Genomic DNA, 72,089 nt, shown 5'->3' on the forward strand with positions numbered 1-72,089 from the left:
GAGAAAAGGAAACCCTCATGCACTATTGGTGGGAATGTAAGTTGGCACAACCACTGTGGAAAACAGTATGGAGGGCCCTCAAAAAATTAAAAATAGAAATACCATATAACTCAGTAATTCCACTACTGGGTACCTATCCAAAGAAAATAAAAACACGAATTCAAAACGATGCATCTTTATGTTCATTGCAGCATTATTTATAATAGCCAGGATATGGGAGCAACCCTTGTGTCCAGTGACAGATGACTAGATAAAGAAGATGTGAGTATATAGTACTCAGCCACAAAAAAAGAATGAGATCTTGCCATTTGCAAAAACACTGATGGACCTAGAGGATGTTATACTAAGTGAGAGACGTCAGACAGAGAAAGACAAATACTACGTGATTGCATTTTGATGTGGAATCTAAGGATCAAAACAAATGAGCGAACAAGGAAACAAAACAGAGACAGACTCAAATACAGAAACAAACTGGTGGTTGCCAGAGGGGAGCAGTGGGGAGATGGGCAAAATATGTGAAGGGGCTGAAGAGGTACAAACTTGCAGTTATAAATAATTAAGTCATGGAGATGAAAAGTACAGACTAGGGAATGTAGTCAATAATATTGTAATAAGGTATGGTGATAGATAGTAACTACACTTACCATGGTAAGCTTTGCATGATGTATTCAGAAAAATACGCCAAAACATACTGATACATGCCATGGCTTAGATAGATCTCAAGGGCATTGTGCAGAGTGAAAAAAAACAAAAATGATTTCAGAAGGTCACATACTGTGTTACTCCATTTGCATAAAGTGTTTGTGTAATGAAAAAATTACAGAGATGGAAAACAGATTGCTAGTGGTTGACAGAGGACAGAGAGGGTGAGGGCTGGGGTGAGAGGGTGTGTGACTTCCTGACTAGTGTGTGGGAGCCCTTGTACGTGATGGGATCGTTCTGTATCTTGATCGTGGTGTTGATTGTATGAATCCCCACACGTGATAAAATCCACAGATCTACACACATACGTCGTACCGATGTCCATTCCCTATCAAATTATGGAAGATGAAGTCGCTGAAGGAAACCAGGTTTTCAGGCTCTTATTGCAACTTTTTATGAATCTGTAATTATTGCAAAACTACCATTGATGAAGCCCTTACTCTATGTTGGGGTCCAGGCATTTTTCCTGTGCCATCTCAGTCCTCATAACATTAGGACGTGGGTATTTTTATCCTCATTTTACAGATCTGGAAACTAAGGAATTAACAGATGAAATAACATGAAGAAGCCCACACAACTAGACACTAATTTAGGAACGAGAAAGGCAAGTTCGTTTATGTGCCCCCACAAACACCGTTCCTCACACCTACTCGTACATCTACTCTGCGTTTTCTCGAGAGTAGCGCCCTATCACTTTAGTGCCACTTGGTAAATGGCCATTATTTTGATAAGAAAGCAGAAGAAAGATACTGGACCTTGAAATGTTTTTCTGGCAGGTAGCTGGGTTAGAGGACACCTAAGTCTATAAAAATGAGCAGCCAAAAAGCGTCAGATCCCGAATGTCCCCATGACTAAAACATCCCCGAAGGAAAACCAAACACAACTGCTTACCCAGATCTAACAATGTTTGTTGAGTAATTATGGCCCAGCTTCCCTGTGGGTCTGTATGTTCTGAATTTCCTACCCTGGCATGGAAACGATTTTATTTTTGTTTTATTTTGCTGGTTACCTTTTACATCCAGGAAAGCATATAAATCCATTTCCCCCATAACGTTACATGGAAAGATTCTGGGACTTCAAAACAATTTCGTCTATTTGCTTACTCTGCTTTTGGCACGCTGACCTTGCAATTCCTCAAGTGTGCCAAACTCAGTACTGCCACAGGATCTTTGCACTTCCTGTTCTCCCTGGGGCACTCTTCCAATGGATCATCACACGGCAATTTCTCTGGCTTTAATGGGGCCCCTCCTCAAATTTCTTCTTCCCAGAGAAGTTGTTCCTCAAATATAATAAATGTATTTATTTTTTAAATTTCTGTTTTATTTTGAGAGAGAGAGAGAGAGAGAGAGAGCATGCACAAGTGAGAGTGGGGGAGGGGCAGAGGGCGAAGGAGAGAGAGAATCCCAAGCAGGCTTCATGCTGTCAGCACAGAGCCTGATGCGGGGCTTGAACCCACAAACCGTGCGATCATGACCTGAGTTGAAATTAAGAATCAAACGCTTAACCAATGAGCCACCCAGCCGCCCCTGTGACAAATGTATTTAAAGTAGCCTCTTTACTATTATCTCTGTCCTCTGGTTCTTATACAGTTTTTTTTTGTTGTTGTTGTTGTTGTTAACACTTATCACTATTTGAAATTACACTCTGCATTATTTGTCACTTGTTTATTATCTCTCTCAATAAAATATAAATTCCTCACAGGGCAATCATCTGTTTTCATTCACTGCTGTATCCTCAGCATCTAGAATATTTTCTGGCCCATCGTAAGCTCTGTGTTTTACCTGAATGAACAAGTGAATAAGTGCTGTGCCCACCAGAACTTGTCCCTTCACTCCAGCCAGGGGATTACACTTCTCTTTACCCGCCAGCCCCAGGCTCAATGTGTTCGAGATTTGGTTATTGTCTTTATAAGAGACCCGTGTAGACTTCTGAGCTAGATATGGTTTATTTTCCAGGTTGTCCTTTTACTTAGTGTCCTGTGTGCTTCCTGAGTCATCTCTGTGGGTTCTCGGCCTCAGGTTTCATTCGGGTCTTTTCTGCCTATTCTATTTCGCCAGGTTTAGGTCCTTTGCTGCTAATTCTGACCCTTCAAGACCGGCTAATGGCTGGTCTCCGGACCAAGGCTGGCAGTGACCTTTAGGACTGGAAGAAATCCTCTCCCTCTGCTCTGTGTACCTGTTGACAGTTTAGTGTGGTCCTGTCCACCATCTTTCATTTAAATGCTCAGCCCAGCTTTTCCTTCCAGGTCTACCCTGCCCACCCCTCAGGGGACTCTCCTCTCCCATCTTGACACTGCCCCGTGATGGAGGAAAACTCTCAGAGGGGCTTTATTGGAATGGGATTTGGGCTGTAAGCCAGAAAACCTAGTATCAGAGCAGTAGAAACACTGCACACAAAAATATGACTTTATCACCTATCATCTTCTCTCAAATTTCCTTCTGCTGTTTGAAACTGAACCCATTACTAGGCCGGTAGAGACTTAGCCTGTCACATGTCAAATGTAATCGTTCCAAGTAACCGAGGCGGGAAACGTACCTGAGGGATACTTAGATGATGACATCCAGATCGGAACAGCAGCCCCACCCTTCAAGCCTCCTGCGCTCACCAGCCTTCACAATTCATTGCCTTGAAACCAAAAATCTCGAGCCTTCCAAGCCCAGGCTTCTTACGTTGAAATGTTCCTCGGAACGTTTCCAGCAACCCGAGGCTTCCTTCTTGGGGTGTGCGTGTGAATGGAAGCACTGTGCTGGGCTGGCACACTGTGGCATTATGGGTACCTCGGACAACCGTAGGGCATTATAATGATGGGAGATAGAAATAAAATTAGGCCAATGAAATAAAAATACAAGGATGGTGATATGGACCACCCTCTTGTCATTACACAAAAAAAGCAAGTGGGTGAAACGTGCCAGACACATGTTGATCTCCCACACCTTCCCCGCAGCTCTTTCCAGAGCTTTCCAGGCCTCACGGACCGGCTTGCGTTTGCTCTTGGTCACAAAGGTAAATCCCGATGTAGTTATTCTTACTGTTGGAGCATTCTGTCCACCTTGACAATATAGAAGTTAAAGCTGTCACGATGAAATAAAGGAACACAAACAACGACGGGGTGAAATTATTGTACCTCTCGTGCAGGCAGTTTGTGAAGCGCCTGGCTATCAGCTGGTTTGCCGGAACTGGGCTTTTAAAATCCGAAGTGGTGAAAGCTTAACATGCTTCTACCTTAAATTAGATAATTAAAAGTTAGATAATACTGCCTGCTTACGTGCCTTAAAACATAAAATTGCTGTGAAGTTGTGGCAGTCTCTGAGTCTCACCTCCCATTTCCATGAACGCTATCGCAGCAAATAAGTGTCGGCGTGTTTCAAAGAAGCAACGAGGGAAAAATCCTTGCCATTTTTGCTACTTTTCTTTACACCTACCACAGGATTTTATCTGACATCCAGCTCTTCCTGGTATCAGGGGGAAAACTCACAGGAAAATCGCAATCCACTTTGTAGTATTTATTTCTTTACCTACTTGATGTTTATTTTTGAGTCAGAGAGAGAGAGACAGAGAATGAGCGAGGTAGGGGCAGAGAGAGAGGGAGACACCGAATCCGAAGCAGGCTCCGGGCTCCGAGCCGTCAGCGTGGAGCCCGATGCGGGGCTCGAACTCGTCAACTGCGAGATCATGACCTGAGCCGAAGTCGGATGCTTAACTGACCAAGCCACCCAGGCGCCCCTGTAATTTATATTTTTAAAGGTGATTTTCATTTCATACTGCAGGGCATTTATCTATCTATCTATCTATCTATCTACCTATTTATTTATTTCCTTACTTATTTACCTTAATCTGTACAGTGAATATGGAGGAATGAGTAGGTGAAAGGTATAAGAAGTAGGAGTCTATATGTCATAAGTTAGGCGTTTATCAGGCATAACAGATGAACCAAAATACGAGTTTTTATTAGGTAGTATTGAATGGTCAAAGGAACAGAATGGAAGAAGAAAAAAAAAAATGGTACAACTTCTGCTTCTAGGAAAGTGGAGTAAATGAATTTTTCCCTGCTCTCCTTCTAATTCAGCCAACACCCAGGACATTAGATATAAAATAGGCGTGCTCAGGTCCTGAAATGTGGAGAACAGGCGGCAGATCAGGAAGGGTCCTCAGGACTGAGGAACCACACAGGGGTGAGTGCCTGTGTTTGTTTTGTGCTGTTATACATCCCAGACTGAGAACGGAAGATGAAACCTGGCATGGCCAACAGGCAGACAAAAAAAGCCTCTAGACGAGCCTGCTCTCTCGAGCCAAAGGAGAAGGAAAGGAGTTGCTTAGCAAAACAGAAAACTTTTAGAAAATAGCAAGACTCCTTAAGCCAACTCCCTTCGCCTCACCCCCCACAAAGACTGAGTGTGGGGTATAAACCTCCACCCTGGCTGTGACAGGGCACAGAGGCCCCTCCTTCATCAGGGTCCTGTCATAGAAGGAGCCGGGTGACAAGGAACCCACCCACTGTGGTCTCAGTGAGCCCCCCTCTCCAGGGAACTGGTCTTCCACCCCCATTGTAGTAATAAGGCCAAGAAGACTACCCTTCACCCCACACGGTGTCAGTGGGACTGCCCCTCCTCCCTTCAGCAAGGGGAAATTAGTAGGAGGCCACCTGGGGAGACTGAACTCTCTCTCAGCTCTGCGTTAACCAGGATTCTCCCCCTACCCCAGCCACCACCATAATGGAGGCCCAACTGGGAAACTGGACTTTCACCTGTGGTTGGCTTTAATGAGGTAGAGTGGTATCAGAGGAAGTCTCATGGAATACAAAATCTAAATGAGATCCATAGCCTTATAATATTCAAAATGACCATGTTTCAAGAAAAAAAAAAATCACTTGTTATACCAAGGACCAGGGTGATGTCAATCCGAATGAGACAAGTCAATCAACAAATGCCAACACAGATTTGACACAGACTGGCTAAACAAAGCTCAACAAACAAACAGACAAACAAACAAACAAATGGTTTTAAAAAAGGACTCTTGAAATATTAAGAAGGGAGAGAAGGCAAAAATACGGATAAATACAAATAGATCCTGCTTCTTGTGAGTATTCTTATGTTTGATTAGCTGAAGCAAAACCTATAACCATGAATATGGTTCTCAATGGCTGTAGTAGAAAGCAAGGCAGTTGTAAATGGGGGAGGGTAGTGGGTTAGAAAAGGAAGTAAGGTTTCAATAGTTCACTTAAATGGGTAAAATTCCTATATCACTAGACTTTAATAAGCTATATGTATTTAATGCATACCTAGAGCAACCCCTAAGAATGCCACACAAAGAGATACACTTGAAAACACTGTAGATAAATCTGAATGGAATTCTAAAAAATGTCCTATCATGCCAAAGAAGGCGGGGGAAAGCAAACAGGCAAACAAAAATCAGACAGCACAAGCGAAACAAAGAATAAAATGGCAGAATTAAGCTTTAACATATCCATCGTTAATAACGGCAAATAGTCTGAATACACCAATTAAAAAAACAGGGGTTGGCTGAAGGGATCAAAATATGACCTAGCTATACGCTGTCTACAAGAAACAGTTCAAGTATAATGATACACGTAAGTTGAATTGGAAGGATGAAAAATGATACAGTGTGCAAAAATTTAATCGAAAGAAAGCAGGAGTAGTCATATTAGTGTCAGATAAAATGACTGCCAAGCAATACCCAGGACAGAAAGGGACATGACATAATAAAATGATCAATCCCCCAGAAAGATACAGCGATTGTAATGTGCACAACTAAAACCAGACCTGCAAACCATGTGAACGAAAATCTCATAGAACTGAAAGGAGATACAGAAAATCTACAATTATAGCTGGAGAGCTCGGCATCCCTCTCTCAATAGGTGATAACACAATGACCAGAAAATCAAGGATAGAGAAGAACTTAGCAATACCATCAACAAACAATAGACATTTATACAATGTTCCACCTAACAACAGGAGAATACACATTCTTTTCAATAGGGCAGGGACCATATACCAAGATAGTTTATATCCTGGGCCATTATGCAAACCTTGACAAATTTGAAAGCATTGAAGTCATACAGGGTATATTTTCTGTCAATATTGAAATCAAACTAGAAATTAATAATAGAAACATTACAGAAAAATCTCCAAACACTTGGAGTCAAAGAGAATGGGTCAAAGATAATATATGAAGAGAAAACAAACAAACAAACAAACAAACATGCACACAGACATTGAACGAAATTTATAAAGTTAAAATTTAAATTTATAGATTTAAATTTAAATCTAATGTTCTAGAAACTAGAACACAATAAACACAAAGCTGAAGGAAAGAAATGATAAACATAAGAGTAAAAATCAATGCAACTGAAAAGAGAAAAACAGTGAAGAAAAAAAATTTGTTCTTGGTAAAGTTCAATAAAATTGACAAAGTTCTAACAGAACTGGCCGAAGGAAGAGAGAAAGAAACCACTAATCAATCTCAGAGGAATTATGAATGAAAAAGGAGGTATTGCTACAAACCCCACCAAAATGAAGATACATAAGGGGATAATAGTCCAAGCAATTCTACACCCATAAATTTGCCAACCTAGATGAAATGGGACCAATTCCTTGAAAAATATAATCTATAACTTACCTAATATGAAACATTACTTGGTTATTCCTCTAACTATTAAAGAAGTTGAAGTTATAATTAAAAATCTCCCAAAAAATAATTCTCCAGTGCCATATGGTTTTCTGGAGAATTCCTCCAAATATTTGACAACCTTATACGAATCTTATACAATCTCTTCCAGAAAACAGAAGAACCAGACAGAGACAATGTAAAGCGAGAAAAAATTACAAATCTGTATCACTCATGAATACACACGCAAAAATTCTAAGCAAATAATTAACAAAATTCAGCAATATGTAAAAGGAATTATACACCCTGACCTAATGGAGTTTATTACATGGATGCAAGATTTCAGTTTTGAAAAGCAATCAATATTACCCACCTTATTATCAGGCTAAAGAAGAAAGATCATATAACCCTCTCAATTGAAGTAGAAAAAGCATTTGACAAAATTCAACCTCAATTACTGATTGCAACTCTCAAGAAAACATGAATAGAGGGCAACTTCCCCAACTTGATAAAAGAGTGTTTATAAAAAGCTTACAGCTGACATCATACTTAATGATGAAAGACCGAATGCCTTCCATCTGGGATTGGAAAGAAGACAAGCATGTTTGATCTCACCACTGCTATGCAACATTACAATAGAAATTTGAGCAAGCATAATAAGACAAGAAAAAAAAAAAGGCCTATAGGTCAGAAAGGAAGAAATAAAGCTGTAGCTATTTGCGGAAGAGATGATAGTCTATGTGGACGATCGCAAGGATTCTACAAGGCTCAATTTAATTTTTTTTTTTCAATGTTTTTTATTTTTATTTTTGGGACAGAGAGAGACAGAGCATGAATGGGGGAGGGGCAGAGAGAGAGGGAGACACAGAATCGGAAACAGGCTCCAGGCTCCGAGCCATCAGCCCAGAGCCCGATGCGGGGCTCGAACTCACGGACCGCGAGATCGTGACCTGGCCGAAGTCGGACGCTCAACCGACTGAGCCACCCAGGCGCCCCTACAAGGCTCAATTTAATTCGGTAAGGTCACAGACTACAAGTCAATATATAAAACGTCACTAAGAGATGATAGTCTATGTAGACGATCGCAAGGATTCTACAAGGCTCAATTTAATTAGGTAAGGTCACAGACTACAAGGTCAATATATAAAAGGTCACTAAATTTTTATATCATAGCAATAAACACATGGAAACTGAAGTACTACAACACCATTTAAAATTGCTCAAGAGAAATGGAAAGCTTGGGTATAAATGAACAAAACATGTATAGGACTTGTATGCTGACAGCTACAGAATGCTGCTAGGAGAAATCAAAGATCTAAATAAACGGAAAGATGTTCTGTGTTTAGGGATTAGAAGACTCAACATAGCAAAACATATGAATTCTCCCCAAACTAGTATACACGTTGCAATTTCTATAAAAACATATCAGCAAGGATTTTTTTTAAATATCCCTTTTTTGTTGTTGATATAGTTGGTATTATTTCAAAATATATATACACAGAAAGGCAAAGGGAACTAGAATAGCTGAAAGAACTTTGAAAAAAAGAAGTGGAAAGAATGATTTCGATTTCAACACTTGGCAGTGAATGGAACAATATAGTCATAAGGTATTGGCGAAGGGATACAGACATAGACCCACGGAACGGAACAGGGAATCCAGAAATAGTCACTTGCAAGTATCATCAACTAATTCTTTGGTTTTGTTTTGTTTGTTTAAAATAATGCGAAAACAATTCGGTGGAAGAACAATCTTTTCAGGGCGCCCGGGGGACTCTGTCTGTTAAGCGCCCAGCTTTTGATTTTGGCTCAGGTCATGATCTCCTGGGTTTGAGCCCCATGTCAGGCTCCATGCTGAGCACCGAGCCTGCATGGGATTCTGTCTCTCCCTCTCTCCCTGTCCCTCCCCGGCATGCACACTCGCATGTGTGCGCTCTCTCTCTCTCTCAAAATAAATAAACAAACTTAAAAAAAAGAATAGTCTTCTCAGCAAGTTGTGTGAGAGAATTATACATGCGTATCTAAAAATAAATACAAAGCTAATTTTTAAAATTTAAATTCTAATTAGTTAACATGCGGCACAATATTCGTTTCCGAAGTTGAATTCAGTGATTCATCACTTACACACAACACTCAACAAAAACCTTTTTTTAATTTAAAAAGTTAACCCCGACCTAAACTTCACCTGTTATACAAAGGTTAACCTCAAACCGATTATAGATTCTTCCTGCCATCCCCATGGGTATGCTGGGAGCACTTCAAGAAGGAGCCTTTTCTCAATTAAGTGACCCCTCAGGCTTCCCTCCTTCTCTTCTTTCCAATCTTGGTTGATTTCTGCCAACAAGCGGAAGGAACATAATAAGGTTAAATAGGAATAGTCTTAATGGGAGAGAATTGCTATAACCATGGATGATATGTGAGCTGATTTAACACCACAAGAATCAAAGGACTTGTAACTGATGCCCCAGTGAAGAGGAAGGAAACGTTGTTCATGTCATACTTCCTGCTAAAGGCCACCTCCTGCCAAAGAGCCCGCAGGGGTATGACCCAGGACAGCCTGGGGAAAGCCAGACCCTTGTCAAATACAGAGACCCTATTCTTGAGGAACCAGCACCTTGCAGACTTCATACAACACTGAAGGAGCACAGCTTTTGAAATTCTAGCCCCTCATGATTTGGACAGTATTTTGAGACGTAAAAATTAAGTTGAGGGGCAACTGGGTGGCTCAGTGCATTGAACGTCTGACCCTTGGTTCCGGGTCAGGTCACGATCTTGCAGTTTGTGAGTCTGAGCCTGAGTTGGCCTGTGTGCTGACTGTGTAGAACCTGCTTGGGATTCCCTCTCCCCCCCCCTCCCTCTGCCCCTCCCCTGCTTGTTTGTTGCCTCTCTCTCAAAATAAATAAATAAACTTAAAAAAAAAAATTAGTTGAAAGTCCCCAGTCCTTAAAGTCTAAACTCTGAATAATTCTAAATTGAAAGGCAAAAAAATTACTTGAAATTAGTCGCAGAAATAGATCATGATTAGAACTGCCGTCTACTGAGCACTCCACCCAAAACGTTATGGAATTGGTCCAATGATTATTGCTATCTTATGGATAAAACTGAATAACTTGCCCCAGGTCAGAGGGGAGTAAGTAGAGAAGCAGGATTTGAACTTAGGGCCACCCCTTCTCCTCACCACTGATGGGGACCGCCAGAAGCAACCTTTCCCCGTGCAGAACTACGTGGGCAATGAATGGAGGCAGACCTAGAAACCCTAAGAGCTATATTTCTCAGATTTTGTATTTCATACACCAACATTAAAAAAAAAAAAAGAAAAAAGAAAAAAGAAAGGGGAAACCAACATAGAGTTGCTAGTATTTATTGTGCCAAGAAAAAATATTTTTAAAAACCGCCATTTATTTTCACCATTATTTCATAAAAGAAAGGATATTTTAATGTCAAAATGTGTGAGAAGGTTATAATTTTAGAATAAAAGAGTCCTCTAAGTTGAAGAAACTTAGTTTTGTGAAAACCTTATTGCAATATTTTAATTTTTCTGTTTCTCTCTATTTTTTTGGAATGTGACTAAAATCGGTAAAAATGGGGGCGCCTGGGTGGCTCAGTCGGTTAAGCGTCCGACTTCGGCTCAGGTCACAATCTTGCGGTTTGTGAGTTTGAGGCCCGCGTCGGGCTCTGTGCTGACAGCTTGGAACCTGGAGCTGCTTCGGATTCTGCGCCTCCCTGCCTCCCTGCTCTTCCCCCACTTGTGCCCTGTCTCTGTCTATCAAAAATAAATAAATGTAAAAAAAATTAAATCAGTAAAAATGTTGTCACAGATCATCACAGGTCTACTGACTGCATTTGGAAAAAAGCAGTTCAAAGATAATGGAGAAATTCACGATGAAAGATACAGAGAATCTGATCAAGACAAGGACAGAAGCAACTCAGCAGTTTTGTCTGGTTAAGAGTTGGCCCAGTTCTTCTCTTTGGAGCCATAGAAGATACTATCTCTCTAGCCCGTAGAATCTTTTCACATGATCCCTTGAAGCATCTTATCTTGACCGTCGGGAATACTCTGGGCACACAAAAACAGGAAACGTTTCACCTTGTTCCTATTCATGGACTTAATTCCGAACTGGACGCTTTAACTTGTTCAAACCAAATTCATCTTGCTCTTTATTTTCACAGTCTCTAATTTTTGCTCATTTTCCTGTTTCCTGTTGTTCTTTAGAATTCAATGGCCAGCTCTTCCCACCTAGGGAAGGTCCTTCCCATCTAGGACCTTGACTCCCTCTCCACCATAATTCAGATTTCCCTACAGGCTCGATTGTTGTAGATGGCTCTGGGTACACCATGCCTCCCAGCTCGACTATTCTAGGAATCCTTTTCCTAGGACCACACCCTTGACAGGCAGCTTCTCCACCTGTTTGACTTCTGTTTCACAAGAAGGAAACAGACAATAACACAAACTTATCCATATCTTATACAAATACTGTGTAATGTATAGTTTAACATAAAAGTATGCGTAGGGGACATCTACTGTTTTTCCTTGCAAAGCATTCCTCACTCCTCCTTTCGAGAGCAGCACTCCAATTTTACTCTGACAGATAATCCACATTCTCCTGAAAATAAACTGGGAGGACCTGTCATTCAAGAGGCTTGTTACCCCCATCCCACATGTCGAGAGGTTGGCACAAAACCCATGTGAAGCTAATCAGATTCTCTATCGGGGACTTAGAATTCGAATATCTGACCTAGTGGCACGGGACAGAATAATCATTACTGCTAGACCATTCTAATCATGGCACCTTGAAGAGATTGCATTTTATTTATGAAATGGCAGTTCTCAGAGCTGCCCCGTTTCCTATTTTTTTCTTCGTTTCGTCTTTTTTTCCTGTTCTCTGCTGTTTTATAATCTTTCAGTTAGGCCACCCCCTTCTCCTCTGACCCTTTTCTTCTTTCTTAAGTTAAGCGGGATCTTACAATCAGTTGCTAGCAATCAAGTAGCCCAGCAGATACACTTTGCTTATTCCTCAAAATGTTCATAATAAAACTTGCTAAGGTTTATGGAGGCCTTACCAGACAGGCAATGTGCTAAGTGTTTTGTATGCTTCTTGCTCTCCACAATGACCTCGGGAGATGACAACTAATATCCTTGACATTTTACTGGTGAGTAAATTAAGGTTTGGAGAGAAGAAGTAGCTTACCTGCGATTGCAACACTATGATGTAGAGGAGATGGGGTTGAACCCCGGGTCTGTCTGACCTCTCACTGCCTCTAATCGTGACAAGTAAAGTGTGCTTCGTGTTGATTTTAGGGCGTAAGCACGGATCTTCTCAGCAAAACGTATAAAGCTTGGAGTTAACACCAACCTTTCTGATCTTTTAAAGGATAGCATTCTGAATAGTTGAAGTCTCAAGGTTTGAGACCCACACTGAGAATATAAAGTATGGAGGATCTCTTTCAAACATTGCCTTATTATTAAAGTTCCCCCCTCCTCTAGATACATTGCATCAAGAACACATCTAGGCATCTACAGCATGCTGCAATGCTGCATGTTAGGCCAGAGGAGGGTGTAGGAGGAAAAAGGTACAGGGGAGGGTCCTGATTCTACGCAATCAACAAATGTTAATTGAGCGCTTATCCTGTACCGTGGGTACTGCTAGGCACTAGAAGTATAGAGCAGAAAAATATCCAGCTCTTTGCAGCCCAAAGAGCTCATGGTCAAGTGGGTTAGGAGATAAATAAACAAACGAGAAGAAGATTTAATTTTCCACACTGAAAATAGTAAATACTTCAATTTAATTACAAATCTTGATTTACATAGGTATACCATAACGTACGCTCCGTGCATAAAATATTCAAATAAACACATCACAGTATTATATCAGCGCACAGAAAAAAATCATTCAAACTGCAATAATCCTTCGACAGTGGCCAGAAATGGACACTATGCCCAATGTGCAGACTGTACTAGAATAGTGATGCCTTACATGTTGCCAAACATAGTTTTATCAAGACAATAAAGTTGTGTTTAATGGACAAGTATTTGACACAGCTGCAGTTTTAAGATATAAATTAAAATTTAAATTAACTAACATTAAAAATTCCTTTCCTCAGTTGCATGAGCCATATTTCAAGGGTATAGTGACCACAAAGGAAATGCTTGCTGAATAGCCAAATATTTCAGTGTGCTTTACATTTTCCGATATCCCACTATATATGAATGAGGTAAATTTGAAGCCCTAAGGAAGGGAAGCTTATGTAGCTAGGAGAATTTATGTTGAAATGGAAACTTTCTATAATACAAACCAAACTACTGCTTTAACAGAATTTTTAAGACAACGTAACATGCAGATGATTTTAATTATAATTGACAGAGTTCTCTAAATTGACTACAAGGGCTACAGGAATAGTTTGAAGACTGCTTTGTTGATATTGGTAGATGTAGAGCTACTTTTAAAGCTTATGCAACTCTCTTTAGAATTTTCTGTCATTACTGGGGGAATTTACTAAACTGGGGCAGTTGTTATGCTTCTGTTTCAAAGTGAAATCCATTCTGTAAATATGATGAACCAGTTTTGCCAATGTGGATGGAAATAGGAAACAATGATTTTGGCACTCATTTAATTTTATTGGAAAACTCAAGTATGTTTGGAACATTTTGAGTTTCTACATCTACTTTCTTCACTGCAAATTTTATGAAATTTAAAGACAGATAAAATATTTTGATGAAATTTAGCATGTGAGTTGAGATGTGTTATATAAAAGACTGTAATATTGACTTACACTAAAAGTCTAGCTTTTATTATAAGCTAGACTTATAATAAGTCTAGCTTTCCTGGTGCATGGCTCCTAAAACCTTTGTAATTTTCTAAGTGATGAGAACTATAGGGGAATCTTTTGTTTCTAGGTCCTAAAAAAATTCTAGAAGGGAAAAGGTGAAGTTGTTATTCATGAGAAGCTCCTTTCCACCGCACCTGAGTTTATGCTAATGAGGTGGCTTCTGGAAAGCCCCTGAGGATGGGAGCTGGTTGTCAGGGAAACCAACCATGATTAGAGGGTTGGAGTTTTCAGTCCTACTGAAGTCTGGGAGAGGGGTTAGAAGTTGGCTGGTCACCAAAAACCACTGATGTATGTAATCAATCATGTCAACATAATGAAGACTCCAAAAAAACTCAAAAGGATAGATTTCAGAGGCGTTCCAGGTTGGTAAATACACGGAGGTGCTGGGGAAGTGCACACCTAGAGAACAACTCCACAGCCCTTTCCACATACCTTGTTCTATGAATCTCTTCCATCTGAGCATCCCTGAGTGAGAGCCCTTTACGATAACCAGGTAATCTAGCAACTAAATGTCTTCCTGAAGTCTGTGAGCTGCTCTAACAAATTAATCAAATCCAAGGAGGGGATTGTGGGAACCTCTGATTTATAGCTAATTGGTCAGAAGCACAGGTGACAAACTGGACTCAGGATTGGCGTCTGAAGTGGGGAGGGGCAGTCCTGTGGGACCGAGCCCTTAACCTATGGAATCGGATGCTATCTCTAGGTGGATAGTGTCAAAATTGAGTTAAATTATAGGGCACCCAGCTGATGCCGCAGAATTGTTTGACATGTGGGAAACTCACACATCTGGTGTCAGAAGTGGAATAGTTTTGCAGCAGAGTATTGAGAGTAGACACTTAGGAGGAGTGTTTTTTTTCCCTTTACAAATACACACTAAATTTTGAGGATTTTATTTAAAAAACCTAAAATATAGTCACGAATAACTTTCATTTTGATTATACAATGAATGATAATACTTTGGATACAGTGGATTAAATAATATGTATTACTAAAACTAATGTCATCTGTCTATTTTTACCTTTTATACTTGGCTACTAGAAAATGTAAAATTACATGTGCGGCTGGCATTATATTTCTGTTGGGCAAAGCTGCTCTAGAGTATGGAACAGGGTTAGAAACAACTTGTTAAAAATGTACTGAACAATAAGAGCTTATAAAATGGGAAACTAGATAAGGAAAGAGGCTGGAAATAAGGAGGGAGAGTTACCTGCAAGGAAAACATCTCAGGGAGGAAGCAGTGAAAATATTAAATACCGTGGAGAGGTTAATTAAGATGTAATGGAGAGGCAAAAAGAATATTCCCAAGTGCTTTACAAGGAGGACTTGCTTTTCTTAAATGGAGATCTCCTAGTTTTTCCAGGCTTGCTAAGCTTGATTAGGTGGTCCTGTGTAGTGTTTGGGAGGGCTTGAGAGGTGAATTACTTCACCTAACAGAAGGTAAGAATTTGGTGTCTCTGTGGGGGAAACTGGGAGGGCCAGGAGAAATGTAGGAAAGGGATAAAAGAGAGAGATCAGAGGGCAAGGAAGAGAGAAGAGCCAGTGAAATGTCTTGACACTAAATACCACTATCTCAGTGATAGGGACGCTGAAGAGCTCCTCGAAAGAAGAATGACTAACGTGAAATTTGATGTTGTTTGGTTTGGCTCAGTGTAATCTATCTCCTGTGTTTTTGCCAAACGATCAATGCATTCTAATGCCCACATACGGACCTGTATGAGTGTATTTTGTATAAATAATCGAAAAGGGTTAAGTTGCAAGTATGGATTGTTGTAATGTAGAACAACATACATGGGTTGTAAAATGCCCCATAGAGCTAGCTGAATGGGGCCATGAATCCAGGATCACAGTGAGCATGGAAAGATTGGGGAGTGCTTTCTGTTCTGGAGAATGGAAATACCCAACTCCAGCCTGCTCTAGCCATCCTGTTCCAGTTAAGGCAGGGTGTGTGTGTGTAGTGGAACTGAGAAACATTTGTGAACTTCACAGTCCAGAGACGTACATGCCCTAAATATTGAAACCTAATCACAGGACTATAAATCGCTTCTCCAACTCCACACCCTACCACCAAATTACTAAAGACTTATTTATAGAAGTACCTTTTATTCAACACATCACATCTGGCTGTCAAGGAAAAAAAAATCGGTGTATTTACCAAAAGGCCAAAAACACAATTTGAAAAGACAGAGCAAGCATTGGAACGAGACATAGCAGAGATGTTGGAATTATCACACTGGGAATTTAAAACAAGTATGATTAATATGCTAAGGGATCTAATGGATACAGTAGACAGCATGCAAGAACAAATAGGCAATATAAGCAGAGAGATGGAAATCCTAAGAAAGAAACCAAAAAAAAAAATACACAAGATAAAGACACTATAATAGAAATGATGAATGTCTTTGACGGGCCCATTTGTAGACTGAACACAGCTGAGGAAAGAATCTCCGAGCTGGTGGATGTATCAATAGAATCCCTGAAGACTAAAACGCAAAGAGAACAAAGACTTAAACAAATAAAGAGACAGGAGTGCCCGCATGGCTCAGTCGGTTAAGTGTCCAACTTTGGCTCTGGCCATGATCTCATGGTTCACGGGTTTGAACCCTGCATTGGGCTCACTGCTGTCAGCCCAGAGCCCGCTTCAGATTCTCTGTCTCCCTCTCTCTCTGCCCCTTCCTGACTTGTTCTTATGCTCGCTCTCTCTCTCAAACATAAATAAACGTGGGGGGAGAAAAAAAAGCAGAACAGAACATCCAAGGACTGTGGGACAGCTACAAAAGGTGTAGCACACATGAAATGGGATGGCAGGAGAAGAAAGCAAGAAAGGAACAGAAATATTGGAGACATAAAAATAGAAAATATTTTGAACTGGATGATAAAAAAACAACATGCCAACATTTATTTGATGCAACTAAGGCAGAAAATTAATAGCTTTAAGTGATTATATTAGAAAAGAAAAAAAAGCAGCTCCTGGGTGGTGCAGTCGGTTAAGCCTCTGACTTTTGATCTCAGCTCAGGTCATGATCTCACAACTTGTGATTTTGAGCCCTGCACCGGCTCTATGCTAATGGCGCGGAGCCTGCTTGGGATTCTGTTTCTCCTTCTCTCTGCCCCTCCCCTGCTTGTGTCCTCTCTCTCTCTCTCTCTCTCTCTCTCTCTCCCTCTCTCTTCAAAGTGAATAAATACACTTAAAAAAAAAAGACAAAGGATCTCAAATCAATGACGTAAGGAAGAGAGAAAAAGAACAATTTAAATCCCCTAAAGGAGAAGCCAAGAAATAATAATGTCTAAAATCAATCGTAATAGAAAACGGACAAACAGGGGCGCCTGGGTGGCGCAGTCGGTTAAGCGTCCGACTTCAGCCAGGTCACGATCTCACGGTCTGTGAGTTCGAGCCCCGCGTCAGGCTCTGGGCTGATGGCTCAGAGCCTGGAGCCTGCTTCCGATTCTGTGTCTCCCTCTCTCTCTGTCCCTCCCCCGTTCATGCTCTGTCTCTCTCTGTCCCAAAAATAAATAAACGTTGAAAAAAAAAAAAAAAATTAAAAAAAAAAAAAAAAAAGAAAACGGACAAACAAGAGAGAACACTAATGAAACAAAAAGCTGGTTATTTTAAAAGCTCAATAAAATTGATACATTTCTGGTTAGACTAATAAAGCAAGCAAGAAAGGAGACAGAAAGTAGCAATATCAGACATCTAATCACTGCAAACTTGCAAATATGAAAAGAAAAGTATGGTGTTATGAGCAATTATGTGCCACTAAATTCGATAGCTTAGATGAAAGGAAGGAATTCCAATACACGTATTGACCAAAATGCAGAAAAGGAAAATTAGAAAATCTGAATAATCTTATATCTATGACAATTTTGATTTCTTAGTTGAAAATATTCAAAGAACAACCCAGGTTTCGTTTGTGAATGGTACTAATCCTGCACAAACCGTTTCACGTACGACAAGAGTTTTGACTACCTCTCTACTCATTCTTTGAGACCCGATTTGTCTTAATTGCAAAACTAGACAAAGACACTGCAGTCTAAGGATGTAAAAATCTTTAACAAGATGCTAACAAATGGAATCCAGGAATATGCAAAAAAAAGATAATAAATCATCAATAGAGTTTATCTCCAGGATATAAAGTTGGCTTACCATTTGAAAATAACCAATACAATTCACCATTTTAGCAGACTAAAAGGGAGGAATATATTAATATTTTCGATGGAAATTAAAACACAGTGAAATACCAGCATATCACCAATCATAATTGCTACAATTAAAAACAAAATGTTAAGTCTTAGCAGGAATGTGGCACAACTGGGCAGTCCTTTATCAGAGGGAATGTACGTGTTACAATTACTTTGCAAAACTATACGGTCATTTCTTATGAAATTAAACATATCTCACCATACCACTGAACAAATGGTCTCTTAGACGTTCATATTTACACAAATGACATCAAAATATGCCCACACAAAATTGTGTAGAAATGTTATTCATAATAGCTTCAAAGTGAAAACAACTGATAGGTATATCAGATGTGAATTCATAGCAGAAACTGCTGGACAGCTGCACCATCGATTACTACTCAGCAATAAAATATAATGAACTGTCGGTTACATGCAACAATGGAGATAAATTTCAAAAAATTAGTTGAACAAAAGAAATCAGACTCAAAAAGCATGTGTTGTAGGATTCTATTTGCATATTATTTTAGAACAGGCAAAATGAAAGTCTAAATATAGAAAGTCCATCAGGAGATGCCTGGGGGCTGTAGTTAGGGAGGGAAGTTGAATGCAAAGGATCATGGGAAAATTTGGGGGGTAATATATCCTAAATCTTGAGTCTGGCTGTGGTTACACGGGGGTATTTCATACAGTTGTTTTTGTATTTATACATTTGAAATGAGTGTAATAAATCAATAAAGTGCATTTAAAAATTTGAAGAAAGTGTGGTGAAAACAGTAGCTGACAAATATCCAGAAGGAACTTTGTCCGGGAACCTTCCAAGGAAATAAGAGCTCAACTCACCTTTCTGGTTTACCTCTGCCCACACAAATGTAAGCTCAGAAACTTCCAGGGCTGATTTAATAGCTTAATAAATACAAATATCACAAGATCATCAGCAGCTTGTCCTGTGTTGTTCTTAGACCTCATTTTCACTTTGTTGGTCTCTTTTCCATTTACAATATTAGAAGTTACATCTCACTTCAATTAGTGACATAGGTTGTTCCAAACAACGGGAGAAAGGGGTACTATGTAAAATATTCATATGGCAAACCTCCACTGTAAAATATAGCTTTGTATTTACAAAAGCAATACATATTTATTGGAAAAAATTTAGGAAACACACACAAAAATGTCATTTACTTCACTTATTGTTAAATAGAGTAAATCCTTGCCTTTGTGAGCATACTTCGTTCCAGAAACATGCGTGTAATCCAAAGCCCTTGGATATCAAAGCAAATTTCCCCATAAGAAATAACGGAAACTCAGATGATTTGTTCCACAACCCAAAAATATTCATATAAAGATGATTACAATACTGTAATATAATATACAATAATAAAGAAAATACAAAGTAGAAAGAAAAAAAAAAAAAACAAATTAACCTGCCCTTACTCTTGAAAGCCTTTGTGGCTGGTGTGAGGGAGACAAGAGAGAGGAGGGTCATCGTGTAGGACGACCTTCACTATCCCAGAGTCACTGCTATCTATTGGCTCAATGGAACCTTTTTTCTGCACGGGGGCCATTGCATATGCTCGCGCGGATGTTGACTGCAGTACAGTCTTGATAAACTCTTGTCATATCCTGTATTTAATGTAAGTGGCAATAAGGCAGCAGAGGAAAGGGTCTATATCGGCAGGCAGCCTGACCTAGAATGACACAAAGCATTCCTAAGCTTACTCTTGTCTGGAAAAGCAAAGGACTGTCCATAGGTGCTTTCAAGTGACAAAAAATACACTAACGCCAGTTGTGGGCACCTTGCAATGTCCTGAAAAATCACTGATTTCTGCCAAACGCCTCGGCCTGAGACTGGGCATTTGAGCGTGGGAGCTGATCACCCACAATCCCATTGGCTCAGTCATGATCATGTGGCATTCAGTGTCACATACTATTTGTATTGCAAGACGTCACTGGTTTATCAAGTTAAAATTTATTAGAAAGCTTTGCTTATCTTGTGGCATACTCATAGAACAAGTACTCACAGTGCAAGGTTTCTCCTAATTAGCCCACACAAACAAATGTATATCCCAAGCAGTGTTACGAAAAGATCATTTTGAGAAGCTTTCCTCAACTGTCTCAACCAATCAAGTTCTCTGTGATTTAATCTGGGAAATACAAATGCAGAAAAATAACAGTCTGAACCAGGTACGACTGTTAACGTTAATGCTGATTGTACAGAACTTGCTGTTGATTGTTCTGGGCAGGTGTTTTTAGGCTAAGTCTGTTTCTTCTTTTTTTTTTTTTTTTTAATTTTTTTTTTTTTTAATGTTTATTTATTTTTGAGACAGAGAGAGACAGAGCATGAACGGGGGAGGGTCACAGAGAGAAGGAGACACAGAATCCGAAACAGGCTCCAGGCTCTGAGCTGTCAGCACAGAGCCCGACGCGGGGCTCGAACCCACGAACCGTGAGATCATGACCTGAGCCGAAGTCGGACGCTTAACCGACTGAGCCACCCAGGCGCCCCATGGGCTAAGTCTGTTTCTTAGGAAACACGTAGAGGTGCTCCTTTCTCATTCAGTTTATGTAATTTTTGACATTAATGGGATATTATGTAAAGATCAAGTACACAAAATATCAGGTAATAAGCTGATAGCAGGAGAAACAACAATTTACGCAAACAGAATTTACATGAATTCTCTCTGCCACATTTCCAACAAATAGAGCTATCAAGTACTCAATTGCTGACGGGATCGAACTCATGACACGAAAGCGGATTACCATAAAGGGCACTGTTTTCTTCTCAACCTCTTTTGGCAATTCCTTTTGAGATCGAAAGGGGCTTTATAACACTTTCAACGAAGGAAGTGCTTCTTTTTAAAAGCTGTTTATCTTTAAATGTAAGAAACAAGGCATTTTTTTTTCAGATTGTAAAAGGCATCCCGAAGATCACAATATGTTCAGAAGTAAAATGTTCAGCTCATCATCAGAAACTCAGGAGTGCTAAGAGATGGTCGTCAGTGTGCTAGAAAAACTGTCTCATACAGGTTTCCTTTGTACAAAGTTTCCTAATCCCCCTTCCCATAATCCATACCATTTTTTTTTTTTTTTTTTTTTTACAAATCTAAAATGAGAGGCTTATAGGCATGGACAAATACCGACCTCCCGTAAATCCACAAAGATCCTTGTATTCTGACAATGGCCATCTACTCACAGCAGAAAAACTGGAAAGGATTATAGAAAAATACAATTTTTCTTTAATGGCACTCAACACTGTCACTATATTCATTTGACTAGATCTCCATCACTATATTTCTCTAATTTTAGATCTTCTTAGCCTGGTCATTGCTGGTAATAATCACTTCAACAGCAATAATAATTTCTGTATTAAATCTGTTATAACTTAAGGTATTTTAGACTGGGGTCTGTTAGACATATATCTCTCCTCCGTTCAAATCATTATTTTTCAGCTATAGGTTGTATATATTCGAAAGCTGAGTTAATTTACTATGTTTATGTTAGACTTTGTATGATATACGGTGACATTTAAAGATAGAATCCTAACAATTCCCCTAACAGGGTAAATTAGACCTTGTAGTCATATAATGCGGAAGAATTCAAAGTGTTTAACCCATTTGATTTACTCTCTTTACTCATCTTCAAAGAATGAATGCAATTGTGAGACCTGCCTATTGTATATTCTGAGTGTCCTTGGTTGAGACATCGGTTCCTGACTGCATCCAAGTCCAAGTTTGTATCAGTTGGGATACTTTGCTTTCACGAAAAAGAACACTGAATTAAAAGTGACTTTAACAATAGAGGTTCATTAATAAAACGAAAGCAACCAAAATCCCAGGGCCGGGTTTTCAGCAGGTTAGCAAGGCAGAGCGTGAGGTTGGCCCGAGGGCGCCTGTCTGAGATTCCACTCAGCACTGTATAAGGTGGGCATCACGGCACCACAGACACCCCCCCCTCCCCCAACTCATCCCAACTCAAAGCCTAGAAGCCATCAGCAGGGTTTGTTTTGTGGGCATCTCACTCTCATTAAGGAAGAAAAACATTTGATCCTATCACCCTACCCCCAAAATGCATTTCTCCCCAGGTCTCCTTGGCCAGAACAGGGTCACAGGCAAACCCTCACCTGAAAAGGAAATCGGAAAGTTTCTACAACTTCAGCCTCCATAGCGGGAGGCAAGCTCAGGACTCCAAAGGAAGAAGAGCTGGAGAAAAGTTGTTGGTCAGGCCGCCACGACATTTTCTGAATAAAGAGAAAAATGCAATGATCTCACTAGTGTTTCTTACTATTTTGGGGTTTTGAGAGAGGCTGCAGAGATAGAGAATAAGGCATTTCTGAAGTCAATTTACTTCCTCGCTGTGTGAGACAACTATTTCCTAACTTCCTCTTTCCTCAGACTTCTAGAAGCCCCCTTCCCTACCATCATCCCCCGTCTGTGGCCTTCGTCCTTGTTTCGGTTACAAACGAGAAGGATTCTGAAGAGGACGTCCACGCGTCCTTGTCATCCAAGCTGCTATCCCCCTGGGACCTGAACACAGGACTGCCTGCATTCCTGATGCGGTCGATAAACTCTCTTTTGCTGCCGGTCCCCAAACTTACCCAGAGGATACCATCTTTTCTCATTTTCAAGGTCATCTCTCTCCTGTACAGTCAGTAATTCTATTCTCTGTTGGAGTCATCTTGTCAATATGCCAATATGCTGTAATTGCTTTCTTCTTAATAGAGTAAAACAAACACAACCCATCCGGGGCTCTTAATATCCCTCTAAGAATCGCAGTTTTTACCAGTCCACGTCTATAGTAAAACACTTTGAAAGAGTTGACCCCACCACCTTATTTTCTCCTCAACTTATTCCAATCCGTCTTTGAACCCACAACTTCAGTAAAACCAGTGTTTAGTATTAGTACTTACTGTGACGAATCTCACAAACCTGAGTTTTCTCGACAAGCAGCTGTTGAGACGGCCGAACAACCCCTTCCCCTCGAAACAACTTCTTCCAGGGCACTGCATTTGTCTTGTATTCTTCCCACCCACTCGTGGCTTCTTTTGCCCTCTCAACAGGGACGCAGCCTACTGTCCTGCTTTCGGTTGCGTTCATTTTTTAAGTTCTCTACTCAGGCCCTGGGGGTCGTCCTCCGAGCTCATGGATTTAAATTCCCTGACCTCCCCACCAGCTTTCACGTGTCTACCTATCTGCCTACTTGACATACCGTCTAATAGGCAACTCTTCCAAAGTAGAACTCTTTTGTCCCCCATAACCAGCTTCTTCCTGGGTCTTCAGTCAATGTCATCTCTATCCATCCAGTTGTACAGGCCAGAAACTTAGCACTTATTCTTGATTCTTCCCTTTCCATCATCTTCCACCGCTAACCCACTAGCAAGTTCTGCCATCTTGGTTTTCTAAATATATCCCAACATTATATATATATATATATATATATATATATATATATATATATAGTAAATAGCTAGTCTCCCTACTTCCATTCTTAGTTACCTATAATATGGTGTCCACGTGACTCCTTACTTCACTCAATTAAATCCAAAATTATGCTTTGACCCATAAGACCGGCGTGATTGGGGCCCTCCCTGACTCTGCACTTATCTCCTATATGCTTCTTTTTACCTAGTGCATTCCAGACCCCATGTCTCCTAAGCATTGTTCACATGAGTCATGCTTATTTTGTTCCGAAAGGTTTTCCAGGTGCTGTTCACTCTGCCGGGGATAATGCTCTTCGGGCAGACCCTCTCGCGCCTTGCGCCCCCACTGAGTTCACATTTGTATTCGGGTGCTGTGTCGAGAAGCTTTCAATGCTCATCCTATCTTAAATAGCATCTCTTGGGGTGCCAGGGTGGCTCAGTCAATTAAGCACTGGATTTCGGCTCAGGTCACTGTCTTGTGGTTCATGAGTTCGAGCCCTGTCTACTGTCAGCCCAGAGCCTGCTTGGGATTCTCTCTCTCCCTCTCTCTCTGCCCTTCCCCTGCTTGTACTCTCTTTCTCTCTCAAAAATAAATAAATAAATAAATAACTTTATTAAAAAAATTTTTTTTTAAACGTTTATTTATTTTTGAGACAGAGAGAGACAGAGCATGAACGGGGGAGGGTCAGAGAGAGGGAGACACAGAATCTGAAACAGGCTCCAGGCTCTGAGCTGTCAGCACAGAGCCCGATGCGGGGCTCGAACTCACAGAACGTGAGATCGTGACCTGAGCCGAAGTCAGACGGTTAACCGACTGAGCCACCCAGACGCCCCATTAATAAACAAACTTTAAATAGCACCCCTCGCTGTTGTTCCCACATCAGTTTCTATTTCCTTACTCTGCTGTATGTTTTTTCACATCACTTATCTCTGACATTATATTAAATGTTTATTTGTTATATGCATATTATAGGTACTTGTGTACTAGAATGGAAGTTCTCTAAGGACAGTCATTTTTATTGCTATATCCCCATCACAGAAAATAGTGCTTACACATAGTAATCAGTGCTCGATATTTGTTGAAGGAAGGAAGGGAGGAAGGAAGGAAGGAAGGAAGGAAGGAAGGAAGGAAGGAAAATAGTGGAATCTCTTTTTAACATTGTGGGGGAGAAGAGAATGGCTTCTAAGAGTACAAAAACCCTGCCTTACATGAGATCTTTTATTTTAAAGTTTATTTATTTTGAAGGAGAGAGAGAGCAAAAGAGAGAGGGAGAGAGAGAGACAGAGGGAGCATGTGAGCAGGAGAGGGGAAGAGAGAGAGAGGGAGACAGAGAATCCCAAACAGGCTCCACACTCTGTCCTGGGGCTGGAACTCATGAACCACGAGATCATGACCTGAGCCGAAATCAACAGTCAGATGCCTAACTGACTGGGCCCCCCAGGTGCCCCATGAGATCTTTTCTTTTTAACCAGTAATTAAATGTAGTGATCTAATAGGACCAGAGCTGTGGTGGTGTCATGGCGACTGTTGTATTCGGCGTGTCTACATGATTGGCAGTGTGCACACACAGATTCTGTTCATAAACTTCGAGGGGAACAGGGATTGTATGTCTTTTATTCAATTTGCCTAGCCACTGAAGAACTAACTATGTCGCAGGGTCTCAGGACCACTGCGAGAAGGGCATCATTATTATATGTTTGATCACCAGATATTTCTAGCATATTTTTTTAAAGGTTTTTCCTGATAAAGCCATACTGAAAAGAAATCAGGAAATACACATATCTGGGTGTAAATGCAGAGATTACATTGCTTTGTTTTAAAAGCTCATGCCGTGGGGCGCCAGGGTGGCTCAGTCGGTTAAGCCTCCAATTTCAGCTCAGGTGGTGATCTTGCAGGTTCGGGAGTTCGAGCCCCGCGTCGGGCTCTGTGCTGACAGCTCAGATCCTGGAGCCTGCTTCGGATTCTGTGTCTCCCTCTGTCTCTGCCCCTCTCCCCTGCTCATGCTGTGTCTCTCAAAAAAAAAAAAAAATTAAAGAATTAAAAAAAAATAAGAGCTCATAGCAAATCCAACTCTTGAACTCCACTATAATCATAATGATCTAAGGAATGTCTTATTGCTCTCATCCTGGGCTCCACAGCATCTCAGGTCATATGACTCTATAGCATCTAGTAAATAGGAACAGCTTCTGAACATCCCTAGATGCTTTTTCACTAAGCCCTGTGGTCCTTTGAAAGGCATGTGACCCTAACCACGGTGCTTAGCATAGGAATAGGGGGTCTTTATTGCAGCCAGTCACTAACTCAGGCCCTTGACCTCTTGTAGGCTGCAGTCATTCCTTCAGTCGCAAAGTTTCTGAGATCCTGCCAACCCCTTGGACAGTTCAAGTCATTTCAAAAGCAAAAGTTCCTAATTCTATCCTAGGATAGACTCAAAGCCAACACACTTGATTCTTTCAAATTCTTTTATAGCAGGAAGGAGAGTTCACCAGTCCACAAATTACTATCTCCATCAACTTTCCACTCCCACGGACAAAATGTGCGGACTCTCCTCTAGAGCAAACACATCTGTTGTCAGATATATTGCATAGAGTCCTGGGGCACCAACACTCTATAATGACCGAGGCATTGATGATAGCATGAAAAGATGACTCAGTGACAGGAAAGGACAATGATGTGACTGTTACCATTGTTACCAAGTAATAAAGCTGTAATTATTGTATACTGCAACTTCGTAAATGTGTCTAATACGTTTAAAGTATCGACCATGATTTAATTGTGAAGTTGCACGTTGTCCGTTACTATGAACACAGGTCAGAAGACAAAGTCATCCTTTCAATAAAGTAAATGGATTTGATCAAATGGTTATTGAACACTTACACACAGTAGGTCTGTGTCAGTGGCTGAGGGTATAAAAATGAGCAAGACATAGTCCCTGCTCTGAGGGATCACAGCTTAGGACAATACAGCTTTGACAGGAAGTGTGATAGTTTACACGTTGCGTTTTGCTCTCCTTGAAATACTTGGCGTTACTTTCGTCAAAGAAACATCAATAATCTGTCATCCTTACTTTTCTAGGGCATTAGCAAAGAAATAGTTTATAACATTTGATTCTGTTAATAAGGAAATGGTAGGGAAAACAGCCACAACAACATATCACGCTATTTCAGTTACGGATTTTTTTTAAAGTTTATTTATTTCTTTTGAGAGAGAAAGCACAAACAAGTGAGCAGCAGAGAGAGAAGGAGACAGCGAATCCCAAGCAGGCTCCGCGCTGTCGGTGCAGATCCCAACCCTGGGCTCGAACTCATCAACCAGGAGGTCCTGACCTGAGTCAAAATCAAGAGCCAAACAGTTAACTTACTGAGCCACCCAGGCGCCCCCTAGTGATGGATCTTTAGAAAGCAATTATAATCTTCCACGTTGTTAGAATCTAAATTTCCATCTAAAGTCAAAATTAATGTAATGGTTATAGATATTCTTACTCCTGAAGCTTAGATTTTGTGACAGAAATAGAAAGAAACTTCCAAAATATCTTCTCGGGGGATACACCTATCTAACTATAATTATTAACAAATGATTCCTTGTATGGGTTTCCCATGAAAGTTCTTGTTTTATGTACCCTGCTGAGCGAGAAAAAGGGCCAGGTAAATAAGTTTTTTGGTTTTGTTTTTGCTTTTTGGAGCCACAGTTGTTTCGGTAGTTGGAGTTTGTATGGTAGCTAATGATAAGCAAACTTTAGATTTTTTTTTTTTTTCAACATTTTTAATTTATTTTTGGGACAGAGAGAGACAGAGCACGAACGGGGGAGGGGCAGAGAGAGAGGGAGACACAGAACCGGAAACAGGCTCCAGGCTCCGAGCCGTCGGCCCAGAGCCCGACGCGGGGCTCGAACTCACGGACCGCGAGATCGCGACCCGGCTGAAGTCGGACGCTTCACCGACGGCGCCACCCAGGCGCCCCAAATGATAAGCAAACTTTAGAGATGCAAAATGTGCAGGTTCTATCTAATTTCATGGAACCTGCCAGAAGCTTGCAACTGAGCAACAAAATGTGCAGGTTCTATCTAATTTCATGGAACCTGCCAGAAGCTTGCAACTGGGCAAGTAAAGGGGATTCATCTCTAACAACTGGGTTAAGGAGGTGTTTTCATACTCGTCAGATTGAACACAAGTTACTGCAAAGCTATTTTAAATATGTACAAATAGAGACACATATATTTTTAGATTGTGTACGCCTTTAGACTGACAAGTTTGTTCCATATGAGACACCCAGTGTCTGAATTCTTATGCAGTGTTGTTACTAATTTCTAACATGGAAGGATAGAATGTGGGAACACCAGAAATACCACGTAAATATTCACATCTGAGTGAGAATTCAGGAAAAAAAAGTAGAACACTTCACCTTGTTATTCCATAGAAGTCATTTTGGAAAGACGCCAAGTACAACGTTTGGTTGTGTTTGGAGGAAGGAAGTGCCGAGAGTAAGAGGAATGTGGGTCAACTGAGTCACAGAGTACCGCGCTTCAAATTCTCTTCTGTAGAAGTACGTAGAGATATGTCTGGAGTTGCTGCGGAAGGTGGAGGTCTCTGATTCAGCCAGCTCATGCCTTTTCTTCTCTCTAAGCGTTGACATTCCACATATAATTCGGTGCTGTTTTTAAAAAATGAAATAAAATCACTATTTTCACGGAAATACTTATGACTTGGTTAAGTGAAACTCTGGTAGAATGGAGTGGAAAAGATACAGTGTTTTAGGTACTCTTTTTTTTTTTTTTTTAGTGTTTTATTTATTTTTGAGAGAGAGAGAGAGAGAGAGAGAGAGACTGAGTGTGAGCGGGGGAGGGACAGAGAGAGGGAGTCACAGAATCTGAAGGAGGCTCCAGGCTCCGAGCTGTCAGCACAGAGCCCCACTCGGGGCTTGAACTCATGAACTGTGAGATCATGACCTGAGCCGAAGTCAGATTCTTAACCGACTGAGCTGCCCAAGCGCCCCTAAGTGCTTGTTTTCTTATGAATTGAGTGCAAGGATGTTTATACCAGCATTTACTCCTTGATTTACAAATACTTACTGAGGGGGTCCTGGATGGCTCAGGTGATTAAGCCTCTAACTCTTGATTTTGGCTCATGTCATGATCTCACAGTTGGTGAGTTCGAGCCCTGTGTCAGGCTCTGCACTGACAGCACAGAGCCTACTTTGGATCCTCTGCCTCGCCCTCTCTCTCTGCCCCTGCTCTGCTCGTTCTCTCTCTCTCAAAAATAAAATAAACATTAAAAAAAATATCTAAATGTCTGTCAACACCGGGCCGGTTGAATAAATTGGGACCTATCCAGTCTCTGGAAAACTATAGAGCGTTTACAAATTATAACTTGGATTGCTTGGTGTTCATTTAAACACATGTTCAAAATATGTTGTTCAGTGAAAAACAAGTTATACAGAATATGTGTATATTATATCCATATGTATGTATTATACATTATAGGGAATATGATCCCCTTTTTGTAAGCAAAGGGTAAAAAACCCTTTTTAATATAAATGGATGTTTGGATGTGTTTAAGTGAACAAAGAGGAGGTGTGGCAGAATACGTAGCAAGTACTTTGTTGTTTTTCTCAAGGTTTGGTGCTGACGATCAGGGAGAGAGGGTTGGGCATACACATGGGATGGTTGGGGCCATTCATTTTTGTGTACATTTCTGTATCGTTTGGCTTGTAAGGATGAGTACATATTACTCCATTAAGTCCATAATAATAATTTGAATCTGGTGTAGTCAAAAAACATTGCCTGTTTGGTTTCAGTTATTTTAAATTTAGTGAAAGTTATCTTTCTTCATTATTTCAATGTTTCCCTTTAAGGATCTCAGTATAGTTTGAATAGCTTTTTAAACACCTTAGTCAGTGATTCCATCATCGCTGTCATTCTTGGTCCAATTCCATCGCTGAATTTTCTCCTCCTTACACATTACATCTTCCTGTTTCTTCACACGACTAGTGGTTTTAATAGGATGCGTATTATTACTATTAATATTAGATTGTTGCATGTCTAGTCTTGCTACCTTCCTTCAAAGACCGACGTTTTGCTCTGACGGGGTGTTAATTTGGTTGCAGATGAGGCTGATCCCTTTGAAACTCATTCTGCAACTTTGTTGGCTCAGTTTGGACCGGTCTTTAAAACTAAGCACAGTAAAGCTATGGTTTCCGAGCCTAACTCATTCCTGAAACTTGCTTGGAATCCACAGCACTTGCATATCAAAGAGAATTTCAAGAACCATTGGCTCAGTTGCGATCATGTGACGTTGGGCGTCACGTACGACTCGTATTGCAAGACGTGGCTCGGTTATCAAGTACAAATTGACTCCAGGTGTTTGCTCCTCTTGTGGAACGCCCATAGAACAAGTTACTCGCAATCCGAGGTTTTACTGTAATGACATGTCTCCGGTCATGTCTGCATGTTCCAGCTGGTCAGTGAGCTTGCTTTATACTGGCTGGTTGGAACCCAGGGATCTCAGCACCCTGTACATCATTAACGTTTCCTTTCTCACTTCCTTGGACACTCACACTACACATGAGAAACTTAGTCATCAAAAGAGACGATGTAGATACTTGGAACCGGTTTCCGCACTGTCCCCTTTACTTTGGGACTCTGTAAATTGCTGTCACTTAGTGCCTCCGTGAGTTTGTGCCCAGTCGTTGATGCAATCATTTGCCTCACCCCAGCCTGACCCTGTTCCTGCTTCACAGCCCCCCAGTGCCAGGATCCAGAGGCAGAAAACACAGATGAAGGTAGGACTTACTTCGTTCGTTTCCTTTCTTTTGGGGCCACTGTCCTGAGCTCCCCATTGGTCAATGCCTTAAAAGTATTGTTTTCATACATTTTATCCAGATTTTTAGTTGTGTAAGGCAGGAATGTGAATCTAGTTTCTGTTCTATGCCCAGAGTGAAAATCTCTAAACCTTCTTAGAAATCGAAATAAATGACTTATGGATTTGTCACATGATGTTTGAAAAATCTCTAAAGACAAAATGCAAAAAAATTAACAAAAAACTGACCAATCATTAAACAAGGTAAATTGTTCACACTCATCCTCGTTCAGTAATACATGAATCTCTGTCTTAAATCTAAAGTACATTTAAACATATATTTAGATTTTTAGCCCGGGGAAACCGATTTTAGATTTCTGCCTTTTACAATTGTCAGGAAATATGTGTTGCTTTAAGCATAAAATATATATGTGTATGTACATAAATAGCAGAGACATAATTCTATATGGTTTGTAATGTTATTTAACGTAGATATTAGACTAGCAATAACTAATATTTTTACATTCTTTCACAATTTCCGTCACAATTCACGTATGTTGTTTCTTTCAATTCCGATATAAAACCTGTGAGGTATCTGGGGGGAATCGCTAGACCAGGAAGATAGGTATTTTAATTCCAAATCGTTATTAGACAAACTAAATGCAGTCTATTTAAATAGCTCTCCAGTCCTTCCGGCTCATGTAAGTTACTACATATTGTAGAAGCTGCAAATAAATAATAATGAAGACCTATTAGGCTCAAAGAGGAAACTGAGAGTTTGCATTTTAATAATAGTCCGGTAATGCAGCGCAAGAAAGTAGATGAGGTTTTATAGGGAAAAGAAAAGGTAGTTGTCCACCCCCTCGATTTACCTTTTCCAATATATCTAGGCCAGAAAAACTTAATAAAGATAGCAAAAATAGTGATGGTTTTTAATTAGATACTTACTATATATCAGCCCTGTGCTAAATGCCTATTACGGAATGTAAGCCTCACATCAGTGTATGTGGTGGGTACAATTATTAACCACTTTTACAGCTGCACAAAGCAAAGCCTAGGCAAATTAAGAACCTAACTCAAGTGTATGTAGTTAATAAACGGCCGAGGCTGCATGTGATCCAACTTGAAATCCTGACTTTGAAGCTCACACTTTTAATCATAATTATATCACTGCCTCTTAAAAACAAAAAACCAAAAAAAAAAAAAAAAACAACAAAAAACAACAAACCAAAAAAGACAACCGTTTATGCCCTCAGCGTGTTGGGACAAAGGTTCTTAACTCTACTTCGCCACATTCCTGTTTATTTCAACTCTCAAAGGCTTTATTGCAAAACGTATATATTACCCAAGCAATGTTGACTTTCAAATTATCTCATGTAAAACCTGGCAAAGCATTAAGGAAGAGTAGCCAAATCAAATATGTAAAGATGTATATCAAAGATTTGAAAAGATTAAAGTGACTTTTGGTTCCAGTAATTTCTAAGACTATGCCAATTCCCAAACCCTCATGTCTTAAAGCCTGTACAATGTTGAATAACATGCAATAACTTTTAATGTATATCTGCAAGGCGGGGGGTGGGGGGGGCGGTCAAGGGAAATACCCAGGTGCCAGAAATGAAAAGCAATAAACTAGATTATAGATTTCTTGATTTCTATCAAGATCTCAAATAAACATGGGCTGCTGGCTCTCTCCTCCAAAGTCAAAACTGAAGAGAAGAAAGAAAGAAAGAAAGAAAGAAAGAAAGAAAGAAAGAAGAAAGAAAGAAGAAAGAAAGAAAGAAAGAAAAAGGAAGGAAGGGAGGAAGGAAGGGAGGGAGGGAGGAAGAGAAGGGAAGAGTATTTGTGGAATTAAAGAAAAGAAAAAGGCTCAGGTCAGTTAGGATTTGTGTGGCGAACAGCAGCTATATCCTGGGCATAGGCTTGCCAGGGGCAGCGTGAGAGGAAAATTTGGAAGAAAGCTTTAAACAATACTCTGGCCTCTTCCTGAGTTGTCTTGGAGCGATCATTGCTTCGGCCCTTCCAGACAGAATTATCGATGAAGCACAAGGCTGTTGTGCACAGAGTAATACCAGGGCAGTGCAAAGTCCCGGAATCTGTAACCAGCCACATCAGGCATTTACTCCTCCAACCTCTCTCTCCAAACCCCCAAGACAGACAAGAGGCTGGAGCCTGCTTCAGATTCTGTGTCTCCCTCTCTCTCTGCCCCTCCCTGGCTCATGCTCTGTCTCTCTCTGTCTCAGAAATAAACATTAAAAAATTTTTTAAATAGACTTATTAATATTAATTAGGCTATGCAGTTGATAAAATTACCCAAAATAGAGCCCAGGGATTTATTAGGATAAAAATGAGACAGAAAGTCGGAAACATAAAGGAAGAATATGCATGTAAATAAAGATATGGGAGAACAGACTCAAAATGATTGAGGAGAATAATACATTTGAAGATAGAATGACAAATAAATAATTTTCAAAAATTACTGGGAAAAATCCTTAGATTCAAGAAACACAAGCAGTCTTATGATTTGAAAATGTACACATTCAGAATATGATTAAAAAAAAAATAGGGGCGCCCGGGTGGCTCCGATGGATAAGGGTTCAACCCTTGGTTTTGGCTCAGGTCGTGACCTCACAGTTCACGAGTTCAAGTCCTGTGTGGGACTCTTCACTGATCACTCTTCACTGATCACATGGATTCTGTCTCCCTCTCTCTCTGCCCCTCCCCTGCTCACTGTCTATCTTTCTCTCAAAAAGCATTTTTTTAAACTTTATTTTAATTTTATTTATTTTTAAAGAGAGAGAGACAGAGGGAGTGTGCAAGAAGTGGAGGGACAGAAAGAGAGAGAGGGAGAGAGAGAGAATCCCAAGCAGGCTCTGCACTGTCAGCGTGGAGCCCGATGTGGGGTTTGAACTCACCAACCGTGAGATCATGACCAGAGCGGAAACCAAGAGTCGGCCACTTAACCGACTGAGCCAGCCAGGCGCTCCAAAATGAATAAACGTTTTCAAAAAATATTAAAGAATGGGGCGCCTGGGTGGCTCAGTCAGTGAAGCGTCCGACTTCGGCTCAGGTCATGATCTCTCAGTCTGTGAGTTCGAGCCCCGCGTTGGGCTTTGTGCTGACAGCTCAGAGCCTGGAGCCTGTTTCAGATTCTGTGTCTCCCTCTCTCTGACCCTCCCCCGTTCATGCTCTGTCAATCTCTGTCTAAAAAATAAATAAATGTTAAAAAAAAAATTTAAAAAGAATATTAAAGAAGCCGAAGGGAAAAAGACAGAAACAACTACAGTTGACCCTGGAACAACACAGATTTGAAATGCACGAGTGCATTTATATACGTGTTTTTTTTTTCTGATAAATACAGTACAGTGCAGTCAATGCATTTTCCTTATGCTATTCCTAATAACATTTTCTTTTCTCTAGCTTACTTTATTATAAGAATACAGTATATAATACACATACAAGATATATGTTAATTGACTTTATGTTGTTGGGAATGCTTCTGGCCAACACTAGGCTATTAGTAGTTAAGTTTTGGGGGGGGATCTTCAAGCTGCTGAGGGACAATATCTCATAGGTAGATGATCAACAATTTTTTGAAGTGTTTATTCATTAGAGAGAGAGAGAGAGAGAGAGAGGGGAAGTGGTGGAGGAGCAGAGGGGGAGCGCAGCAGATCCGAAGCAGGCTCTGAGCCGACATCAGTGAGCCGGATGCGGGACTCGAACTCACAAACCGTGAGATCGTGACCTGACCTGAAGTCAGAAGCTTACCCGACTGAGCCCCCCGGGCGCCCCCAAGAGATCAACAATGTAAAAGGAGAAGGGGTGTCAGAAAGGAGGGTGCCTTTCACTCCATGCGGTAGGTGAAGAATTCTAAATCCCCTCCCTCTGGCACGCATGAGAAACATCTGGGCATCTGTGAAAATGCAAATTTGAATCCAGGAGGTCTGCATTGCTAAGAAGCTCTCAGGTGACACCAGAGTGGCTGTGGCTGGTCTCTGGCCCACACTTTGAATGAAAAGCCTTTAAAAAAATTTTTTTTAATGAAGCCACCATGGATTTCTTTGCTATTGTGGTATTCTGTTTCAAATATTATAAAGTGCTTTACTTTAGGAACCTAGTTATGAATGTTATATTTGACAAATCGACATTTCTGTGCTGTTTGTTTGATAAAATTGTGCCTGTCAACCTTCCTCTGTCTAACTGAATTAACACGATCCGTGTCACTTAACTAAGTTGACATTTTCTGCAAATGATACTGTTGGCGAACACAGAGGAAATGATAGTTTTTGCTTCAGAGTACATTGCATTGGCCTAATTATAATGCGGGTCCATGCTAGAATAAGCATTTCAATAGTAGGATGAAACCAGAAGATTGTCAGACAGGTGCCAAAACCCTGGAAAGAAAAAAGATTGTTTTGCAAAAATTATGTGTTTCCCCCCCCCCCCCCCAATCGTTCTTGTCGTTTCTCAACAGCTTCTGTTCTAGCCTCTTCCCTATCTCTCCCTCTAGAACGTTCTGGGAAGGAAATGCAGTCTCTCTCATTCTTGTTTAAATTGTTACTCACTTATGACCGTATGGCTGTACTGAACCAGAACGTTTAAGTCCTCCTTGCCTCTATGTTCAGAATAGTCTAGAATTATCTTTTCCCTACACATTTTCCATTATTTTCTTCCAGATCAAACCAGCTAGCTATTTAGCAGACACCTAATAACAAATTTTGCTCATGGCTCAATTTTTTAACTCAAAGCTTAGTCTGTGTATTCCACTGTATGGAAGGTTAAAAGTTATAGAAAAAGATGCTTTCACAAGTAAGCTAAGAAGGAACTAATCAAATTGGAAAGGGCCAGTTTCCCTCAGGAGGAATAGGTCTTCCACAAAGAGTTCTAAATTTGGTTCTTTCTGTGTTTCTCTAGGTCAACTATATATATATAGAGAGAGAGATAGAGATAGATATAGATATGTGTGTGTGTGTGTGTGTATCACAAAAAGTGTCATATGTATAACGCATACATAGGAATAAAAGACGGACCAAGAAAGGGAATATGTGATGAAGTTAAAAGTTGCTCCAGCAAATAGAAATGAAAGAATTGAACAATGTGTGTCTCACCTAGGGAAACGTTGAGATTGATGCAGGTTAATGCAAGAGAATTGATGAAACATATTGACGCTAGTTTATAACAGCTCATAGATAATGAAGACTTTAAACAGTAAATTTTGGGGGCATCTGGATGGCTCAGTTGGGGAAGCGTCCGACTCTTGATTTCGGCTCAAGTCATGATCTCAGGGTGCTGGGATCGAAACCCCTGTCAAGCACTCCACTCTGGGTGTTCTCTCTCTCTCTCTCTCTCTCTCTCTCTCCCCCCTTCTGCCCCTCCCCCGCTCTTGCAGGTGTGCTTTCTCTCAAAATAAATAAAGAAATAAAACATAACAGAAAAAGAAAACTTTGATTTTCAACCCAGTTAAGGTGCTGTATATAACAGGTCAATGCAGAAGAAAGCAAGATTAAATACTTTAATCTTAATGATTAAAAAGCAAAAAAAAAAAAAAAAATCACCCTTTGTAGCTTTCATTAAGTGAGATAATTTTTCTTAAGCTCTAACTCAGGTCTAGGTATAAAGTAAGTGCTCAATAAATATTAGCTATTTTTTATAACCAGCTAAATGGTTTTCTTCCTTATTTTTCCCTACTCAGAATTTGATGTTTTAAGATACATTTTTATTTAGAAATTAATCTCAAAATTGTTAATATTTAAGAGGCATTGATGGAATCGGACCAGACAATTCCCAAGAGTCTTAGATTTCTATACACAAACTTCTCATCTGTCTTTAAAAAAATCCCATTAATCACCTAATAGCTTGGTAATAAGAGCTAAATGTAAGGAGAGTGAGAACTAACCTCTTGGAGTTGTAACTAAAAACTTTGAGCCACAACTTCCATGTCACACGTGTGATTAAAAAATCATGGGTGGGGGCGCCTGGGTGGCTCAGGTGGTTAAGCGTCCAACTTCAGCTCAGGTCACGATCTCACGGTTTGTGGGTTCAACCTGCGCATCGGGCCCCGTGCTGACAGCTCAGAGCCTGGAGCCTGCTTCAGATTCTGACTCTCTCTCTCTCTCTGCCCTCCCCCCAGTCGTACTCTCTCTCTCAAAAGTAAACAAACGTTAACAATTTTTTTAATAAAAAAAATCATGGGTGGTTGTAGTTTGAGTAATTTCTCCTTGAGCAAACAGCTTCAAGTCGGAATATACAAATATGTAGAAGAGATAACATAAGCTAAGAGAGCACAGATCTGAGGTGTCGGCTCACCTACATTTCTGACCTTGAGTTGGGTTATACTTAAACCATTCACGTTAGACGAAAATTACTCTCTCTAAAGATGTTCAGAAAAGGGGTCATGATTTGACTCAAAGACAGATCCCCTGGAGACTACCCCCAATCCATTTATTTATTGTCATTCCTGGTTGTTTTGTTAATGGAGAGGAGAGATATAGAGGCAGTCCACACGGAAGGTTCATTGCTGATGAAGGTTCAATCTTGTCACCTTGTGAAGTTGGCTCTTTCCCCTGAGATAACGCAGGAACTTCGTATCAGAACCATTAAATGTCATTCGAGCACAGTGAAGAATGATATAGGATACCTACTCAAGGGTTAGCATGAAACAATAATGAACACCACGACTCCACAATTGCACTGTTGGGTTTTATTTATTTATTTATTTTTTATTTATTTTTTAAAAACATTTTATTTTATTTTTAAATGTTTATTTATTTTTGAGACAGAGAGAGACAGAGCATGAGCAGGGAAGGGGCAGAGAGAAAGGCAGACACAGAATGTGAAGCAGGCTCCAGGCTCTGAGCTGTCAGCACAGAGCCCAACGCGGGGCTCGAACTCATGAACCGCTAGATTATGACCTGAGCCGAAGTTGGACGCTTAACTGACCGAGCCACCCAGGCGCCCCGCACTGTTGGGTTTTAGTTAGCAGTTTCACTAATCATCTAAAGAGAGATCATCAGTTTGTCCAGTTTCCAGATGCTATTCGATGAGGAGTTTTCCCAGCAAACAAACCAAAACACGGAGGCTAAAGAAGTGATGCCACTGGACTGAAGAAGTCAAATAATCTGTCTAGAAACAGAAAGAAAAAAACACATTTACCATCTATGAAGTCACCCTCTTTCTTGCCAAGAAATACAAACAAACAAAAGAATTCCAGAGCATTTCAACTATATTCTATTTAAAACAAAAGATAGAATGGTCAGAACATTCTTCGCCATGGTTCACGCCAAACAGCTTCGCTGACAGCCGTCTGTGGGATCAAGGAGCCCATACAAAGATCTGAAGACTTGTAAATGAAGGACGATGCAGTTATGTATCACGAGTATCTCTGTTCTTTTCCATAAGCACAAATGGATTTGTCCAGCGTGTTTTCTCTGAGTCTAAACACACTATTTTAATGGAATTCCAAACTACTTGGCCAGTAACTAAAGTTCACTCTCCCTTAATTGATTCAATTCCATCTACACTTTTTTTTTATTCTCAATCTCATTTACTTTGAAGCTCCGTGATCATTTGGAAGCTCCCCAAACTAGACTAACACGTGAATCTAAGCAGATGGATGATGGCTGTGATTTACCCAGAGTCAGTTAGCAGGTAGATCTAACTATGGGCCAACTTTTCCCAATGTTACTCAAATGCTCCGGCCGCTAAACCGCCCTGCTTTTTCTTGGGATTTTTTTTTTCTTTTATAAAAGTTTCTGCTCTTTTATAGAAGCGCTGCTCCTTTGAAATCCATCTAGTTAACTGGGGCTAGAGTTTCAGATTTTATAATATTCTTGCGGGCCCTCGAGACTGGAGGATGATACAATACAAATGAGTATTCTCCATTCTGATGGAACAGTAAACTCACTCAATGGTGTTTTTGAATATCTCAATATTTGAGCCCTCAACACTAAAACCAAACATCTTGCAAAGGAGTATGGACATCGATATTTCTAGAAACCCCCGTAGAAGGTTCTGTTGCACAGTGAAGGTTATGAACCACTGCCATAGACAATAACTGTGTTGGGTGAGGATGCGTTCTACAGGACAGAACAATCAATTGTTGCCGCCAGCAGAGGGCCTGCTATGTCTTACACAAAAGCTTAAAGAATGTGAATGATTTAAAGCTCAGCTTTCCATTAAACCCTTGTTCTCACATCATGGGTCATCAAGGTCTATACTGCATTCTAATCAGAAAGCATGCAGAAACCACCCGACACAGCATAATCCCAAACAGCTGGTGATTGCAATGATTTCACTGGGAAGCTATAGATTTTCACTTTGAAAGCCATCTTATCTGGCAATTCAGGCAATTTTTAGGGCTGGGCCCTTGAAATAAAATTGATGGCTAATGAAGTGTTTTCCGAAGGCCAAGTGCAAAGCAAAGCTAACAGACTCTCTTTTTTTCTTAACAAATCTGCATATATATTTGTCCTTTCCTAATTAATTTTAGTGTGTGGCTTGTCTCCCAGCAAATGCTGAAGAAAGAGAGCCCAGAAGAATAATATGTTTGCATAGGCATCACTTATGATACTTGTCTCCTTTGTACCCACAGGATTTTCATTTATAGAAGTGACCGGGTTAAGCTACAGAGAGGTCAATGCCGCTGAAAGAAGAATTTATTACTTCCATTTCCTGGGAGAAGGGGGCATGCCACACCACCCAGGGCCACAGGGAAAGCTCTGAGTTCTGGTGGGGACCAGAAGCAGGAGGGAGGAGAAAGCGTAGGCCAGAGACTTTTCTGGGGGGTTTCTGTAGGAAAGGCGAGGCAGGGCAGAGTGAACAGTTTAGGACTGGCTATTTGAATAATTGTGGCATGCTTTGGGCTATAGGGGTGGTCTCTGGTTGCCTGATAACTGGCCCTAGGGTGATCTAGGGCAGGGGATATATTGATTTGGTGTGTGAGTGTTAGATGAAGGAAATAGTTGGGCGAATGGACCGGGCTTGGTGAGTGTACGTGTGAGAGGTAAAGCTGTTAGCCTGGCCCTTTGCTCTCTCTAGGAACTGGCTCGCTCTGGGAGGGCAGTCTCTTCCCCACAGCAAAATGTAAGATGTCACAACATCACAGGCTATGGAAATTTAAAAATGCATCTATATGAATAATACAATACTTCTATATGGACAAAGAAGTTGCACGAGCTGGAAGACACAGGGGCATCAAGTGGCAACGTTGGGAGTAACATCTCAGTCGGCTTCTCGGTGCAGCTGGTCGGTGAGGAGGGTCAGTGCACGGCCCTTGCCGAGCAGAAATAGAGCAGGAATACAGCAGGGACAGTTTTCTTTCAATCTTCAGGCGAGCGAGAAGATGAAATGCTGACGAAGTCTCAAAACGTGATTGTTATGTGTCTTGAAACACAGCAGGTTTTTGTTTTCTGTTTTTGTTCCTAATTTTTATTCGTCAGTCTTGTTTATGCAGCTTCTCCTGTGTATTTCTAAAACTTCATTACGTTTTTGGTCTGAAATTAACGAATGGCAAAGACTAGGATTCCCCACCCCCACTCCCTAAAGTAGAAAAGGAAACCCTGAAACAGCTGAAGTCTTTAAAGTTTTATGCACTAAATGTAGCTATAACACATTTGGTTGACCTCTTTGATCTTTTAAACTAGAAATGTGTCTTTTCCAGATCCTACATCCAGCTTTGCCCAGAATATTTGTAGAATCAGAGTTCTGAGGCAATATTAGTCATTGAATATTTTACAGCATTTTTTTATTTTATATTTATTTATTTATTAATTTTTAATTTTTTTAATGTTTATTTATTTTTGACAGAGAGAGAGAGAGAGAGAGAGAGAGAGAATGAGGGGGGGAGGGACAGAGAGAGGGAGGCACAGAATGCGAAGGCAGGCTCCAGGCTCTGAGCTGTCAGCACAGAGCCTGACACGGGGCTCCAACTCACTGATCGCAAGATCATGACCTGAGCCAAAGTCGGATGCTCAACCGACTGAGCCACCCAGGCACCCCTTTATTTTATATTTAATTGTCCCTGCGCCTGGTACCTAGGAAGATAAAGCATGTTGTAAGGAAAGTCAGTGATAATCAAATATTAAAATTTGTGCGAACTGGGGGAAAAAGTGAGAAAATGAAAAAGTGTAGCTTTTGTTGTTGCTGTTGTTGTTGTTTTTATGTCTGTTTTAGGGATCAGCAAAATAAAGGGGCTATGATATTACTTTGAATAAAAGTGAGTACACTTTAATATAAGTTAAAGAGAAGAGTGGAATAATGATATTCTGTGTTGTTTTATTCATGGGACTCAGATACTTCCCTTTGGCCACCGGTATACTCAGCTCGAATGCGATTACTAGTGAATGACTGAGAAGTCTATGAGTGCAGGGAGGTGTAGATAAGATGTAATAGTTAAGGGAGAGACAGTTCATAGTATCTGCCCCCCCAGCCACTGGGTGCTCTGTATGCACATCTATGCAGAACACATAGATACTTCTATTCCATTTTTGGAAATGATCACTTTGGGCTAAAACTTTCCTTCTATAGCCTTACCTTAATGAAGGTACTTTCGGAAACCCACTGAATTATTTTCCCATTTACATTTAGGTAGCACGTATAACAGTCAAAGAGGAAACTTGCCTTCTCTCTGATTCCCAAGCATTTAAAAATTTAGAAGGTGACACTTTACCTCATCTCTCTTCCACCTGAGGACTAAAGGAAGAGGTTTGTTGATTTGTCCTTAAGGACAGTTCATTTGGGTTTTAATTAACTGAAATATTTTCTGTAATCAATTTCATGAATCATTCAGTGTGTAATTCGTATGCTGTCTACATGCCATATGTACATCCCTGCCATTCCCTGAAACAGACTTTTCCAGGGTCCATGAACGAGTTATTATTGTCGTTATACTTATTTTAGTTTTATTTTTTGTGAGGCACGAGGTTGGAATGTCAATGGGGAGAGATGAAATCAAAAGAGGCCTTGTTTTTTATTTGGGGGTTCTTTATTTTTATTTTTTTTTGGTTTAGTGTTTTGGTTCCCCCCCCACCCCCACCCCCACCCCCACCCTTATATAGAATTCAGTCTTAGCTTCAGTCTCCATGAATAGAAAACTTTCAAATCACATAGCGATGTGCCGGGGTTTGGCTTTGCTGTGGCCTGTGGGATTCTCCAGGAGTCATGCTGAGGGCTGTGACATGCTTCATTTCATTGGCGGGAAGTTGAATGTAGGCGGTTTAACGTTCTCTGCTATGGAGTAATGGGAACAAAGGGCGCTTGCTTGTAGTATGCTCCAGGAATGTTTTCATGGATGACTCACCTTCTAAATGACCGCTGTTTAATGCCACAATTTAAATAATACCGAAGTGTTGTAGGAATGCAACAACCAACCCAAATCGAGGTTACAGTTAGATCACACAAGCTTGTTTTGTGTCTCTTCAGTAGAAGAGATCGTCTTCAGCGCGGTAGTGTGCAAATGGGAAGGTAGGGTTACAGACTGTGAAGCGTTATTGAAGGCGACCGTGCTGACACAGCACGATCCCTGCTCTTTATTTATTTTTAAACATTTTTTAAATGTTTATTTTATTTTTGAGAGAGAGAGACGGACAGACCACGAACGGAGGAGGGGCAGAGAGAGAGCTGGGAGCACAGAGCCCGCCGCGGGGCTCGAACCCACAAACGTCGAGATCATGACCTGAGCCCAAGTCGGACGCTTAACCGACTGAGCCACTCGGGCGCCCCACGATCCCCGCTCTTAATAAATAGGCAGTCCCGGGGCGCCTGGGTGGCGCAGTCGGTTAAGCGTCCGACTTCAGCCAGGTCACGATCTCGCGATCTGTGAGTTCAAGCCCCGCTTCAGGCTCTGGGCTGATGGCTCGGAGCCTGGAGCCTGTTTCCGATTCTGTGTCTCCCTCTCTCTCTGCCCCTCCCCCGTTCATGCTCTGTCTCTCTCTGTCCCAAAAATAAATAAATAAATAAATAAAATAATAAAATAAATAGGCAGTCTGCACAGAGATCAAATACATAAAAATTAAGTGCCCTGCAGTATAGCATACACTAACTAGAAATAGAATGCAGAGGATAGTCAAATATTAATAAAGAATGGATAAAGTTTTGAGCTTAAAAATTTTTAAGAATTCATAAAACACACATATCAACGATTTCAAATGTAGAATGCGATGTGTAGGAATCAAAAATTAGTGTGCCAGGCTGAGTAATTTCCATGTATTATTTAATTCTGTCACACAAAACCAGAGGAAGTAGGCAATGCGATTATTCCCTGTTTATAGATGAGGAAACTGAGACTTCTTAAGGTGATATGTCTTGCTCCAGATCAGTGCTTCTTAAAGTGGTCCACAGGGGAGCCTGGGTGGCGCAGTCGGTTAAGCGTCCGACTTCAGCCAGGTCACGATCTCGCGGTCCGTGAGTTCGAGCCCCGCGTCAGGCTCTGGGCCGATGGCTCGGAGCCTGGAGCCTGTTTCGGATTCTGTGTCTCCCTCTCTCTCTGCCCCTCCCCCGTTCATGCTCTGTCTCTCTCTGTCCCAAAAATAAATAAAAAAATGTTAAAAAAAAAAAAAAATCTCTAAAGTGGTCCACAAAATGGTGCTGGTCCGTGAACTGTTTATCACTGAACCATAGTGAGTAGGTGTTGGCAGCGACAACAATCTTACACGGTTATTTTGACTGGTGAATTTAATAATAGCAAATACAGATTTGAGTTTTGTGTAGCTTTATTTTTTTCATTATAGCAGAACACACATAAATTTTACCATTCTAACCATTTGAAGTGTATAATTAAGTGGCATTAAGTGCATTTATAATGTTATATAACGATCACCACAATCTATTTACAGAACACTTTTATCAACCCCCCCCAAAATAAAAAAAATTCTGTACTCATTAATTCCCCATTCTCTCCTTCCTGCAGACCCTGGTAACCTCTGATCTACATTCTTTTTCATGAATTTGCCTAATTAAGGGGAATCATACACTATTTATCCTTTTGTGTCTGGCTTATTTCAATTAGCATAATGTTTTCAAGGTTCTTAGATGTTGTTGCATGTATTAGAACTTCATTCTTTCTTAGGCTTGAATATTTTATGGTTTATATATATTTGTATATAATATAATATCTATTATAATGTATATTATATTATATAATGTTATATATAATATAAATTATATATTATAAAATATATTAATTATATATTAATATATAAATAGTTATATATTAATATAACTATTAAATATATAATTATAATATATATAATTAATATATATTATATATTATAAAATATATTAATTATATATAATGTTATATATAATATACTGTATGTTATATATTATATATTATAATATATATATGAATATATATAATATATATACCACTTTTTTTTATACATCTATCTATTGATGGGTACGTGTGTTATTTCAATATTTTGTCTACTGTGAATAATGCAGCTATGAACATTTGCAAACAAATATGAGTCTCTTTTTGCAGTTCTTTGGTTATATATCTACGAGTACACTGCTGAGTCATATAATAATTCTATGTTTAATTGTTTTAGGAACTGCCAAACCAATATCCACAGCAGCAAGTGTTACATATTTTCCACATCCTCACCAACAAAATTTTCCACTTTTTGGCTTATAGCCATCCTAGGAGGTGTGAGGTAATATCCACTGTGGTGTTGCTTTGCATTTCCCTAATGACTGATGACTTTAACGTGTTTATCGGTCCTTCGTGTAACTTCTTTGGAGAAATGCCTATTCCAGTCTTTTTTTTTTTTTTCCTTTTCTGGACATTAACCTCTTATCAGATGTGCAGTTTACCAATCTTTTCTCCCATTCTGCGAATTGTCTTTTCACTCTCTTGATGATGTCCTTTGATGGACAACGTTTTAATTTTAATGAAGTCCAATTTATCTTCGTTGTTGTCATTGCTTGTGCTTATCATGTCATATTTAAGAAATTAGTGTCAAATCCAAGCTCATGAAGATTTGCCCATTCTCTGCTAAAAAAATTTATAGTTTTCTGCCCCCAAATCTAGGTTCTTGTCCAAATTGAGTTAATTTTTGTAAGGGGTGTAAAGTAAGGGTCCAACTTTATTCTTTGCCATGTGGAAATCCAGTTGTCTCTGAACCATTGGTTGAAAAGTATTCTTCTGTAAGATTTTGGTGTTGTTGCCAAAAACCAATTGGCCATAGTTATAAAGATTTATTTCTGGATTCTCAATCTGTTCTGTTGGTCTATAGGTCTATCCTTATTTCATCACCACACTATTTTGATTAATGTAGCATTGTAGTAAGTTTTGAAAGCAGGAAGTGTGTGTCCCCCAACTATGTTCGTCCTTCACATATTGTTTTGACTTTTCAGGGTCTCTTCAAACTCTATTATGAATTTTATGTGTTTCTCCACATCTGCAAAAGTGTTTGCTGAGATTTTGGTAGGATTTGCATTGCATTTGTAGATTATTTATGTAACACTCTCATCTTAACAATATTAATCCTTCCATTTCATGAACAGGGGATGTCTTTTCATTTATTTAGGTCTTCTTTAATTCTTTCAGCAACGATTTATAGTTTTCAGTGTACAAGATGTGCCCCCCTTGGTTAAATTTATTTCTAAATATTTTGTTTTCATGCTGTTGTACGTGCAACTACTTTCTTAATTTATTTTCAGATTGCTGTGCATAGAAAAACAACTAAATCAGTTGAGTGTTGGCCTAATATTCTGCAACATTGATGAATTTGTTTGTTAGGCCTACCAGTTTTTGTGTGTGTGTGTGGATTCTTCAGAGTTTTCTACATATAACATGGACTTCTTTTCCAATTTGTATATGTTTTATTTCTCTTTCTTTTATAATTACTCTGGCTAGAACTTGCAGTGCCGTGTTACATAGAATTGGTGAAAGCAGGCATCCTTGGCTTATATTTGATCTCAGGGGAAAAGCTTTCAGTGTTTTGCCATTGAGAATATTAGCTGTGGGTTTTTCACGTGACCGTTATCATATTGAGGAGTTAAATTCCTTGTTTTTTTGTTTATTATTTATTTATTTGTTGTCATGAAAGAGTGTGGAGTTTTGTGAAATGCTCTTCCTGCATCAACTGAAATGATCAAGTGGGGTTTTTCTTTCATTTTATCAATGAAGTGTATTCAATTTACTGACTTCATATGTTGAATGACCTTTGCATCACTGAGATATATTTTGCTGGATCATGGTGTCTAATTATTTTAATAGTCTGTTGAATTAAGTTTGTTGATATTATGTTGGGGATTTTTGCACCATAAGGGATACGGGGCTGTAGTTTTCCTGCAGTATCTTTGACTGACATCACTATCAGGCTAGTACTGGACTCATAAAATGAGTTGGGATGTGCTAATACTTCTATTTTTGAAACAACTTCAGAAGGATTGGTGTTAATTTTTAAAAAAATTACTTGGTAGAATTCACTAGCGGAGTCATCCAGCCCTGGACTTTTCTTTGTTAAGGAAGTTTTTGCTCATGGATTAAATCTCTTTACTCATTTTAGGTCTACTCAGATTTTCTATTTCTTCTTCCTTTTTAAAAAAAAATTTTTAATGTTTTATTTATGAGAGAGAGAGAGAGAGAGAGAGAGAGAGAGAGAATGAGTGGGGGAGGGGCAGAGAGGGGAGACACAGAATCTGAAGCAGGCTCCAGGCTCTGAGCTGTCAGCACAGAGTCTGACTCGGGACTTGAACTCATGAACTGCGAGATCATGACCCCAGCTGAAGTAGGACACTCAACCAATTGAGCCACCCAGGCCCCCTGGATTTTCCATTTCTTCTTGAGGAGGTTTGGTAATTTGAGGTTTAGTTTTCAGTCATCTCAAGGTACAGTGTTTTCTAATTTTCCTTGTGATTTCATCTCTGACCTAATGTTGTTTAAGAGTGTGTTTTTTAATTTCCCCATATTTGTGAGTTTTTCAGTTCCCCTTCTGTTATTGATCTACTTTTATTCCATCACGGTCAGAAAAGAAACTTTGTATGATTTCAATTTTTTACATTTATTAAAACTTGTTTCGTAGCCTAACATATATGATCTGTCTTGGAGAATGTTCCATGTACACTTGAGGAAAATGTGTGTTCTGCTCTTGTTGGGTGAAATTTTCTGATGCGTCTTTTGGGTCCAATTGGTCTATAGTGCTTTTCAAATTCTGTTTCATTATTCATCTTCTGTCTGGTGGTTCTATATATTATTAAAAGTGGGGTATTGAAGTCTCCAAGTAGTATCACAAAACTATTTCTCCCTTCAAATCTGTTGATTTTTGCTTTATATATCTTGAAGCTGTTAGGTATGTATATGTTTCTAATTTTTGTATCTTCTTGATGTATTGTGCCCTTTATCGATATGCAGTTTCCTTTGACTCTAGTAACATTTTTGATATGAGATCTAGTTTTTCTGATAATAATAGACCCACTCCAGCTCTCTTATTTTACTATTTACATGGAATATCTTTGTCTATTCTTTATTTTCAATCTCTTTGTGTCTTTGTCCCCCAACAAAGTGACAGTCTGGTGGATAGCATAGACGTGAGTCAAGTTGTTGGTTTTTTTTTCCTGATTTTATCCATTCGGCCATCTCTGTCTTTTCAAAAGGACTATTTAATCTACATAGAACTATAGTACTGGCAACGAAGGATTTACTTCTGTTATTTAGTTCTTTGTTTTCTGCATGCCTTAAACACTTTTGTTGTGGTTCCTCAGGTCCCCCAATACTACCCATTTTGTATTTAGTTAAATTTTTATAGTACACCATTTTCATTCTTTTCTTCTTTTCTGTATATTTTTAAATTCTCAGTGACTCCCTTGGGGATTGCAATTATCATCTCAAACCTGTAACAACTTAGTTTCAGTAGTATGCGAATCAATGTATAATCGAGTTAGTTTCAACTGTATGCAAACTGCTCCTGTACGTCTCTTTCTGTCCCCCTTTATACTGGCATTGTCACAGACCACATCTTTACATATTGCATGCTCATTGACAGATTTATAATTACTGTTTTATGCAATTGTGTTTTCCCTTTAAGTCATATAGATACATGAGAGTATTTACAAACCAAAAGTATAATAATACTTGCTTATATCTCTACCCATGGAGTTATTGTTATCAGCGGTCCTCATTTTTTCTCATGGCTTTGAGTTTCTGCTGAAGTCTCTTTATTTCAGCCTAAAGAACCCCCGTTAGCATCTCCAATAGGGAAAATATACTGGCTTCCTTAGCTAGTGCGACAGAGAGGGAAAAGCTTTTCATCAAACCATTTCCTTTTCCTCCAGGCTCCTCAGCTAGACTAGAGTCCCCAGAATTTTTTGAAGGTGTTAAATGTAACATATGACTAAATCTAATAAGATAATGGGGCTTAGGGGGTGATGCTGTCCTAGCCTGTAAGATTTCCTACATGGACTGCTATCCCTAATCTTCCCTCCTCTGCTGGATGGATGTTGACAGTGATCTTGGGAGCCACATGTTGAAAGCAATAGGTCCTCCGTAAGTCCCCAGCCCCAAGTAGCTGCTTGGGGCAGGGAATCCCCTCATGGAGCTGTTCTTTACAGTGGCTATCGCTCCAGTCCTTGTCTCTTCATTTTCATTCTCCCATTCAACAAATATCCGTTTCATTTCCAATTCGGTTTAAGCCCCGTGCTGAGATTATAAAAAGAAAAGGACAAAAGACATGGTTTAATCTAATCTAGTGTCTGCAGAGCACAGAGCGGTGTCCTAACTGATCTTCCTCTTCTGGGTCATCCAGGCCACTCTACAAACCTCTCTAAATAAATCTTCCCTATCCATGGACTTCATTTTGCAGCTTGCTGTTACTCATTAGATACAATGCAAGTCTCTTGATCTAACGTGAGCCCTTGACCTGATCTGTTAGCCATACTTTTTCTCCCCTCCCCACCACAGTGTTTTGATCTTCGCGGCATCCTTCTTTCCAGTTGCAACACAGGACGCTTCACAGATCCAGGTCTTCGTGTTAGACCTCAGCCTTTTCCTTTTCCTTTCTGCTTTTCCCCCACTCAGGTTTCCGCTGTTTTCACCTCTCCTCTTCATGAAGATCTGTTCTTAAAAAATGCTGGGAAACTCATTCACGTTTGGGTTTGCTCCTGATCAGAGAGGAAGGTTATCTTTTTCACTAAGCATTTCTGTTTCTTTTTACTGAGAACAGACATCTAAATAAAACGAAAGCTATTTGAGTTTGACACTTATGCCCAGAGCTTAGAAATTAAAGGAAGATTTCCCACATGTCTAACACCAGACCACCTGTGCTCCACTCTGATGGGGGGCAAGTCCTGGTTGGGGTATTGGAGACTTGGATGAGGAAGTGCAACGAGACTCCAGAAAACTTCTGGATGATTCCATGAGTTTTCTAGAACTAAAGGAATAAAAAAAAAAAACACTGAAGTCAAATCTTTCTTTTTTTTAAATTTTTTAAAATGTTTTTATTTATTTTTGAGACAGAGAGAGACAGAGCATGAGCAGGGGAGGAGCAGAGAGAGAAGGAGACACAGAATCCGAAGCAGGCTCCACACTCTGAGCTGTCAGCACAGAGCCCGAGGCGGGGCTCGAACTCACAAACTGTGAGATCATGACCTGAGCCGAAGTCAGACGCCCAACTGACTGAGCCACCCAGGTGCCCCTGAAGTCAAATCTTTCAATTAAATTTTATTTCAGGGCAAAATATATACCACCCCACTTAGGGCAACTAAATGAAACCCCAAGGCACAAAATTACTCTGACTTTACTTTCTTTTAACCAACACGTCTTGTGATTTCTCTTTGAGTAACGTAAGTGGTGACACCACAGTAGGCTGTGAGGGATGCACAGGATAATGTTTGCAGTTTTTTTTTTTTTTAATTTTTTTTCAACGTTTTTTATTTATTTTTGGGACAGAGAGAGACAGAGCATGAACAGGGGAGGGGCAGAGAGAGAGAGGGAGACACAGAATCGGAAACAGGCTCCAGGCTCCGAGCCATCAGCCCAGAGCCTGACGCGGGGCTCGAACTCACGGACCGCGAGATCGTGACCTGGCTGAAGTCGGACGCTTAACCGACTGCGCCACCCAGGCGCCCCAATGTTTGCAGTTTTGAAAATAATTATGAAAAAATTTGCAATTGCCGTATGATACTACCATTTAAAATACACAGGTATTTCATTGATCTGCTGGCTTATCATTGAAATTATTTTAATGATACAGTGCTTCCTGAAATTCTGAAGTTAGCAAGGGGACCCGTCTTATGCTTCCCACGAGTATTCAGGATCGACTAAATGACAAGGAGGAAGCAAGAGTCTCAGCAATGCTTGGCGTGAACACATTCCTTAAGGTATGTCTTTCCTTCTTGTCCCTTGATTGATGAGTTTAATATACTCCTATGCACACTGCCCATTGCATAAGGCCGGAGGCTGCTAGTTAGTGTAATGCTATCGCGGGGCGCTCAAAGGCAGTTTTAAGATTGGACTTGTACTCTTGTACTGCACTGGAAGTGTTCCTGTGTGAAATCCATATTTTGATGTGGCATTTGGGGGAATAAAACGACAACCAAAATGCAGCAGAGGACTCACCATACCCTTACAACCCTTGAATGTTCTCTCGGAAAACAATCCGCCTATTTTGGCCTCCGGAAGATCTGCCAAGGAAGAAGGATGTTCATCATTAATATGCCAACAAAAACGACCTCTAAGTTGACCCATCATCCTGTCTTGTCCCAGTGCAACATGGCCCAGGCATTAGCCAGGGAGGTCAGGGGAAGGCAGGTGAACTTTAACGCTTCGCTCTAACTCGCTACACAATGCCTCTTCTGGAACCCTGAGATGTTCTTTCAACTCAAACCGAGAGTCTTTTAAGGATTCTTGTTTGGCGTCTCCATTCTTGTAGCATACCATTAATAGAATAAACCAAGTAACGTAGAAGGTACTCCTTCCGAGGCATCCCGGTAATGGAATACTGGCCTTATTACCTACTAGTTGCGTGGCCAGTCAAGTTATTTAGACTTTCTGAGCTTTGGGGACCTCATCTGAGCCGTGGGAAGAGTACAAGCCATCTCACAGGGTTTTGTGAGGATTAAACGACTTGCGTACATAACGTAAACGGCTTAAGTCTGTTGGGAACATACCAGTTTCCTTTTCAATGTAAGACTGTCTGCACATATGCAACCAGAGCATCAAATCAGCGCTTGCTGTACCGAAATAGTAATTTTTGACACTCTGGAGTTAAAGGGATTATGTTGTCTCATCCCCGGGCAGCCCAGGAGTTCTGTGTCACTACTATGTAAACAGAGGTTAGAAACCAACACAGAACAGATGTTGTGAGCTTTTATTATTATTGAGGGCAGAGTGTTGCCCTACAGACGCCGTGCGGATTACAGAGCACTGTGGGAGTTTGCTCCCGTGAATAACAAATTTCCACAAAATTGGTGGCTTAACACAACTATTTATTATCGCCCAGTCGCATTGGATCAGGAGTCCAGGACCGGCTTGACTGGATCCTCTGTCCAGGGTCTCCCCAGGCTGCAGTCAAGGTATGAGCCACACCGCAGTTCCTATCTGAAGCTCACGGTCCTCTTCCAAGGTCACCCGGGTGTCGGCAGAACTCGGTCCCTTGTGGTTGTACCACTGACGCTCAGTTTGTTCTCAGTTTTTAAGAGTCTCTTAGGCTTTGGCTCTGTCCCGCTCTAACCTCTTTTTTTTTTCCCTTCCCCTCCTCCATGGGTTTCTGTTAAGTTTCTCAGGATCCACATAAGAGTGAAACCATATGGTATCTGTCTTTCTCCGTATGGCTTATTTCACTTAGCATCACACTCTCCAGTTCCATCCACGTTGCTACAAAGGGCCAGATTTCATTCTTTCTCATTGCCACGTAGTACTCCATTGTGTATATAAACCACAATCATCACTAATTTTTTTCTTAATGTATATTTATTCTTGAGAGACAGACCATGAGTGAGGGAGGGACAGAAAGAGAGGGAGGCACAGAATGCGAAGCAGGCTCCAGGCTCTGAGCTGTCAGCACAGAGCCCGATGCCGGGCTCAAACCCATGAACTGTGAGATCATGACCTGAGCTGAAGTCGGAGGCTTAATGGACTGAGCCACCCAAGAGCCCCTTCACTGACTCTCCTTCTTCTTCTTCTTCTTCTTCTTCTTCTTCTTCTTCTTCTTCTCCTCCAACGAGCTCTGCATAGCTGTCCTTCTGTCCCTAAAGGTGATGGTCACCTCTACCTGTTATCAGCCAGGGGAGTAAAGAACCCTGCTACCCCAAGGAGCTCTGTTCCTTTGAATATTCCATTTCGCTCGTTGGATACCATCTCCTCACTTGTAAAGGAAGAAATTATGCTTAATAAATATTTGTTGAGGGAGTTCCTTCGTCTCAGTCACCCGGTCTGAAATGTTGTGGGGTTCGGGGAGGGGCACACCTGGCTGAAATGGTGGGGGGGGGGGGGGACGGTCGCTGATCCGCCACCCGATTTGGTGAGTACTGTGCCCAGCACCGAGAATGCAGGCAATCAAACATGGGGGCGGGGGGCTCTCCACCTCTCTACGCTCCCTGCAGTTCTCATAGTCTTGGAATCCACGATTTTTCAATAAGCGTAAAGCAATTTGTAGGGAACAAGGGAACTCGGTATTTTACATTGCAGTTCCGTGCATCTTTATTTGGCAAATACATTGCAGTAAGCTCCTTGTGCTCAACATGAAACTGAAGGCTGGTTTTTTCCCCTTGGAATCTTTATTACAATCCATGTAAACGCTGCCCCCTTGTGGCTGCGAGTGATGATGACGGGCTGTAACCTTCTGCTACTGGAGCTGTAAACGTTTGCTGCAGACCAGCCGTCTGGGGGACAGCCAGCGAGAGGGGGTAGAAGCTGTGCCCAGGACACGATCTGTATGTCCACCGCGTTAGAACATCTGATTGCCGGCGATCACTGCTGTTTCTCAGCAGCAGCGGCCTCAGCCCAACTGTATTTTAAACACAGTCTGTGAATAATGTAAGAACGCTTCTACGTGGTGAGAGTTCAAGGTTAGCTCTCTCCCGCCCTTTCCTTCTGAAGCTTTACAGGAAAATGATTTGATAGATGAACTTCAATGATGTATTATCCTGGTTAAGATAGCCCTCTGCAAATTCGGTACGCCGGCTGAGTAACGTCTGTCTGTTCAGTTAAAAGCAATGGCAATGTTTGGCCTAAAAAATATAAAAATATCTCATATCAAAGTCGTGGTACGAGTCTTCCCTTTACATTAGAAGAGCATACAGCAGGTTTGCAAATGAAGGGAACCCATTATTTACCTCAGGGTTCAAACGTGGAACGGTCATGATCGCACACTCCGTGAGTTCGAGCCCCACGCCGGGCTCTGTGCTGACGGCTCTGAGCCTGGAGCCTGCTTTGGTTTCTGTGTCTCCTTCTCTCTCTGCTCCTCCCCTGCTCATGCTCTGTCCCTCTCTCTGTGTCTCTCAGTAATAAACATTCAAAACTTTTTTTTTTTTAAATAAAGGCAAATCGGAGCAGGGATCGCGTTTACCACAGGTCACTAAGTGAGGGAACACGGAACCTCAATTCATTCCCACTTTAATAGGCCTCTTACAGATCTTGACATGCAACTTAATTACTGTTCCCATTCGTTTATGCTCTAAACTCTTCCTGCTTTTGGTGCCTTTTGTCTTCAGAGCCACCCAAGGCTGAGCTATCCTTTCCCACACGGTTTCCTCTCCTGCTATGGCCTTGGCCAAACTTGCCCTTCTTCCCGGAAGAAGTGCTACTCGGTATTCTCAGATTGTCCATATAATTATTCTGCCTTGCATTCTTAATATATGTATGTTCTGTCTTCTTAACAAAATTATAAACCAGGAATTGCGCAAAAAAAAAAAAAAAGATGTCATCTTGCACTACAAGTTTGTTCATTTGTTAATGACTTCCTGAGGGGGGTATTGAGAAGGATTCTGAAGTTAAAAAATTTTTTTAAAAAAATGTTTATTTATTTTTGAGAGAGAGACAGACAGAACACGAGTGGGGGAGGGCCGGAGAGACAGGGAGACACAGAATCAGAAGCAGGCTCCAGGCTCTGAGCTGTCAGCACAGAGCCTGACTCGGGGCTTGAACCCATGGATCGCGAGATCGTGACCTGAGGTGAAGTCAGACGCTTCACTGACTGGGCCGCCCAGGCGCCCCCAGATGGATTCTGAATCTTAATGCAGGCTCATCACCGATGACCTTCAGGGACACACCAGGGAGACAGGTTTCAACGTTTGCCTCCGATCCTGTTCTCAGCTTTCCAAGAGCAGTTAACATGGTAATGGGTAAAAAACAACATGGCACATCACTTGGTGAAAGGAGAAAGGAATTGCTGGAAGCCTCTCGGGGAGTCTCCAGTTGTGGCTTACACGCCCCTTATGGAGAGGTTCTTGCGATACACACACAGCAATGAAGCCGGATCATGGGGTATGTAATTTTGTTGTATCAAATACTATTATATTGTTCTCTAGCTTTACGTGGGGGTTCTATATCTTCCCCCACCCCCCCAGCAACTTCCATTATCCAGTCGTAACTCATATCGAAACAAACGAAATTCGAACACAGCTTTACCTCTGTCTTCTGCTGCGCTTTCAGACATTGTATATGGCTCTTTCTCTATCCCTACAAGGGGGGGTCCAGTAGCCCTCGTAACTTTTTTGTACACTTTAGGCAATAAAAATATCATTTTCAGTCACAAAAGACAGTTTTAACTAGGTAATTCAAGGTGTAGTCCATGTAAGAGTCAAGTTTTAATCTTGTTTTAAAATAGAATCTTCTCCATCTCTGCGGCGTGGTTCTGTTGCAATCGGGAAGCCTGCATTTGAAGACGGGGGTGATCAGTCCATGTCTTTTCTTGTCTGTCACGTTGTGATTCCCTGGGGACCGATAATCCACTTCCTGTCCCTATGGATGTGCCTGTTTTGAACATTGCGTATAAATGGAATCTTCCGATAAGCGGTCTTTTATGACTGGCTTCTATTTCTTAACACAATGTTTTCAAGGCTTATCCACGTTATAGTTATGTGTCAATATTCCATTCCTTTTGATGGCCTAATATTATTCCATTGTATGGATATACCACATTTATCCATTCATCACTTGTTGGACATTTGGGTCCAGCCTCTATGTTGGGCTATAATAAATAATGCTGCTACAAACATTCATATACAAGCTTTTGAAGTGAAGCTATGTTCTTAATTCTCTAGGGTATAGACCAACACTAGACCTGCTGGACAATAGGATAACTCTATTATTGATATTAACAGATTAATATTTTGAGCAACTGTGAAGCTGTTTCCAGTTTCTGCACCATTTTTTTTTTTTTTTTTTTTTTTTGCGTTTCTACCAGCAGTGTATGAGGGTTCCAAGATCTTCATAATTGCAACATCCCAGGTTCTGGATTTTTTTAAAAAAAGTTCTAGCTATTCTAGTGTATAGGAAGCTGTATTTCATTGTGGTTTTGACTTATATTTTCTTAATGACTAACAATGTTGAACATCTTTTCATGTGCTTATTGACCTTTATGTATCTGATATGTAATGTTTATTTAAAATTTTGGTTATCTGTCTTTCTATCATTGAGTTGTAAGTATTCTTTATGTAGTCTTTATACCAGGACCTTATCAGATATATGATTACAAATATGTTCTTCATTTTGTGGGTTGTCTCTTCACTTTCTTGATAGTCACCTTTGACATGCAAAGGTTTATAATTTGGATGATGCCTGATTAATCTATTTCTTTTTAGTTGCTAATGTTTCGAATGTCATATTTAAGAAACTGTGGCTTAATCATGATGGTCATGAAAATTTACTCCTATGTTTTTCTTCTAAGGATTTTTACAGTTTAAGCTCTAATATTCAGAATATTTAGATCGTCGATGTATTCTGACTTAATTTCGCTATATGGTGTGGGGTAGGGTCCAAGTTCATTTCTTTGCCTGTGGATATCCAGTTATCCTGGCACCATTTATTGAAAAGATTTATTTTTCCACTGAATAGTCTTGACATCCTTGTTGAAAATTGACTGATATTTATTTCTGGGTTCTTAATCCATTCTCTTGATCTGAATGTCTATCCTTATGCCAGCATTATACTTTACTGACTGGTGTATCTTTGTAGTTAGTTTTGACATTAGAAAGTGTGAGTCTTCCAATTTTCTTTTCTCTTTTTCAAGATTGTTTTAGCTATTCTGGGTCTCCTGCAACTCTTTATGAATTTTAGGATAAACTTTTCCATTTCTGTAAAAAAGGCAGTTGAAATTTTTTTAGGGATCGCATTGAATCTGCAGCTCGATTTTGGGAGTATTACCGTCTTAACAATATCAAGTCTTCCAGTCCATGGACAGGCAAGGGTGTCTTTCCGTTCATTGAGGTCTTTCATTTCTTTCATCAGTGTGCTATAGTTTTCAGCACACAAGTCGTGCAATTCTTCTGTTACATATTTTATTATTTTTGATGCTATTGCAAATGGAATTGCTTTCTTAATTTCATTTTCAGATGGTCATTGCTAGTGTACAACGATACAATTGATTTTTGTATATTGACATATTTTGCAACCTTGCTGAACTTACTTATACGCTAATTTGTGTGTGTGAGTGTGTGTGTGTGCCTATATGTGGATTCTTAAGGATATTCCATAGAGAATATCATATCATCTACAAATAGAGATGGCTTATTTCTTCCTTACCAATCTTGATGTCTTTCATTTCTTTTTCTTACCCAACTACCGTGTCTAGAACCTCCACTAAAATGTTGACTAGAACTGGCAATAATGGACATTCTTGTCTTGCTCCTGGTCTTAGGAAGAAAGGAACTTTTGTTCACAATTAAATATAATGTTAGTTGTGGGGTTTTCTTTAAAACATTTTTTTAACATTTGTTTATTATTGAGAGACAGACAGAGACAGAGGATGAGCAGGGGAGGGGCAGACACAGAATCGGAAGTAGGCTCCAGGCTCTGAACTGTCAGCAGAGAGCCCGACGTGGGGCTCGAACTCACGGACCGCGAGATCATTACCTGAGCTGAAGTTGGATGCTTAACTGACTGAGCCACCCAGGTGCCCCTGTTGTGGGTTTTTCATAAGTATTATTTATGATGCTGAGGAATTTGCTTTCTGTTCCTAATTTTCTGATTGTTTTTATGGTGAACAGGTGTTGGGTTTTGTCAAATGCTTTTTCGGCATCAGCTGAAATGATTGTGTGGGTTTTTTTCTTTTGTTTTATAAATATGGTATTTACCTTGACTGATTTTCATCTGGAGTCTTACTTTCCTGGGATAAATTTTACTTGGGTACAGTTACAATCCTTTTTACATGCTGCTGGCTTTGGTTTGCGAGTATTTTGTTGAGAATTTTTACATCAGTCTGTGTTTTTCTTCTGATGCCTTTGATTTTGATGTCGAGGTAATAGTAGCCTCATAGGATGAGTTATGAAGTGTTCTCTTCACTTTTATGTTTTGGAAAAATTTGTGAAGCATCTGTATTAATTTTTCTTTAAATACTCAGTACAATGCACCATCCAGTGCTCAGTTTTTCTTTGTGGGAAGTTTTTTGATGACTGACTAAATCTCTCTATCGAGTTGTAACGATATTCAGTCATTTCTCCGCCTTGTAAGGAGTAGGACACAAACTCAAGTAATTCTGACACCAAAATCTGTACTTTAAGCCAAGTTGACTAAAATACGTATTTTTACATATATATGATACAGTCTTATTATAAACATAATATTATGTTAGTCAGAGTTCTCTAGAGAGACAAAAGCAATAGGATAGATAGACTATATATAGATTAGACATAAATGATATAATACTATGTATTATATAGGCTATAGTTTATATATATATATGGTCTATATAGACTCTCTATGTATCTATCTATATCTATCTACCTACCTACATTCCATGTGTGTGTGTATATATATATATATATATATATACACATATATATATATATAGTTTTGATATATAGACTCCCTCTCTTTCTCTCTCTCTCTCTCTCTCTCTCTCTTTCTTGTCTCTATATATCTATCTTTTTATCTATCTATCTAGACATTTGTTATAGGAATTGAGTCACATGATTAGGGAGTCGAGAAGTCCCACGATCTGCCATCTGTAAGCTAGAGAACCAAGAAAGGTGGCAGTATATTTCAGTCCTAAACTAAAGCTCTGAGAATTGTGTTTGTGTGTGTGTGTGTGTGTGTGTGTGTATAGGGGCGGGGGGTTGATGATAGAACTCCTGATCCAAGCCCAAAGCACCATGAACCAGGAGCGCCAATGTCTGAGGGCAAGAGAATATGGATGTCAAATCCCAGGTCAAATCCCCCCTTCTTCCACCTTTTTGTTCTATTCAGGCCTCAACAAATTTGGTGAGGTTCACCCGCATAAGTAAGGGTGATCTTCTTTACTCAGTCTATTAATTCAATTTCTAATCTCTTCTAGAACCACGTACAGAGACACAACCAGAAATAATGTTTTAGTAGCTTTCTGTGCATCCCTTAACCCAGTCAAGTTGATACATAACATTAACCATCACAAGTACATTCAAATTTAAACACTGTTTAAAATTCAGGAACAGTGCAAAAAGGAAAATAAAAATAATCCATAACTACTTTTCAATATTGGCTTATATTCTTTCAGTACCTTTTCTAGCTATTATATAAGCACATATATTTAATATAGATCAGAAATGATTGTAATCATACTTCTCCACATAATTTTTTCTTCTCCATTAATTCCTGTCTTATTAGTGGGTTCCTACGTCACGAGCATTCTTCAAAAACATTCCATTAATGTTATTGCTTAATATTCCACTGTGTAATTCCTTTAATCAGAACAGACTTTTTCCTTTTTTGATATTTAGATTATATGAATGGTTCTCTTTGCTTTTATAGGTAATGCCTTCTGGGTCATCTTGGCCTTAGATGCAGCTTCAATCTTCTAAAATATTTCTAGAGATGGAATACAGAAGCAAAAGCTAGGAACATTTTTAAGGTTCCTCCTCTGCTTGGTAGGCTAAAATGGTTTACCAATTTATACTTCTTATATTAAATGAATTTTTGTTTACATTGTCTCTAATACTATTACTATTGTTTTACAAATATATTAAAATTTTTTTTTATATTTATTCATTTTTGAGAGTGAGAGAGATAGAGCGTGAGCAGGGGAGGGGCACAGAGAGAGAGAGAGAGAGAGAGAGAGAGAGAGAATCAGAAGCAGGCTCCAGGCTCTGAGCTGTCAGTACAGAGCCCAACAGGGGGCTCGGGCTCACGGACCGTGAGATCATGACCTGAGCTGAAGTCGGACACTTAACCAATGGAGCCACCCAGGCGCCCCTGAACATGTATTTTATTTTGCCATCCCACTGGAAACAATTCTATTATGTGGGATCTTGTATAACACTCGGCCTAGAACATAAAATACAGAAAGCCCTTGTTTACTAACACACTGTTTCCGTAGGATCCAAATACATAACAGTGCTTGTTGAGTTTGGTTTTGAAATAAAAAAATAACATGGGTTGGTGGCACCAAAGGAGGTATTTTATACTGAAACCACTTTATTCTTTATAATGTTTTTAATTTCACTTAAGGTGCTCAGTTAAGCTTTACCTGGCACATAACTGGGTCGCAATGGTTACTCATCTATGAAATGATAAAAGTTTATGAGGTATAATGCTGACCACGCTATCAATTTGACTTAAAAAAACACATTCGTTGTTCACTTGATTAAATCAATGCATCAAGTTGAATGAAGTATTTCTGATTGTTAGAACCATTGGGTATTTACGTAAAGCTCCCAGTGTGGACTGTCTCTGTGTTACAGGCACACCACAGTCATTCCTCCTTCTCCCCAAAGCCAAGTTCTAAAAAATAGATGTAGGAGGCTACATTTGCAGAGGCTTATTCAATGAGGCACATAATTTTTCAAGTTTGTAAAGATTCTCCTTTGTAATTCCAGGATGTAAAACCCTTAAGATACTATAACCGTTTCCCCCCCTAATTTGTTAGATTAATAAAAAGTGCTTCTGTATATAAAGTTCAATGCGGGCTGCTCTTCAGGGAGAGCCGTGGGGGTGAGCCACCACTGGTTTTTGGGGACAGAAAACACTGGTACCGACACCTTTGGTCCTCGTCGGCTCCAGGCTTTACAACTCAGTGACTTTGCCCCATTGAACTCTGTTCCATGCCTGCCGTAAGGGTGAAAGCCAGCGCCGTGAGCCCAGATTTCTCTGATGGAGCTGTGTGCCTGTCCAGACGGGCCTTGAGTTTTGTTTTAACTCTCAGCTTCGTAATAAAAGGTGAACTTGCTAGGGGCGGTCAGCTCACCGCATTGCGTGTTCTTAGCCAGTAGTAACTAATGAATTCTAACGTAGAGAATGATCCCATTTTTAGACCGTGAATAAGTCTAATCTGCCTTAAAACAGAGAAGAGAAAAGTGACTCAGTTGCCCTAAAAAGCTTAGATTGTTCCCTGCATGTAGTTACAGTGACCACCAATAACTGGAAATATCAGAACAATTTTAATCCGTATTTTCAACTCCTCCACACCCTGCCTCCTTCACCCTGCCAAATGTAAACTTACAAACACAAGCAAGGAATTAAACACAGGAAAGATATACACTGCGCTTGTGAGCAAATAGCAAGCTGAGCTCGTTTTATTTTCTCCTTTGCTCTCTGCAACTGGCATTTTGGCAAAGTCCCGAGAGAGCGCGGAAATGGGACGGTACTTAGAACAGAAGAGGAAAGGGACTGGTCAAATGAGCCGGCGAAGCCACACACTCAGCAGCCCCTGAGATAATAGAGAGCTGACTGTCATAAAATGGAAATGAGCAAATAATGACTGCAGACGCAAATAAACGATCCGTCTTTGGAATCGTTTTGAAACTGTGCGATGACACGCGGATCACTCTCTTGCAAAAAGACATTTTCAGAGACAGAAAGGGTGCTGGGGAGAGCACCAAGAAGGACTCTGTGCGCGGGTTCTGGAATGATGATGCTTTGTCCCTCCTCTGCACCATTCTGCAAAAGGAGGGAAAGTTCTTCGGGGCGGCAGTCCTCCGGCCCTTCCCACAGCCCCGAGGCTGGCCGCAAAAGGCCATCTCCCCTTGTGGCTAAGGGAGTGGGGAAATCCCAGTCCCGATGACATGTTTTTGATGAAATCCCTTGAAATTTCTGCCCTCGGTAGGTGTTGGCGTTAAACTGGCGGAAATCTTTTAAGATATTTGGCAATGATTTCAGCAGGATAAAAAGCAGTCTTGACTTGAGAGGCAATAACCCTGCTACTTTTCGAGAATGTAATCTGAGGCAAGTCCCAGAAACAGCCCTGGCCTTGGCTTGTAGAGTGGACCTTATAAAAAATAAATTAGGCAATTAGTAAGAAATAATTTTAATGGGCCAGGGCTATGCAAATGATTAATATTTTAGTGACAGGGAACCCATCCTTAGAGAATGGGGAAAAGATAACACTACAGACATAGACGGCTGTAGCGGGTGGGAAGGTTGACTAAAAGCAAAATAAGTTTCATAACGGCCACACTACTATTCAGTGGAGTAAACATTTTCATTGGGGAGCTATTTTGTTCCTGCTAACATCCAAGCAAGGAAGTCTATTTAATCTGTTCTCACCATCAAAACAGAGAAGGTTGTCACTGACAGAGAGCAAAAGAAAGAAAGCAGGTTGTGGTCATTTTGCAGAACATATTTTAAAAGAGTAGTGACATGTCTTGGGGCACCCGGGTGGCTCAGTCGGTTGAGCGTCTGACTGCAGCCCAGGTCATGATCTCACAGTTTATGAGTTCGAGCCCCGTGTCGGGCTCTGTGCTGACAGTTCGGAGCCTGGAGCCTGCTTCAGATTCTGTGTCTCCCTCTCTCTCTGCCCCATCCCCACTCATGCTCTGTCTCTGTCTGTCTTAAAAATAAATAAAACATTAAAAAAATTTTTTTTAATAAAAAAAAAAAACAGTAGTGACATGTCTTTGAAGCATTGAATTAACTACAACTATAAAAATGAAGTCATTGAAGTCAGGGGGCAAACCTGGCTCAATTTTTAAGATAACTTGAGATGTCTGTGCAGTTAATGTAAATATCTAAATGGAAGTGTCCTTTTATTTTGTTTTATTCTTTCTTGTGGTATAATGGACATATAACATTATACTAGTCTCAGATGTACAACGTGATTCAGTATTTGTATATATTGTGAAAGGATGTGTCCTTTTAAACTTTTTTTTTTTTAACGTTTATTCATTTTTGAGACAGAGAGAGACAGAGCATGAACGAGGGAGGGTCAGAGAGAGAGGGAGGCATAGAATCCGAAGCAGGCTCCAGGCTCCGAGATGTCAGCACAGAGCCCGACGCGGGGCTCGAACTCACGGACCGTGAGATCATGACCTGAGCCGCAGTCGGACGCTTAACTGACCAAGCCACCCAGGCGCCCCAGGATGTGTCCTTTTAAACAAGGACAGACTGATGATGGTCCAGCACAATCAGAGGCTAGATGGGAGCCACTATTGGTGAAAGATTCTCCCCAGTTAATACTATTTGTGATTTGTTATATATATTGTTTTATTTGTTATATATATAGTGTATATATACACACATGTTATATATATATAATATATGTATGAAAGTTAATATAAATTTTATGCTTTCCATCATGTACATTTCAGAATGTACCTCAAAGTCTTTTTGTTGTGTGAATGTGTCTCCTGTGACAAATCACCCTTCTAGTTAGTGACCTATATTTCTTACCCATGTCTCATGCCCACTTCATTCATTCATTCATTCATTCATTCAATAAAAATTTACGAAGCACTCACTATGCCCTAGGTATTGTGTTTGGTGCATGAAGGTTAGTAAGTAAAGCAGAACCTTGCTTTCCAGAAATTCAGCATCTTGCGAAGGGAGAATGGCATTAAAATAAGCCTCTAAGCAATTGTCGTTTCTATCTTATCACTCTCTTATCCAACTGTTTCTAGAAAAATTTCACCTACCTCATTCCCTGGTTTGGACTCCATGAAGAACATATAAATCTTCATCAGTCCTTCTATTGTTGATTGAATGTGAAATGCTGGGCAGCCTTTAAAAAACCTTGATAGATCTAGCAACTGAACATTTACCCAAAAGCCAAAAGTCTCAGGTTTAATTAAATGTAAGACTCAAGACTGAGTCAAGTCCTTCCTCAAAGATCAGCTGGCCAGCTGGAATGAATAGGTCTACCTACGGGACAAAGACAACAACAAAAAATACTAACCTGTGACTCTCCAAGATGGCTAGCCTGATCTAGTGAGGAAAACGATGAATAAATCTGAAAACCCGGAAGAAGCATGGTGGTTACTATATATTTAGTAATTATGTGCCAGCCACAGCTTTTAATTATATCTGCATTAAGACGGCTTGGATTTTGGCTTCAGAAACCTGGCGTAACTTGCGCAGCTGTGCAGGCCCACGATGATATTTTCTTCCATTTTGCTACGGCCGGCTGAATTATCCTTCAACAGGTCCGTGTGCCTCTCACACTGGAACATATCGAGCTAACGCAGAAGAAACAGGAAAAGCCATCAGCCGGCACCCCCCTCCCCTCAGACCCCGCAATGCCCTCTTCGCATCTTGTGAATGCCGGCCTTCCCTGTGAACCCGTCACCTTTACCATCCCATCTGTTCTGAACAGAGGGGAGAGACGACGGTCGTATATTCTGCACCAGGCCTACTAATCCTGCCAGATTGCACTGGTCTTTAACCATATGCCACACATGATTAGAGAACAGATCTTTCTATTTGCATGACAGGCTGTGGATTCTGGACGGGCCTCGAGGGCCACCTCCAGATAGACTGAGTGTCCACTGGATGTTTCCCTGACCACAATGAAGAGCACACAGAGCTTTGGCTCTGTCAACATCCGGCAGGAACCGCAGCGCCTCTGCTGTGGGGCCTTGACTGGGTTATTCTCTCCAGGCTCCCACCCTCTCCTCTGTAAGGTGGAGGAGGTTTGTTAGTCTGCCCTGCGGAGTTGGAGGTAGAGGCCGGGCGGCGTCGTGCAGGAGGGTGTGGGCTCCCTACCAGCCTGGGATCAGAACCTGCCGGTCCATTTCCTGATTATTCCACTGTGGGCAAAACCCGAGGCTTTAAAATGGGAATCCTCAACACTGCCTCCACGGAGGGCTCTGTGGCGACTACAGGGGTTCAGAAAGAATTGCACGCGGCCCCTAAGTGACTATACGAGGCGTTAGCACATTATCATTATAACGTTTTTTGTCAAGATGAAGGGAGAGAGGTTAATTTCTAAATACAGAGCAGTACCTGGGGCATAGAAAACACCCAGAGACGGTGGCGATTGTTGCTGCATTGCTACCCTTCCATTTATGCTTTATGTGAACTGTGTCATTTTGATGTCACGGAGATTCACTTGTCCCTCGAGGACTGGGTGAAATGACACGCAGCGGTGTAACCGTTGTTACCTCGAATGCGGAGTATGAACATTACCTCGAATGCAGAGTATGAACAACTATTTAAACCAGGCATAACGAAATTCAGGGCTGGCCTTTTTTGTTTTTTTTTTTCTTTCCTTCCTTTCATCCAGATTTCAACCCGGCAGGCAATCACGTTCCTTTTGTGACTCCCGTGTGCGACTGAGGTCTTTCGGGAATGGGAAATGTACTGACGGGACCACGAAGCATCTCTGTGGTGGGGTCAGCTCTTCCTTGGGTTGCCAAGGTGAGTCGGACTGTCGGGAGGCTGTCTGTTGTTTTCGTGTTTGCCTCTCCTTTTTTATGTTTTATTTTCAACAAACTGCTGTTAGCATTGCTGGTGTCTGAACTGTTGGCTCAGGCTGGAGAAGAAGCGTGAATGGTTCCCAGGAAGGACTTCAGGTGGAAGTACAGCCCTCTGAAGGTTTCCCACAAAGGGCTGAGGAAGCAGCTACAAACTGAAGACGATTTGGAGCGCAAGTAAAGGTATATTATTCTCTTACGTGACTTTTCAAAAACTTGCTTTTAAAGATACACCAAACTATAAATCTAATGGCATGTTCAGGAGTAAGCTTCTAGTTTAGTCCCTTTTTGACTGTAGAAGACTTGCCATATATATATATATATATATATATATATATATATATATAATAGAGAGTACGAGCAAGGGAGAGGGGCAGAGGGAGAAAGAGAGAATCTTAAGCAGCCTCCAGGCTTAAGAGAATTTTAAGCAGCCCAATGTGGGGTCGATCCTGTGACCCTGGGATCACTACCTGAGCCGAAATAAGAGTCGGATGCTTAACCAACAGAGCTATCCAGAATGCCCCTATTGAATATTCAATATTTTGAATACGTTCATTTTATTTTATTTTATTTTAAGTAGGCTCCACGCCCAGCATGGGGCTTGAACTCATGACCCCAAGATCAAGAGTCACACGCTCTACCAACTGAGCCAGCCAGGAGCCCCCAGGTATCTTCAATATTTTAAATAACCAAAAATGAAGTTCAACGTTGTCACTTGACTATGAATCGCCGCATGTAGCGCGACGTATTTCGGCCAGGCCAGCAAAGGAATACATTTGGAATAAATTCTCCAAATTCTCAACTTATTGGACATTACATTTTTGTCTTCTATATTTTACAGGTAACGAAGGCACAAAGCGGGGAGGAAAGAAGGTTAACTGAGGGGTTAAAGTGATCTAATGAACCCATATGTGGGTTCTATTCTATTCTATATATAGGTTCTAACCTCTGTTCTCTATGGTTGCAGGTTTTGTCATTTTGCTGTATGTTAGTTCAAAAATACCATCTTGACATATAATTTTTGCATGTCTCTTTACAATATTTTTTGCTGCTGAAATATAAACTCTTCCCTTCTGTTCGGTTCCGAGAAGACTCTCTGCAGCTTGTCAAAGCTTTCTGCATCATAGCCATTGATTTTTCTGGTCTTCGTGATTAGATGTGGCGATTTTTCTTCTGGATCGTTTACTTAACAAGAGGTGATTTCTAAGAGCCAAGAGTCTTCCCATCATATTCCCTTAATTAGCCTTTACACATCCGTGCTGATTGCAGCATGTAAAGAGGTGTGTGGTAAAGCTGGGGATCAGCTACCGGACCTGCCCTCACCACTGTCATTCCACAGGACCATCAAGCTCACGGCCCATGCGGCTCTGCACGGCCCGCCTCAGTCACTGACCAACTGAGTAACTGATTAACTGAGCCTCTAAAATGTCTCTTCGATAATAAAATTCACTTTCGTGCAGAAGGAATACAGTACTGGTACAAGCAAATACAATATGATAAAAATAGGTAAACCTCAATGAATGGGGGTAGTGAGAAAGGCACAGCTGCTGGAATTAAATAGAGCAAAGGTCCCATCGTGCTTTTAGGGGGCAGGTTATTTAATTCCCTAAATTTTTGCTCTGTTGTCTATAAAACAGGGCAATGATACCTCATCGAAATATTACGAAAATGAAGTGACTCAATGCATGTAAAGTGCCCCTTAATTTCCTTTACATGAAAATACTAACTGAAAGAAAAAACCAGTAAGCTTATATCCTTGCTGCCTGGTTCATCTGTCCCCATGGAGCCTCTTCATCGAAAACACCTTGCTACCCGCTCACCCTGGACTGAGTTTGAGACCCACCAATGGTAGCACCATAGCTGGGGTTGCATTCACCCATAATCCCAAGGCCAAAAAGTGGCCTACAACAAAGGCCAGATGCCAAATGTTTCCTGAATTGTATTAAAGTAAACATAAGCACAGAGAAAAGGGGATGGGCAATCAAACTGATCACTCTGATCTAGCTTGAGTTTCCGGGACAATCATTCCTTCTACTCAGATCATTCTAAAATGGTAGGATGCAAACCAGCGGTCTCCAAACTGTGGGCAACCCACGTCTGGAGAAGGAGAGCTTAAGAGTCCATTTGATGTGGCCACTGCATCTGAGTCTGAATGAATAATCCTTTACCATCCACATATTCATACCTATCACTTTTATTCCTGTCACTATCAAAACTGACTCTGAGAACTCAGAGATTTCCACGGTCACAGTAAAAAGCAACAGCATTACGCCAGTAACGACTAATTAGAAAATGTAACAAAAGCAAATTATATTCCCAATTACAACAAAAACATGGTATCTAGGAATAAATCCAATAAAAGGACAGTAAGAACTGTATAGAGAAAACTTTAAAGTATTATTGAAAGATGTAAAACCAAGATCTGAATAAATGAAGTGACATGAATAAATGAGATGAACTTCATGACTATATGACAAAGGTACCAGTCTCCCCCAGATTAATCTATAAATTCAATGCAAACTCATTCCAGAAACCCCGATAGAATTTCTTTTGTGGAAGCTGACAAGTTGGTTCTAAAATTCCCATGAAGGGGCGCCTGGGTGGCGCAGTCGGTTAAGCGTCTGACTTCAGCCAGGTCACGATCTCGCGGTCCGTGAGTTCGAGCCCCGCGTCAGGCTCTGGGCTGACGGCTCGGAGCCTGGAGCCTGTTTCCGATTCTGTGTCTCCCTCTCTCTCTGCCCCTCCCCCATTCATGCTCTGTCTCTCTCTGTCCCAAAAATAAATAAAAAAAAAATGTTGAAAAAAAAAAAATGCTTTAAAATTCCCATGAAGAGTAAAGACTAAAGAGTAGTTAAGATATTTTAAAGAACAACTTGAGAGTTTTCCATATAATTGCAAAGCTATAGGAATCAGGAAGACTTTCTTAAATAAGGCATATATATATATATATATACACACTTATATATACATATATACTTATATATACATATATATATATATATATATATATATATACTTAAAATTTAAATCTTCTGTTCAACAAATGATACCATAAACAGCTGTAGTAAACTATAGACCAGGAGGATATATTTAAAAAGTATGTAATTGGGGGCGCCTGGGTGGCTCAGTCAGTTAAGCGCCTGACTTCAGCTCAGGTCATGATCTTGTGGTTCGTGAGTTCAAGCCCCACGTTGGGCTCTGTACTGTTAGCTCAGAGCCTGGAGCCTGCTTTGGATTCTTTGTCTCTCTCTCTCTCTCTCTGCCCCTCCCCCACTCACACTCTCTCTTTCTCTCAAAAATAAATATTAAAAAAATAAGTAAAAAATAAAAAGCATATAATTGGCAGTGATCATTATTCAGAATTTATAAAGAACATTTTACATGGCAATCATGCACAGACAGATCACCCAATAGAAAATGGACACGGGAGATGAATAGGTAATTTACAGACAGGAAATCTGAATATACCATAAATATGTGACAATCTCACCACCTACACAGTAAATGTAGATTAAAACAATCCGGTACAATTACATTTACACCCATCGGATTGGAAACAACTTAAAAGGCTAATAATGCCAAGTTTTGGCAAGTAGGTGGAACAAAAAATAAACAGGTAAATCACACACCGCTTTTAGCCATGCAAATAGGTGCGATCACATTGGAGCAACGCTGAGACCAGAAATTCCACTCATAAAAATGTATGATAGGAAAAATGTCTCACATGTGTTCAAGGAAATGTGCACAGAAATGTTTATGACAAGACTATTTTGAATACTCAACAACTGGAAACGATCTATGTATTTCAAAAGAGAGTAGATGATGTAATTTTGATGCATTCAAGAAATAAAATAACATACCAGAATTAATGAATTAATATCAGTATAGATAAATATAAAAAATAACATGGTGTAGGGGCACCTGGGTGGCTCAGTCGGTTGAGTGTCTGACTTTGGCTCAGATCATGATCTCACGGTTTGTGGGTTCAAGCCCCACATCAGGCTCTGTGCTGACAGCTCAGAGCCGGGAGCCTGCTTGGGATTCTGTGTCTCCCTCTCTCTGCCCCTCCCCTGCTTGTGCTTCCTCTCTCTCTCTCAAAAATAAATAAACATTAAAAGAATTTTTTTAAATGACATGGTGTATAAAAACAAATTTTAAGAGAATACATTTCTCAAAAAAGTGTAAAAATACTACATACTGTTTATGTACATAAACAAATAAATAACAACAAAATAACAAACAAAATAAATAAACATTTATTATGTTAAAGATTCTTTCTAAATTAAGAATGATAATAAGCTCTGGTTGGGGACGGAGGGGGTGGCATCAGAGACAAACACAAAAGAGCATTGAAATGTATCATTAAAGTTTTCTATTTTCTAAAAGTAACCCTGAGGAAAAATAGCAAAGATTTGTCAAAATATATGAACATATGATCAAGCTGGTAGTTCAAATCTGTTCTAGATTTTTAGATATCATATTTTTCAGTGCGAGGATTCCCCCAATTGTTTCAGTTTCCATCTCTCCTGAGTTTTTTTTTTTTTTATCTTTTCACCTTGATCACTCTCCTTTCCTACAGATTCTTTTACGTATTTATCCTGATTACTTTTTAAATCTGCCAAGCAATTTCAATATTTGGATTGTCTGTCAGATTGTTTCTATTAACTATTTTTTTTCTCTTGGTGGTCAGCCACTCTCTCAACTATTAAATTATTCGGATATGTTATTCAGTGAAAGGCACGGTAGTTGCTTGGGGTGATGAAAGTAAAAATATGCTCAATAAAAAAATGAGAGATTGGGAAGCTGACTGAAAGGACCCAGGAGCCAACATGAAGGAGTTTCCAGTGGGCAAAACTGGAACGGACTGAGCAAGAAAATAATGCTCACATTGGATTATAAGTCATAAAACAAGCATCCTGGGTCCATGATGAGACCAATAAATAATTGACTAAATAGATGCGTGGGAGAAAAGAGAAAGCTCTTTCTTACAGAAGAATTCAAATTAAGAGATGTGTAGAAAGGGTGAAGGAAATATAAGATTAGCTTGGGGCAAATACCACAACAATAATGGCCGCAGGCAAGGTCCAGCCATTGGTCCCCAAGTGCTAATTTTGGAAACAGTATGCCTCGTCTTAAAGTATTTCTCATAAACATTCATCAGTAGTAAAAAAGAAAATAGGGACTTTACGGTGGAGAAACCCAGCAGACACCATCATAACCCAAAGATCAAGGTTCACAGCCCCAGAAATAAGACATACTGACATCACATGTCACCTGACACCTGATACAACATCACTTCTGTGCCATTTTTTGCATAAAATGCATAATCTCGGTATGATCATGAGAATACATTAGATAAACCTAAACCAAGGACCAAAATGATAAGACCAACATTTTTTAAAAGTGCCGAGGTCAAAAAAGACAAGGAAAGACCGGGGATTGGAGGAGATAAAAAGATTATTTATTTATTTTTAATTAAAAAATTTTTTTAAGTTAATTTGTTTTGAGAGAGAGAGAGAGAGAGCGAGCGAGAGTGAGACAGTATGAACCGGGAGGGATAGAGAGAGAGAGAGAGAGAGAGAGAATCCCAACCAGGCTCTGCTCAGCACAGAGCCCCATGCGAGGCTCCAACTCACAAACCATGAGATTGTGACCTAACCTGAAACCAGGAGTCAGATACTTAACCACCTGAGCCACCCAGGCGCCCTTGAAAAGACCATTTAGAGTATCCTGGGATCCTGATTGGACCCTAGGACTGAAAATGATGTTAGTGGGAAAATTGATGAAATTTGAAGAATGTCTAGTTTGAAGTTTAGTGAATAGACTAGTAGAGTACCAGTGGTAATGTTATGACTTTGATCATTGTACTATGAGGTTGCAAGAGAGTAGCATTAGCAGAAGGCGGGTGGCATGTATACGGGAGCTCTCTGTGCTGTATCTGCAACTTTTCTGTATGTCGAAAATTATTTCAGAAGCGTTTAAAAAGTTACCGGCGGTAATACTTGGGCTAGGCGGAGTCTCATTTTTAGGGTGGATGGATTCCGATTTTGCCCTTAGTTTTAAGAACTTGGTCCTTAGTCTTGGAATTAGCACTAGTGTTTTCCCATATGTATTCGAACTGTAGCTATAAGGTAGCAATGTGCTTACTCGTAGCCTGGAGCCTTTCTGGAGTTTTCAGGGAAAGTCTGCGTGGTCCTAAGTCCTTCTAACGTGGTGAGGCCTGAACTTCCGGTGCCACCTCCGCAGCCTCAGGCACCTGCTGCTCACAGCTGGGATCTTCCACTTCTCTGCTCGTATATGAAGTTCAAAGACAGCACAGAATTCGGGAGGAATTCGAGTGCAGGTATTAGGGCTGTCCTCTCCGCCGCGTCCTTTTCTCTGGGATTTCCGGCTTCGAATGCTCACTGCACCGACGGCCTTGAATTCTAACCTGACTCTTCGGGGGCCAGGATGGCTGCTTTCTGCCTAAAGTGTGTGCCTGTGGGCCACGTGGACTGACTTGGGGGAAAGCTGGATGGCTCGGTGCGTGTCTCCTCCACTTCCTGCCGACGTTTGGGTGTCCTCTACTGTCTGAAAGATGCTCCAGAGTTTAGCATTTTCATTGCCAGGAGCGGTAGTTTGGTACAAGCTACTCTACCAGTGCCAAGACCTCACTGTGTAATAAAATGTTGAATGCCCAAACAATTTTCTATTGTAAATATCTAAAACAGCAGAATTGTTATTGGTATGTCAGGAAGCCTTAGAGATTTTCCAGAACCTTCATGGCCATCTCAGGGCAAAAACGTAAGATGGCCTTAATGTTGTCTTCGGCCTTCTCACCTCCCTGTAGGTGCCTTTCTCTCAGCTGCGCAGATTCCTGGTCTTACTTTCAGGTGTTTCTCCAGGACTCCATTTCGTTTCGGTCGGTGATCAACTTATCGTGTCTTCTTCAGTTCCTAACGTGAATATTTATTGAATGAAAAGATGAAGGGAGGAGGGAAGGAAGGAAGGAAGGGAGGGAGGGAGGAAGGGAGGAAGGAAGGGAGGGAGGAAGGGAGGAAGGAAGGGAGGGAGGAAGGGAGGGAGGAAGGGAGGGAGGAAGGAAGGAAACAAGGAAGGAAGGGAGGGAGGAGGCAAGGAAGGAAGGAAGGGAGGAAGGGAGGGACGAACAGAGGGAGGGAAAGAGGGACAAAGGAAGGAAGGTGGAGGAGAGGAAGGAAGGGTTTTCTGCTAAAGGAAAGCTCTGGAGCAGGACACTCCGTCTGGTAAACCTCAAGCTCGCTTAAAATTGCTGGGGCAATCTTTGATGTTATTTTGTTTCTCGAACTTCTGTCATGAATCAGCTAATATGGTAGCTGCTCTGTAAATCCATTTTCACTTGCTGCCCTTTAATGGTTCACTCACTTGCTGATCTATTCCAGTTTCTGATACGACGTCACCTCTTCCCTCAAGAGGTCTCATGATCACCTTCGCTAAAGATCACCTCTGACCCCTGGCACTCTGTCCTTTTTCTCTGTTTTAGTCTTTCCCTTCATATTAGCTCTCACTACCTTGTATCTAGTATCCTAGAGCGTTACAGTAATGTAATGTTAATGTTATATTACTTGTGGTGTCTTCCCTAGAATATAAGCAACATAAACATGGAAATTTTGACCCTGCTCACGGCCCCCCACCCCAATTACTGTATTTCCAGCATCTTAGAACAGTATCTAGTGCTCAACTAAAAACTCAGTTGATACTTGTTGACATAATAAATGAATTGTCACGACACCCTGCAGGATTATCCTCATTAAACAGAGAGCAAAAGTAAAGATCAGGAAAA

The sequence above is a fragment of the Neofelis nebulosa genome, chromosome 14 (assembly GCF_028018385.1).
Source record: "Neofelis nebulosa isolate mNeoNeb1 chromosome 14, mNeoNeb1.pri, whole genome shotgun sequence".
In the NCBI taxonomy this organism is placed as follows: Eukaryota; Metazoa; Chordata; class Mammalia; order Carnivora; family Felidae; genus Neofelis; species Neofelis nebulosa.